This window comes from Quercus robur, chromosome 1 (assembly GCF_932294415.1).
Source record: "Quercus robur chromosome 1, dhQueRobu3.1, whole genome shotgun sequence".
Taxonomy (NCBI): domain Eukaryota; kingdom Viridiplantae; phylum Streptophyta; class Magnoliopsida; order Fagales; family Fagaceae; genus Quercus; species Quercus robur.
This window is the reverse complement of record NC_065534.1, coordinates 52,595,483-52,667,571: the sequence shown is the minus strand read 5'-3', so window position 1 is coordinate 52,667,571 and position 72,089 is coordinate 52,595,483. Positions and strand designations below refer to the sequence as shown.

The following is a 72,089-nucleotide window of genomic DNA, read 5'->3' as shown; positions in this document are numbered from 1 at the left end:
AAAATATGCTCTAGTAAGAGAGGGGTTGGCAGTAGCACCCAAGTGAAAACTATGAAATTAATGCCAAAGTCTAAGAAGTTGAAAGGTCTCGTGGATTCTTTTGTAAGATTAAAGCCAGAAAAAGTGGTTGCATTTAGGAAACAGGGTAAGATGAAGCAAACTAACATCAATGATAAACTTGACAAAGAGAAAAGAGCACAAGTTTGTCAGTATATTGGCCGGCTATTTTATCTAGCCGATATACCATTCAATGTTGCTCGCTTAGATGAATTTAAATGGGCAGTTGAAGCTATTGGGCAGTATGGTCCAAATATGAAGCCTCCTAGTTACCATGAGTTAAGAGTTCCAATTCTCAAAAAGGAGGTGGCTTACACAAATGAGTTATTGAGTGATCACAAGTAAGATTGGAAGAAATATGGCTGTTCTATTATGTCTGATGGGTGGACTAGTAGAACTAATAGGACCTTGATTAACTTTTTGGTGAATTGTCCATCTGGAACCATGTTTGTGAAGTCAATTGATGCATCATTTTTTATGAAAACTGAGGAAAAAACTTTTGAATTACTTGATGCATTTGTAGAAAAAATTGGGGAGGCTAATGTAGTCAATGGATCTAATTATGTGTTGGCTAGGAAGTTGTTAGAAGCAAAAAGGCCAAATTTGTATTGGACTCCATGTGCTGCACACTATATTGACCTTATATTGGAGGACATTGGGAAAATTCCTAGAATTACAAAAGCTTTGGGAAGGGCCATTCAATTGACTGGATATATCTACAACCATGGGGGTGTCTTAAATATGATGAGAGAATACACAAAACAAAGAGAGCTAGTTAGGGCTAGAAAAACTAGGTTTTGCACTTCATATCTTACAATAAAATCCATTTATAAGCAAAAGCATAACCTAAGGGCCATGTTTACTTTTGAGGAGTGGGTTCGTAGTAGATGGGCAAAGGAAGCAAATGCTAAACGAGTAGTAGAAACAATTTTGATGCCTTCTTTTTGGAATACTATAGTTTACATTCTTAAAGTTATGGGCCCCCTTGTTTGAGTTCTTCGCCTTGTTGATAATGAGAGAAAACCAGCTATGGGTTACATATTATGAGGCAATGGATAGGGCCAAAGAAGCTATTATAAAAGCTTTTAATGAGAATGAAGAAAGGTATTCAAATATTTTTAAAATCATTGATGAGAGATGGGAATGTCAATTACATCAGCTTTTGCATGCAGCGGGTCATCTCTTGAATCCTAAGTACTTCTATTTTGATGATAACATAGCAACATATCATGAAATTACAGCAGGATTGTATGCTTGTATACAAAGACTAGTTCCTAGTGCTGAAATTCAAGACAAGATCATGGCTGAGCTACCCATCTATAAGAAAGTTGAAGGACTCTTCGGCATTGAATTGGCTAAAAGATCAAGAAAGACAAGGGCTCCAGGTAAGAAAGCATTTATATCTAACTTATAATGACTAGAACAGTGACACTTTTTACAAAAAAAAAAAAAAATCTGACTTCTATGATATATCATATATCATTACTCATACTTATTCTTTTAACATAGCTGAATGGTGGAGTTCGTATGGGAGCTCAACTCCGAATTTGCAACAGTTAGCTATTAGAATCTTGAGCTTGACTTGTAGTGCATGTGGCTGTGAGCGCAATTGGAGTGTGTTTGAGCAGATGAGTTTTGAAGTATAATAAGTAGATTTTATCCTTTGATGAGCTACTTTATTTCATAGAAAATTCCAATGGTTTAATTATTCACTATAGTCTAATACTTAGTTTTCATAAATGGTTGTAGATTCACACAAGAAGAAGGAATAGACTTGCACAAAAACGACTAAATGATCTGGTCTTTGTGAAGTATAATCAAAACATGAAGGCACGATATGATAAGCGTGATGTTCTGATCCCATCTCCTTAGATGATATAGATGAAAGTAATGAATGGTTGTTGGGGGAAATGGGTGCTGAACCATCTATGAATGTTGAAGATGAGTTGGTTTTTGATGATGATGATGATGGTTTGACATGGGGTGTAGTGGCAAGAGCTACTGGTGTTGGAGAACCAAGGAAGAATCCTAGATTCCAAACAAAATCAAGGGCAAGCTCAAAGGCCTCAACATCACAACCAAATATTGAAGAGGAAGATGCTGATTCTGATGAGACCCAGGAAGAGAATGTTGATGGTTATAAATCTGGTTTAAGTGGCTTTGAAAGTGATGGAAACTTGAGTGAAGACTTTGATGATGACCTTTAGATTAAAAATAACAACCACATTCAGGCTATTAAATAGGCTAATAGGCAGAATGTTCAATCTAATAGGCAGAATGTTCAATCTTCAAATGCTTTTGTTTTGTCATGGATAGTCATGAAGTTCAATCTTCAATGTTTTGTTAGGAGTTTTCTTCTTTCTAATATGAAGTTATGAACAATATTTTGGTTTAATATTCAGTTTTAGTTGATATTTGGATGAAGACTAATTTTTAAATGGTGATTTATGTTTATATTCAGACTTAGTTGATATTTGATAATTATCTAGACTTAGTTGACTGTTGATATTCGGATGGAGACTAATTTTTTAGAATTTGGCGCCTCGCTTCACTCGGGCTAGCGCCTTTTTGGCGCCTCGTCGCCTCGGGCGATACAAGGCCTTGGTGCCTTAAGGGCGTCTTTCACCTTTGACTACCTTGAGTAAAATTTATGAATTCTGCTGTGCACTTCCTGTAAATGTTTATACTTCCCACCATGAAATGCCGATTAAGTTTTCATTTCAGCCACCTGACAGAAGAGACTGATCCCATCCAGAAACTGAAAGCACTTAAAATCTTATGCAGAACGATTGAACATTTACAACTCTCTTTGTGGAGCACATCAAGCCTTTCAGCAGCTACTATTCTGGCTTTGAGAGCATAGTTTTCCATCTTAAGCTGTAACAGTATAAAATCCCAAAACTTATATGAGAACCAAAACATTGATATATACTTTTATATTTTTCACATTCACAATATCTGAAAACTCTCTTAATAAAAAGTAAAATGATTAGTCTTGGAGACTGCTTGAAGAAGCTGACCACGAACTGACTTGCATTAAGTTTGACACTAATGTTTATTCCCACCTTGAACTTTTGTAGCTTTTTAGATTTTCCTCTTTTGTTTTCTTTATTGAGATGGCATCAAATAGGGAACCAGAAGTCATCAAATGGTGCTTGTAACCCATTACTTCAGAAATTTCAGAATGTTTAACTTACCTCCTCAACAGTAGACACAAGCTCTTCCACAGCTTCTTGTAATGACGACATGGTCCGCAAAGTAACATCTTCATAACTTGATTCCAGCTCTTCAACTGAATATGGATCAAATATAATTCCCTCAAGTATGAACAACTCTTCAAACAATTTCACATCTTCAATATCCAAACTCGCCTTCAACTATATGAATGGAAGTTGTGTTAAAAATTGCGGGTTATATAAAGACTTTTAAAATCAACTATTGCAGGTCATACAAAGAGTTCCATAATATAATTCTGACCTTATTTAGAATTCTCTTGCATGATTCATCTTTATCAGGACAGAGAGCTTCATGCTTCTTAGAATATTTATCCTCATTACAGTTAACACGTGGTGATGCCTTAATCTGCTTTGCCCTGCACCAATGGAAATTTCTAGAAATGGAACGAAGATCATAAAATTAAAGCAAAATATGCCTATATCTAAAACCCAAAGCTTTGAGTTCCTGTTAATGCTCATGAAAAATTACTTTTATTTGGAATGATTTGTATTGTGTGAATTTTAAACAAGCATGTATCCAAATAAGCATAATAAACATAAAAGAGTTTGGTGTCAGAATTGTGTTGCAAATTAAGCTTTCTTTCTTTAATCTTAACATAAAGCTTTGCTTTTACAATTGTTGGCAGCATATTGAGTTTTTTATATGTATCTTTATTCCCTGTGGTTGATTGTCATACTTATTGTTTGTGCAAGAAATTAGGCTATACATTGAGATCCTTGCCAATTTATCTTCAACATGAGCTTATATTACTCTTGACTCCCAAAACTTCGTGTAGTATGGCTACCGTTGCTATTGAGATCCCTGATGGGTTCAGTCCTGGTCCCACGGAGCGTTCGGTGTTAAGTTTTCTAAAAGAACATCGACCGTGCACTGTTTGGGAAGGCGAGATAAAATTAAAATTGATCACCTGCTGAATTTCTATATTCTCTTCTTATCCTTTTACATTATGTTGATTTTTTTTTTTTTTTTCCATTTCTAAAATTATAAGTTTGTCAATGGTATTACAAAGCTTTGAATGCATAGTCATGCCCATTAGTTGGGTTGAGTTAGATTGGTTAACTGTTGCACACCTTTACATAAAGGTTACATAGATTCATGCCCATCACTAATTGGGCCTCTATAGCCCATCAAAACTAGTGGTAAATTAGATAGGGTTATATTGGGTGCAAAGCCCACTTGTCATGTATTCTTCAATGTTAGTGGCTTAGTGCAACAAAAAAATTTATTAAAAAACATGTTGAATTCAATTCATTTTCTATTTCTAGTAAGGGATAAAAAAAAAAAAAAACCTTGGACATGAAGAAAATAAAAAAATAAATTGGCAAATTACATATACTTTATACTTTATACTCTTGCCATTACTTGTCAAAGTATCCAAGATGGGATTGAAAAAAGGAATAGCTGACATGATAGAAATTTTCACAAAGGTCTAGTTGAAATTAAGCTCTATGGGTCCCCATTTGGCTATTCCCCACTTCAAAAATTTATAAAAGTAAAATAGGATTAAGCTTCGTTTGGATAGCAGCTGGCGTTTGGCGTCTAGCATTTCACCTTTTTTTTTTTTTGGGAGATGCACATTTTTGTCTTTTCCAGTGGGTTGCATGCACTGTTCATGAGACTTACAAATCTCTTTTTTTTACCAAAACTTTCATTAAAAATGGGTCCCACGGTACTATTCACATATTTAAAAATTATTTTGCTACAGTGTTTTCAGTTTTCTGCAAAATAAGCGATATCCAAATGCACACTTAGTGTGAGGAGCTTGTTGAGTGAATGGGTTGAGATTTATTTAAAATAGGATTTTGCGTTTAAACATCACTTTTCGGAATGGGTTGGAGTTGGACTTAGCAGACCAGGCATCACTCTAAAAACTAAACCAACCTAAGTCTATTTTCTCTAAAATGCCCATATACCTTATTCTAGATCAACTCTCTCAGATTGGAGGTCCCAGGCAACTAAGTTTGTTTGTTTGTTTTTTTTTTCCTTGGAACGTGTGGATTTCAGTATGGGTATGGCTGTCAACTAGGTTGGTTTGAATAGGGTGTCTGAAAGTGTGTGGTGTGCATGTGTTTTGCCAATTTGTGTGTGGAAGAGTGATTTTTTCTGTTGTATGAAAGGTTTGTTGCACACATACGAACACACAGCCTTAAATTATAATTTTGGAATCAACAATTTCAAAATTATACTTGAAATCAACTGGCATGACAAACACACTCCGCACACACTAGTATGTAGTAGTCAACGCTCAAATGTGAATCAATGTGCTCTATGTTTTGTGTGTGTTAATATACATTTAGGAGAGAAACAATATGTGTACGACAGAGAGGAAATATCACACACAAATTAATTAGTTGGTGGTTAGTATACAATTATACATTTCCCCTGCCTGGTTGTTTCGCGTTGCATTTGATTCTTGCTCCCTATTGGTTGCTTATCCCACTCTTCCTTGCTTTGTTCTGCCTCAAGCCCTGGTGTTCATATCCTGGTATTAGGCTAAACCACTGAAAACAAGTATAAAAACTCACATGAGAATTCAAATCAAAATGGGAAAGAAAGAATACAGTGAGTGAAGAGAGATGAAGAGAGAAAAGCTCATTTAGAAAATTTTCTCTCTGTTCTTTGATTCTAAATATTCATGCTCTTTGAAATGTTTTATGTTACCCCTGTTGCCATGCTTTTCATGGTTGCTGCTTCCCTTTGTTTACACAATAGCATGCACGACATAAGTAGCATGATAAACGGCTAAAAACAAATGTATCAAGTGCATTGCATCCTTTTATTTTCTCCCTTTGTGGCTTTTTATTTTTATTTAAATTTTTTTTTTGGGATGATATTTTAATTTCCCCTAATAACAGCTTTATTATTATTTTTTTGGGAACAATAGCTACAATCATATGTACAAAGTTTATGGCATATTGCATCTCATCACCATGGTTCTATCATGTGCAGGATCCAGGGCACTGAAATGTCGTGGTCGTAATGACGAGTTCCAAAAACGACGCCTGATGGTGGATGATCATGTCCTCGACATTGTCAAGAGAGTTGGATTAGAGGGGTTGCATAGGACCCCATCTTGAGAGATTGATCATAACTTGATAATGACCTTTGTTGAGCGATGGTGGCCTGAAACCCACACCTTCCACCTACCACACGGTGAGATGACGATCACATTACAGGATGTGGAGGTTCTTTTGGAGATTCCAATCGATGGTGAGACAATTGTTGGAACTTGTGACTTGGGGTGGGCTCTTGAATGTCAGAATATGCTTGGAATTGTTACTAATCCTGTGGTGCTTCAAGGACAAAGGATCCAAATTAACAAGCTACTTGAAAAAGTTGACCAAGGGTTGCCTGATGGTGCAGCAGAGGTTGTTGTGCATTAGTATGCCTGGTGTTATATTCTAGCACTCTTAGGGGACACAATTTTTGCCAACAAGTCTGGCGATAGGGTGCATACGATGTGGTTGTAGATATTGAGGGACCTTCACAATCCACCTCGGTATAGTTGGGGGAGCACTTGCCTTGCATGGTTGTACGGAGAGTTGTGCAGGGCAACTGATAGAGGTGCTAGTCAGATTGGTGGGGTCTTGATATTGGTTCAATATTGGGCATGGTTCAGATTTCCTTTTTTGTGCCCAATGATAGACCTCCTACCAGATGATGCATATGGCCCACCATTAGCACCTTCTCCATTGTCCATTAAGTAAGTCTCTTCCTTGACCGATTCTCTTTATTGGAAATGGATCCATAGTTTTAAAAAATGTGACACATTGTTAGACATAGAAAATAAAATTTTAACCTTGATATTCTTCAAATTTTGAAAATTAATAGGATTTTTATTTATTTTTATATATTGTTTTATAACCACTGATGTAACACCTCATAATTTTGATACCAATTAAATTATTATACGTAAATTATAAAGGAGGCTTACAATTAAATGGATTAAATTGATTTGGGTCTAAGATATAAAAAAAAAAAAAATACTATGGGATATGAAGCCCAAGTGAGGTGACATGAGTAAATATATGGGCCTTGAAAACCCTAGTCTTTTACCTCTTAAGCTACACGTGCATATACTTATGAGGCTTCCTTTTGCTTCAGCCACATCACACTACTGAACTTCACTTCTCTTCACTGTGGTTGTGAGTAGAGATTTCAGGTACGGTTTCTATGATTATACTAATAGAAAAAAGGGCTCCTAGAATTGTTATTATATTTGATTAAGAATGGTAAATATGGCTGTATGTCAGGAAGACTTTGAAACTGAACCAAATAGAGTAATAGGCTTGCACTTTGTCATCATGTTAAAGGGAAAAGAGTGTTTATGGTTATTATGCTTTCACTCATAGCTTCAATTGTTGACTGGTTACTATGCATTCACACAAAGCCTCAATTGTTGACCGGTGTCGGGGACGTTTTTCCGACAAGGGCCGAAAATGCGAGAATGGCCCAAATCTCCCCTTGGGTTCTTTAGAAGTGTTTATTTATGGAGAATCAAGCCCAAAATTCCAAATGTATAATGAACAAAAGGCTAATGGTGCTTTGACAAGAGAAAATCAAAATGCTAATAATGAAAATGCAGAAAAAGCATAAAAACATAACAGGTCTGAAACTTCGACCCACAGTCACACAGAAAAAGAAAATGAGGAAGGTCGTGAGGAAGAGAGGGAAGGTTCCCCTGTACCCATATTTCCACCCCTAAGGTTCAGAATTGTGAGAATGTCTCTTGGCTCAGTGGGTTTTTGCTCTCAAGTTTCAGCTCCATAGGGAAAACGTGGTTTAACAGGTCTGAAATTTCGACCCACAGTCACACAGAAGAGGAAATTGAGGGAGGTCATGAGGAAGAGAGGGAAGGTTCCCCTATACCCATATTTCCACCCCCAAACTTTGGAATTGTAAGATTGTTGAATAGCTGAATGGGTTTTTTGCTCTGAAGTTTCAGGGCTCTAGGTAGAACGTGGTTGCCCCTTTTTATGAGCTGAAGAGAGAGTTTTATATAGAATTTGGTAAGCTTTTTACATAATTTTGGAAATAAAGGGGGTTTGCTCTAATTGGTTGCCTTTGGTCAGACATTTCAGACCATTGAAAGGCTCACCTAAGTGAGGCCTAGCAGATGGAGTTGGCCAATGGGAGCCAACTATGTTCTAAAGGTAAAAGTGGGTTAGGGCAGAAACTTTAGGCCACAGTCACCCAGAGCATAAAAACTATTTTGGGGTGGAAATTTTGGATACAAGACCTCCTCCATGAGCCTGAGGTGCTACCAGTGTCCCTTGTCCACTTGGAAGCACGCATGGGCTAGGCTCATGCAAAAGGTCCGAAAGGAGCCAACCTATACCCTCCAAACCACACTTCCTCAATTTCCCCCAATAAGTCGCATGGGCTTGGGCCATGCTTAAAAAAATAAAATATAATACATGAATTGAGCCCACAAGGAAGTCGGGTTTGGTTGAATCGGGCTTGTAGAAAATGTGTTGCGAAAATGGGTATCAACATTAGCCCCCGAGCACGCGTGGCACTTGCGGCATGCGGTGTGAGTAGTTGATGTTTCCCATTACTTGCATATGTTGCGGGTTTGGAAAATAATTTACCCCAAACGCTCTATTTTTTGTTGAGAAGATACGGGTCAATGGAGCTCAATTGTAGAAATAACGTGAGTTGTGGAGCTTGGAAAAGTTGAATGTAACTTGATGAAATTTATTTGGGACAACTTTAAGCTTTAGTCCAACTATTTGACCAATAGCCTTCATGTCCACACATCTCAAGTCAATGCCTCCATTGTATCTTCTTATTGTTTCTATGGTTTTTCTATGCACCACCAGGTAACTTTAGCATTCCTTTTTCTTTTCCTTGGTTTGCTCCAGATGACTCCATGTCTTCTTTTAAATTTCATGCCACATGCTTTAGGCTATTCTTCTCCCCCCCTCGTTGTTATTGTAGGAGTGTAGGAGCAAAATCCTCCTATTATTAATCATGGAAAGCTTTTCCTTCTTTTTTTTTTTTCTTTTTTTTTTTTTAGATTTACCAAAGTTTCATGCCACTTTTTTTTGGCTTCCTTTGGTGGCCTTTTCTTCTTCTCCACTGACATGTCATCTTTCATACTTTCTTCTATTCTTCGTTATTCGCTTCAAGAGCTGTGAATATTTGTTTTAACCCACATTTGCTGAAACCTAAGGGCAGTGAGATGACGATGGCAAAACGGAGGACTGGAGGAGATCTTTGTTGGTGGAAAGCATAAACTTGAAGAGCTCAGCACCGTCCACCGTTGAAAATGTCAGGATTTAGGTGGGACGAAGTGCCATCGCTAAAGGAAGAGGAAACCCATCGACAAAGAGTAGAGTTGTTCCATTGATGATGTTAGTGGAGGTTTGCGATAGATTGCCACCCATGGCCGCTAGACCATCTATACCAATTTTGGCTAAGCAATGTTGTTGGCGAAGAGGAAGGAGCCTTCTTCACTAAGGAGCGAGGATTTTGTTGTAAGAGATTTGATGCCGAAAGCGGCGACAAGATGTTGAATCTGTTCTTTGTGCAAGCTCGATAAAGTCAGATGCGATGCTCACCTCGGTGAGTTAACTTTTTTTTTTTTTTTTTTTTTTTTTTTTTTTTCCGATCTCTTGGATGTATTTGGCGACATGTTGAATGAATAGTGTCGTTGATGCGTAGGTTGGCTCTTCCTTAGGAGATCGTAGATACCGCGAGGTATCGACCCATAAGGTTGAGTCATTGTAATTGAATCTGAATTTCATATCGAAGTAGACTCCTTATTGATTTCGATAGTCGCAAGGCATGAAAATCAGTTCGTAGCGCGACCATGCCTGATATTGAGTTGGAATTGGTGTTGGAAGTAGAAGTAGCATACTTGACTGTAAATTTGACTTGGGTCCATAGGAGAAGATGATGATGAATGAAAGGCTATCTTGAAACTCTATGCAAATTGTACCACATTAAGGATGCTTCAATTTTCTTGAGTTGCTTGATTGTTGGTTAATTTGATGAGATTACGTTTGCCAAGACTTGTTTTGATGAAGCTATAACCACGAGCTATAAGTGATATTGTTAGCCGTATAGCGCATTTAAGATGGAATGGAGTAAAAATATCACTTGGCGATGTAGTATAAAGGTGTGACATAGCTGCTGTATGTGCTGGCACTGGCAGCCCCCAATATTGTGTTATCATGGCGAATGCGAATAAAATGCAGAGTCACAAGTTGTTGTTGCTTCATGTTTGTTGTGATGAAGAGGAGAGTGTTGGCGAAACCATTATTAATGATTCCATAGAGCGTCTATTATTTGATTATGGTATTGCCCATCTATAACAGCCCTCGCGTCTTGGGCCTTGATAGGACCAGATTGACCATGATAGCATGAGAGGTCGCCTTGTAAAATAGCTGTTGTGTACGCTAAAATGATGAATGGAGTAACTTGTGAGCAAGTAGGAGATTCCTCTTTGTTGCGTGGCTATAAAAAATGTTCAATGAAACGTCGTTGTGTCGAGATGCTTTCGCTTGTGGTAATGTCGCAGCTCCATTTGTTTGAGAATGAAGCCGTGGATTTCTTTGGAAACATAAAATCTATTGTGAGAAGTCAAAACTCATTGCCAACCCCTTTTCATGCCAATAGGGATTATTGAGTGCATCGTATTGCCGTCCTGCATAGAATAAGTATACTTTGGGAGATACACCATTGTTGAGTGGGAACTTTGTAACTCACTTGGTAAGTCACATATCTTTCTTCATTTTCTTTTCTTGATTGCATATAATAGTATATTGAGTGAGTTGTACTATGATTTCTTGTAGGATGACTGTGGCTTAGACAATTGTGATGCCGTCGTTGGGACTTTCATTCCCGAGGCCAATCCCATTGCCAATGCATCATTTTCTGAGATTAAAGCCGCTGCGAACAACAACATAGAGCTGCAATAGATGGTACTATGGCTGTTGCTAATAACTTTGGGCCATTTTTAGTATGTTTCTCACTTGCGGCTTCGAAGTAAAGAAGAGAGCGATTGCAAGCCAATGTCCCGAAGATGGTGATGTTGGATAGGGACTACGACATTGCTTCAACTTTTTCCTTCGCCTCCTTTCTTGCTTTCCCCCCCCCCCCCCCCCCCTTTTTTTTTTTTTATCCGATTGTCTTGTATTGAGCCCCAAGTTTTGAAATTTCGAACTAGTTGAAGTGTGTAATATGGGCTGCTGCCTTGGAAACATTTTCTCTTGTATTTCACCCTTGTGGACAACCCACTTATGTATAGAGTAGCTCCTGTCTAGTTATATTGGTGCCACTTTGAATTTGTACTGTTATGGTTAGTAAGTACAATTTGTATTTTGTACAAAGAAACACATATACTATGTCTCAACATGTAATTTGAATTTTGGAATGAAAAGAATGATTTGTACCTCAAGGATGTGAATAGTTTGCATTTTGTACCTTGAGAATGAGTTTCTACCTTTATTCAATAGGCTATGAACACGTTTATTTTTGTGAAAACAACTCTTGTATGGCCGTGACCATTTGAATATATTGAGAAAAGCTTGCTTGGAAGGGTCGAGTGCACCTTGCGATGAAGTAGCATAATTTTGATAGATTATATGCACGTAGTCTCTTGAGAATAACTTGTGCTTAATTGGATATGTTGTGAATATGGCTTTGCCTTTGCAAGGGCCAGTTAGTAGACATGTTGCTTGGTTGTCATGCCTTCGCAAAAAGGTTTTGGCTAAGTGCACGTCTTGTTGTCCGTGCAACATTTTTCAGCGCTCTATTGACAGGTAGATTTGGTTTCACAAATAGAACCTTATATGTATTGAAGCTTGGCTCGCCGCTTGGTAGTCGACATACATTAGGTTGCTATTTCTTTAGTTTCAAGAAGCCTCCACATATGGGCTGCGTTTGCGCATGCTATGGCTCATGGTGCACTTGTTTGTCACCGTTTCGTAAAGGCTGATTGTGTTCTCATAGACAGCGGCTTGAATGAAGCTTGTATTACTATCAATTTTGAAGAAATCACATTCTTGCATATAACGCCCTATAGAATGCACGATTTTGCTATTCTCTTGAGGAGTTGTATCCTTGCATATAACGAATTACCATTTGGCAATGGGGTAATAGTTTATTGACTTCCTTGCCGCTTTATAAGGTTTATGCATCGGCTTTCTCATTCTTTTGAGGGCTGGCTATGTCCCTGCATGTAGTGGATCACCGTGCTTGAATTTTAAGATGTTATGTTTGCTTCCCTACCGCTTTGAAAGGCTTGCCGTTAAGAAAATGTTGACTTTCTCTACTTTGTCGAGGGCATTGCATCCTCGCAAGTAGGGGTTTTGCCACACATGAATGATATGACATCTCGTTGGCTTCCTAATCATTCGGTAGGGATTTCCTTTGAGGGCGCATTGGCTTCCCTACCTTGTTAAGGGCTAGTCGTGCCTTCACAAGTAGGGGTATCGCCATGATAAAACGTCTCATTGGCTTCCTAGCCATTTGATAGGGCTTACCATAGAGAGAGTATGCGTTTGGCTTTCCTTACCTTATTGAGAGCATTTTTTTTTTTACCCTCGCATGTAGAGGCTTTGCCGTAAGAGTAATTTGTTGGTTTTCTTGTCGTTTCGCAAGGTTTCTCATTAGAAGAAAGCGTTGGCTTTCCCCACCTTATTGAAGGCATTGCACCTTTGCATGTAGGGATCTCACCATGCTTGGATAATATGATAGTTCATCGGCTTCCTAGTATTTCATAGGGCTTGCCTTCAAAAATTGGTATAAGCGAGACGTGTTGTTGTCGCTTATGAACGAGACGTCAAAGTAACAAATGATATACTTCTTGATGAGTTTGGCTACAACCATTTCCATAGCTTTGCTTGAGTCAAATTGCTTCCGCCCACTTAGTGAACTAGTGGCGGCAAAGACCCGAATGTACTTATTCAAGGGTGAATGGATAGGTCCAATGAGTTCAAGCCCTTGAGTATAAAAGGCTATGGAGCGCTCACATCTTGAAGGCTTATATAGTGTGTGCGTATAAGCTTGGAGTGCACTTGGAAGTGTGGCGACTTTAGCGAATTTGGTTATGCCAAACCAATGGTATCCCATCTCCAAGAGTTGTTGGTAGGATTTATTCCTCCCTTAGCACTCACTATATTTCTCCAAGATGAATTCCAAAAATAGGGTTCCTCATTTGCTATATAGAGGGCAGAATATAATTCCTCTTTGTCGAAGATTTTTTGTGCCTTAGACAGCGTCTCCATACTCAGCTAACTTGGCTTCTAATTTTGGGACAATGATAGGCTAAGCGTCGAAAATGTCGGTATAGGATTGTTTCATTTCCAGCACCACAGTTTTTCTCCCACACTTCGGTTAGCCTCTTTGTCGAAGATACATGGTACCACAAATAGCAGCTCCATACTTTGCTTTGCTTAGCTTCTAACTTTCGGACAATGATGGGCTAAGCATTAGAGACATCGGTATAGGGTTGTTGCATCCCTAGCACAACAATTTTTTTCATTAGCCTCTATGCCGCTTATTCTGAGCTTTCACATCAATACTAAGATTCCACTCGAAAATTTTTGGAATGGATTTCCAGCAACTAGCTTGTGAATTTTGAGTTGTTTGACATCAATGTTTAGAGCGAGCTCTAGTGAAGCATTCTTCAAAGGTGCGCGCGAACTTTCCTTATTAGTTGGCTTGGCCATGGATTTCAATTGCAAGAATTGAGTGACAAGAACAATTTTCTTGATGATGGCAGCGTTTGAACTTCCCTTTTCAAGTATAATCTCAAATTCAAGAAGGATTAAGGCGTTGTCATGGCTTAGAATGCATGCGCTTGTCATAACTTGAGATATATGTACATGCTATGGCTTGGCGTGTGTGGATCAACCAAGATTTTGGATGCGTGAGCTCGTCATAGCTTAGCGTTCATAAGCATGTCACAGCTTCGGTGAGAGGGAATTGAGTTCAGATTTTCTTTGTCATTAGGTGCTCTGAGAAGGTTTCCATTTCACCCTAAGTGCAAATGTGATTTATATTAGTAAGCGATAGTCATGGCCAAGCGAAATAGCATAAACGACTTATAAAAAATATTTTGAATAAAAATTTGAAAGTTAAAATGGTTTAAACGATATGTATAAAAAAATGAATTAGCGAAGAGAGTGCTCGAGAGTCTTAGCTTAAGCGCGCTTTAAACGGTAGTATGTCGCTCGTATGACTTCAAAACTTGGCTTATGAAATGTCGCTTCTTAAAGACTTGTTGTATGGTGTGGTGCAACCTCAAGGCTTGGTGGATGGAACGTCTAGCACCTTACGGTGGGCCATTTAGCTATGGCTTTTAGCTCTTTGGTGAAGACTTCATTTAGCGATGATGCCAAAAATGCTTAGTTGCGAAGGGTCGCACACAATAACGATTATTGTTGTGCCAAAATAATTTAATCACCCGCGGCAGCTCCCATATGCTCGGTGCTAACTCAGTAGCAATACAACTTGATGTATGGTATGTCGCTACCTCAAGGCTTGGTGTATGGAATATCTAGTGTTTTGCGGTGGGCCATTTAGCTATGGCCTTTAGCTATTTGGTGAAGACTTCATTTAGCAGCGACGCCAAAAATATTCAACTACGAAGGGTCACACACAATGGCAATTATTGTTGTGCCAAAATGAGTCAATCACTTGCGGCTCCCATATGCTCAGCGCGTGAGGGGTTCTTGGTTTTGAAATTGATGTTTAGAGCTTTGCATTGTTGATTATTGGTTGGAACCGTCATACCCTTCGCGGTTGGATTTGTGGCTCGCCATTTTTGCATTTTCAAGCTACAACAAAATTGTTTCACAAATATCATGTAAAACAAGAGATAAATGATGATTCATCCATAAGAATGATAGCTAAAAATATATATATATATATATATATATATATATGGATGAGTGGAAGAAATTTTTTTTTCCTTGAATAAGAAAGTTGATTCTCCCTTCATCCTTCACTTCTTGGGTGGTTTTCGGAGGTTAGAGTGATTTTGTCACATGATTTGGAGCATCTCCAGCAGCTCAATGAGCTAAGGATAGAATTTTTTCAAGCTTAACTTCACAATGCTCTTCTTGCGCGGTAAAGCATCATACTACTTCCCTTGGAACAACAAGTTGGTGTGAAAAACACCATCTCTTCGCTGGTTCCACACCTTTGGAGGCACCATTTCTCTTGTGTCAGCTACTTGACTCCCCAGCGGAGTCACCAAAATGTTGGGGACGTTTTTGCGATAAGGGCCGAAAATGCGAGAATGGCCCAAATCTCCCCTTGGGTTCTTTAGAAGTGTTTATTTGTGGAGAATCAAGCTCAAAATTCCAAATGTATAATGAACAAAAGGGTAATGGTGCTTTGACAAGAGAAAATCAAAATGCTAATAATGAAAGTGCAGAAAAAGCATAAAAACATAACAGGTCTCAAACTTCGACCCGCAGTCACACAGAAAAAGAAAATGAGGAAGGTCGTGAGGAAGAGAGGGAAGGTTCCCCTGTACCCATATTTCCACCCCTAAGGTTTAGAATTGTGAGAATGTCTCTTGGCTTAGTAGGTTTTTGCTCTCAAGTTTTAGCTTTATAGGGAAAACGTGGTTTAACAGATCTGAAACTTCGACCCACAGTCACACAGAAGAGGAAATTGAGGGAGGTCGTGAGGAAGAGAGGGAAGGTTCCCCTATACCCATATTTCCACCCCTAAACTTCGGAATTGTAAGATTGTTGAATAGCTGAATGTGTTTTTTGCTCTAAAGTTTCAAGGCTCTAGGTAGAACGTGGCTGCCCCTTTTTATGAGCTGAAGAGAGAGTTTTATATAGAGTTTGGTATGCTTTTTACATAATTTTGAAAATAAAGGGGGTTAACTCTAATTGGTTGCCATTGATCAGACATTTCAGACCATTGAAAGGCTCACCTAAGTGAGGCCTAGCAGATGGAGTTGGCTAATGGGAGCCAACTATGTTTTAAAGGTAAAAGTGGGTTAGGGCAGAAACTTTAGGCCATAGTACATAATTTTGGAAATAAAGGGGGTTTGCTCTAATTGGTTGCCTTTGATCAGACATTTCAGACCATTGAAAGGCTCACCTAAGTGAGGCCTAACAGATGGAGTTGGCCAATGGGAGCCAACTATGTTTTAAAGGTAAAAGTGGGTTAGGGCAGAAACTTTAGGCCACAGTCACCTAGAGCATAAAAGCTATTTTGGGATGGAAATTTTGGATACAAGACCTCCTTCATGAGCCTGAGGTGCTACCAGTGTCCCTTGCCCACTTGGAAGCACGCATGGGCTAGGCTCATGCAAAAGGTCCGAAAGGAACCAACCTATACCCTCCAAACCACACTTCCTCAATTTCCCCCAATAAGTCGCATGGGCTTGGGCCATGCTTAAAAAAATAAAATGTAATACATGAATTGAGCCCACAAGGAAGTCGGGTTTGGTTGAATCGGGCTTGTAGAAAATGTGTCGCGAAAATGGGTATCAACAACCGGTTAATATGCATTCACACTAGTTCAGTCGTGTACTGGATTTTGGGTCTTTGGGTTGATAATTACAATATTATAATAGGAATTGTTTATATAGCCGTATGGTCCAAGCTTTGAAATTGATTATGTATGAATAGTATGTATAGTGATATGGACCTCTATTGGCTTTAAGATTGATTTGGCAGAACTATATTATTGCACTAGCTTTCTTTTAGCTATATTGAAGTTTCATGAATATCTATGATTACGTTAATGGAAAAATCTGATTAGGCAGCAATATTTTTAAGTCCAGAAATTTGATCAAAGTTGAAAGTAAATTGGATAGTTAGGTGAATAAATGGAGAATTTTGGATATATCAATATTGTCTAGGATGAAACCGTTTAAGTGTGAAAATAGATTTTTAAGTGGAAAATTGTGTATTGATGAACCTATTTTTGGTGTTGCTAGGTTCTAATTCTATTGAATTGTTGTGATTCAAGGGAGGTTGATTTCTTTTATTTTATTTTTTTTGCAACTAAGAGGTAAGTGGTGTTTACTAATTTTGGGAGTTTTCCCAAAACAGCATTGATTATTAAACTATTTATATCAAAGAAATATGTTGATATTTTATATGTAAATTGATATTTTATAAATGCTTGATGTGCACATTAATTATTCGTTTTATGAAAAACTTGTGGGACAACCTAAATTTATTTAAATTTGTATGTGTGAATATATCCCTATATTTTCGAGAATTATGAATGGATTATTTTTGTGAGCATCTTGAATGGATTATGTATATGAGCATCTTGTATATGTTTTGAAAACCTATGGCAAGTCATGATTGAAAGCTCAATGTTGTTTTAGACCTTAGCAAGGGACAATCATACTGTAGCTAGTCCTTAGCAAGGGACGGTCCCAGAAAAGGGGACAGTGCACATTTGATAGCTCCTTAGCAAGGGAGTATACCATTGAGGATCCAAAAAGGAAGTTCCTTAGCAAGGGAGTGCACCTTTAGGTTCCAAAGGAGCCATCCTTAAGAAAGGGGATGAAAAGGAGGTTCCAGTCCCAGAAAAGGGGACAGCATAACACTGTCAACGGGGCGTAAACGTTGACCACGAGCAAAGCCTAGGAAACTATGTATGTGATGGTATTGATATATATATTATCATGGCCTCACAATATAAAGATATTTTTCTTTTACATGAAATATTTAATGATAAATATTGATGAGTTACAAGTTATGAAATTGCTGTAAGAATTATTTATTTGAAGGTTTGTTCCCACACTCCAATGTTAGTGAATTCCACTTATTGAGTTATCTCACCCCCCTTTATTTTCCATTACAGATACATTAGAAGGGTTATTGGAGTAGAGATTCTTCGGAGACAACAGTTACAAACTATTTTGTGGAATTGAGGATTTTATTATCATTTTATGGCATTAAACATTGTATTGAAGAATTATTTTGAGGATGTTTTGTATTTGGTGAATTAGAGCTCTGACTCTTGTGATGAGATTCAAGATTGCTGGTTTCTTTTATTTAATATTTTTATGGATTATTTAGATTAAATAGACTTTTATTGCTTATGATTTTGGGGCGTTACAACTGAGGTCATATATTATGATTGATGTATAATAAAAGTGTTATTAATTTCTAGCACTGATCATATGTTTAGATAATCATTTATTGGTATAAAATTTGTTTAGATAATCATTTATTGGTATAAACTTAGTGGTATGTAATGTTAAATTTGAATGGAATTAATCACATTGTAATATCCAAGAGTGGGGTTTTTTCATATCTCGGTGAACCTAGGAGTTCTTTCAAATGTTGTGGAATGTCATACATCAATTTTTTATATTAACTAAGTGAAATGGTAGGAAGTGGAGAAAAAATAAATATTTGGTAGCATCGTTGGCTGCCAGGAAAACATCCAACGGTTCAGCCTATTTGCCCATTGGAGAGTTTTGAAAATCATAACATCGACTCACTTATTGACCCAAGCACAAGAAGTTGGAATGAGCAGATGGTGGATGGATTATTTGTGGAAGAGGATGCCAAGTTGATAAAGAAAATTCCCCTTAGCCAACATGTGACAGAGGACTCCTTGTATTGGCCATATACCACTTCAGGAAACTGCACATGTAAGTCTGGTTATAGGTTCCTTAAAGAAGAAGAGGAGCTGCAATTGAATGCTCAAACCCCTCCAATCTGTCATAAGCGTGTTTGGAAGGAAGTATGGTAGATGCAAGCCCCTCCAAAGATAAAAAACTTCCTTTGGAGAGCTTGCCGTAATGTACTTCCAACCAAACATGCTTTGATGAGAAGGAAAATCTTGGAGGACCCGATATGTGAAAGGTGTAAAAGGGCAATAGAGGATTCGGTGCATGCTTTATGGTCTTGTCCAGAGCTTGATATTGTGTGGGCTGATCAGGAAGAAGGGAGGTTTAGAGGTGAAATTGATTTTACGTGTGTCAAAGAGCTGTTGTTATGGATGGTAGAGAAAGGAAAATCACTGGAGCTGTTTGCAAATACGGCCTGTACTATTTGGAATCAGAGAAACAAGGTTAGGCTCAATCTTCAAGCTAATCCGCTGCACCAAGTTGCTGCACAGTCAGCTGCAATGTTGGCGCACTTCAGATCAAGCACAGAAGCTTTAGGTATGCAGATCAGAAGCAACAGTCCAGGAGGTAACAGATGGCAAGCTCCACAAGCAGGTTTTGTGAAAGTGAACTTTGATGGTATGGTCTTTGGTGAGTTAAATAAGTTAGGTGTTGGAGTTGTAATAAGGGACAACAATGGGGCTGTTCTAGCTTCATGTTCAAAAAAGTTATTGCAGGCATATAAGGCAGAGGAGACAGAAACATTGGCTTCCCAGAAAGCCTTGATGTTCGCTCATGAGTTGGGGTTCCAAAGGATAATACTAGAAGGGGATGCTCTTGGTTCGATTCAAGCTTTGAAGTCACAAGAGCAGAACCTAAGTCCATTGGGTTTGCTAGTGGGAGATGTGAAACTTTATTCGAATCATTTTCAAAGAGTGTTGTATTCTCATTTAAAGAGAAACAGCAATAGTGTAGCTCATAATTTGGTGAAACATGCTATATGCATACTAGATATGCATACCAAATTTCCAAGTTTGGATGGAAGATATTCCACCTCATATTGTTTTGTTTTTGTATTTAGATGTAACTCATTTACATTAATAAAAGTACTTGATTTCTTTCTCAAAAAAAAAAAAAAAAACTAAGTGAAATGTTTCTGAAGTTGGGTTGTCTATCAGAGATGGATGGCAGTTAGAGGTAATGCCTAATGGGCTGTGACTTGTGAGTGTATTGATAACTTGCCCAAAAGCTACATTTTGAATTACGGACCTGTTGCTTGTGTGAGGGATGTCTCGTGATTATCTATTTTTGTTGTTGTTTCTATTAAGCGAGTGGGTTCAATATCTTTATCGGCTTTGAGTATCTCAGAGCTGAATATTTGGCTCATTTTGTTCATGATCATGGGTTTGCAGTGATGTTAATGCGATAAAAGGCAACCCATTTTATGTTTTATATGGCAGGTGTGTGATGGTGGTTTGCTATGTTTTTGCTGTCTTAATAATCAGAATATGTGGGTGTCTACTACTTACCTACAGGCCAGCCTTTTTCCTTAGTACGCTTTGAGCAATGGTCAATGTTATTGAGTTGTTAAATTTATGGGCCATTTCTTGGACACTGCCATTTGTGCTTGTAAATTTGTGTGGTATTTTGATACTAAAGCTTACTTGTGCGAGTATTTTGGTCAGAAACTTTGGCTTGTGGGGTTTCCTATCAATTTTATCTCTTCAGTTGTGTTTTGCTTGTAGTTTGTGCAATGAAGGATTTAATAAATTAAGCTATCATGAGTTCCGCACATGGCAGGCGTGTAGTGATGTGGAGTTGTATGTTCAATCTTAGAATAAAATGCGATTAGGTGTTCTTTATTCATTCGTTATTAGAATCTGTGGTGTTACAATTTACTTATTGGCCAGCGTTTTGCATATATCTTTAAATATTGGTCCACAATATTAATTGAGTGGTTAGACGTACATGCCATATGTTGGAAAGTGCTATTTTGTGTTTGTAAGTTTGTGCATGATTTGATTGGTTATTTTAATTTGGTTTGTGGGTTTTGCTACCTATTGGATACCTGAGGGCCATTGTCAAGTTTTTGGTTGCTTTGTGGTTTAAATTCTCTCTATTTTGTCCAAGTTTCAGATTCCATACTTGCAAGTGCAGACTTGGTTTGGTTTTAAGCTATCCGTTTGATAATGCCAATATTAGAAGATGTTTGCCTTTGAAAGTTTTCCTGTACTTTTGGGTTCTGCAGTAGATATAATGTGTGTATGTAGTATCCACTGAATGTATTTTTTAGATTAAAATAAGGTAGCTGCCCCATACTTTTTGGACTAAGGCTTTCTTCTTCTTCTTCTTGTTTCTGTTATTGCTGTTGTTTTTAAATAAGGTAGTGGGGTTATGGCCAAAAAATAAATGGGAATTTCTCAATTAGAATATTGTAGGAAGAATGGGCCATATATATGATACAAAGCTTGTATCTCTCTCTCAGTTTTATTTTTTTGCTAATTAGATTCTTTCTTTTTTCAATTTCTTCTTCTTTTTTATTTCTTTCATAACTCATCCTTTGGTGGAATAATTTTGTTGAGTTTTGTGGATAAATAGCATAGGAAAAACAATAATTGAATTCCACAACTATTTATAAGGAAAAAAAATTAAAATAAAGTTTTTTTGTTCACTCTTGCTAGTCTATAAGAAGTAATCATTATTTTGTGAGCTAACGTGCCAAAAAGATCTATAATCATTGAATGATGAACAAAAAAACATTTTATTATAGTCTCTCTCTCCCTTTTTCTCACCAATTAAATTTATGTCTTCGGATAAAGAAGTCTAGACCTACTTGTCCCAAATACTTAAGTTGATAAAAAAAAAATTTGAACTTAGCATTATTCAAGTATTATTCTACAACTAAGGATGCTTATGTAGTATAGTAGTAGTATTTGAAAGAAAAATAAATAGTATGGATTTTTTTAAGCTTCCATCAGCATACAATCCTTTTTCTTTTTTATTAGATTGCATAATTGGTAGATATTGACTTCTTCTTTCTTAATTGTAGGTGGGTGTGGATCGTGAGCACGAAGAATAGTCCCGCCGAAATCTGCTTGGTCCGGTACTGTTAGTTTCTAGATTCTATGCATCCTAACCAGGTACCCAAATTGTATTATTGTAATGTTTATGAATAGTGTATACTGTTATAATTGTAAAATATCTCATAGTTGAAAATAATGGAACATTGCATAATGTGCTATCCTTTTTTTGGCTATATCAGGTGGTGTGGCAACCATATGAAGCCGAATTAGGCCACCTGCCTGCGTTCTATTTCTCAGGCGGGAGATGTGGACGGCGAGAGTGCCGCTTGTATGTCTCTGGCTAGTAGAGAAACATACACCAGATTGTGTTGATACTGATGATTCCTTTCATGCCACCTGAGGGGTAAGACCAAAGTGGATTGAAGGGCCAAATATCTTGGCCATATCCAAGTATGGAATAGGAGAGCACAATTATTATGTCATGGAGCACGACTAGAGGGTGCTATGTTGAGTGTTCATCCATACTTCCGCTGGTACGATAGGGTCACTTGGAGGTTTGTCGACCACACTAGCACCGTACTTCTTATTACGATAATCACTTTGACCTTTCTTTCCAAATTTTGTTGCATATTACCATTTTTGTGTTAGATGAACTAATTGTATTTATTTACTTGCAGGTTGCCAATCATAAGCAGATGTTGATGCGTTATGTAGTAGGCAGTCTTGAGTTCAAGCAGATTACAGCTGTGTTGAAGGTAATGGATCGCCTTCACCGTCTAGCAGCCCAGCTTCCTTTGGAAGATACTGATAGGGCAAATCCAGAGGCGCTAGAAGATACTGGACGACCAAGCACGTGCTCAACTCTTGCCAGCCATAGCCATGGTCAGTGTGCTGCACCTCATCAAGTTATCAGTAGGCCGGATCCCCCTCCACCCCCACATGCATCTCTTGCCCTCGAGTTCCCTCCACCTCTACATGCATCTCCTTCCCTAGAGATCCCTCCACGTACTGCTCCTACATTTCCTGGCCTAGAGATCCCTGTACCCATTACTCATGCATCTTCTCACCCCGAGATCCCTTCACCCACCCTATGTACATTTTTTGACCCCGCTCATCTTTCACTTACTTCGCCATCCTTTGATCTCGGCATTGATTTCAATGAGACCCCTCTTGTCATGCACACTCAATCCCCCTCATATAGCATTGGTCATATAGACCATGTACCAGCCCATAGTGACTCCATGTCATTCATGCCCACTCCTAGATTGCATACAAATCCCATGACTACGTGCCTCACTCACATTTCATCTGCTACACCATCCTCCCCCGTAGTTGTAGGATCTTTAGTTGTTGAGAGTCAAGCAAAACAACTAGATGTGCATGTCAAGAATGAGCAAGTAGTTGGGTTACACTCACCCCCACAAGGTCGACCTAAACGCACAACAAAAACACCTCCTTATGGGACAGGTGGTCACAAAGCAGGACATAAGGCTGGCCCCACGATATGACATGTCATTTAATGTATTGAATAATTTTGTGACTGTTGTTATGGTTGATATTAAAATTCATTTAATCCATTCTTTGGTTGTAATTGCATCTTTGTAGCAACGCTAGGAGTCTCACCAAGGAGATGCAGTACCCCCTCCCCCACATACCAGACCCTATACGAGACAGCATAAGCATAAAATGCATTAGGGTCAGCATCTCATCTGTATGTGAATTTTGCCATGTTTTATAACTTCAATTCCTACTTTAGAATTCGAAAACCTCATAAGTTTACTAATTTCTTACATTTTCATACACGTGTTTGTGGCAATAGAGGTTAGTTTAATGGGCAAGAAGTTAGCTATTATTTCCTTGAAAACCCATTAGCTTGTATTGGACTTGTTGCATGTTATTCTTCATTTTTATAAAGAACCTCTTTTGCTAGTAGTAGAGGTCAACCTGCTGGGAAAGGTCAAATGGATGAGACTGATGATGGATATGGCAGATTTAGGCAAATGGGTTCCTGGGATAATGGGGACCAGCAAAGGTCATGAGAGGAGGTTTGCTAATAATGAATAATATATATATATATATATATATATATATATATATATATATTTATATATATTTGGCGTTCTGTTCTATTTTTTATTGCCATTTCTGGCTATGTAGTCCCCTTTACTTATTGTAGATTGCTTATGGATGTTGCAGTTTGTGTAGGTTATGGATGTTGTCGACCGCTTATTTGTTGCAATGTTTGAGGATCTGACCAGGATTGTGAATGTGGTGGATACAATTCGTGCTATTGGGGAGATTTCTAGTGGGCATGGGCAGATTGATTTCCAGGAGAACTTGAACAGACCTTTTACGGGCGGTGGGGTTTGGTTTATTGACTCGACTGTTAAGAAGGTGGGTGTGCTTTCTGGATTTAAAGCACCAGTGGAAGAGAATGATTTCCAGAGTTGTCTGAATGCCTATTTTGGTGTTGAAGTTAGTCGGATTATAGATGCAGTAGATAGCAGCTGTCAGAGTGTTCTTCAGGATGTATTCAGTTTCTTAGAATCTCCAAAGGCAGCACTAAGGTAAAAGGATCTGGCGCCATATGTACAAAATAAGTGTTATGAAAGTATGTCGACTATAGTGACGCAATTGAAGCGTGAGATTGATAATTTATATGCAGCGATGGAAAATGCCAACAAGGAAGGTTGGCCTGTTCCACCTGCTATAACTGTTGAGAGATCTCTTTTCGTCGGGAAACTCCTGTTTGCATTCTGAAACCACTCAAAACACATTCCGGTGATACTTGGTTCACCAAGGTTTTGGGTAAATGAATCTGTATCTGTGGTTTTTGATAAGTTACCATTCTTGTTGAGACAATCCTGGGTGGTTGCTGATTCTCCTGTGCCTGATAGTCCTGGAAGACAATTGCCCATTGGCTCTAAAAGACAAACTTCATCGGCTGCTGCTACATTGCGTGGAGCCATTGAAACTGCAAGCCCAAAACTTGAAGAATTTAGTAGAACTACACGAGATCTTTGCATTCGAGCTCACAGCTTGTGGGTATTGTGGTTATCAGATGAACTTTCAGTTTTTCTTTCTCGGGGTCTTGGACAAGATGATGCGTTATCATCAACTACTCCCTTGAGGGTATGTGGCATTTTGCTTGACACACTGTCTTCTTAATCTGTTTTTCCCATATGCTTTTGTCATTTTTAAGGTTTCATAAGTTTAATTAGGTAAGATGGGCTGCTAGTTTGGATATGAATGTCACCCTTGAAAGTTTGATTTCTAATAGTGAGAAAACCTAATTAGTGCTCGTTTGTTTCCACATTTTGAGCCTAAAAAGGACATTTTGAAAAAAGCCAAACCAAAATATGCATTTGGTTAAGCCCAAAACGCAACTTTTTGATAAAAGTTGCGTTTTGGGCATAGACCAAAAATAAGGAGAAACGCGGAAATTTTTATGGACCCTTGAGGGTCCATAAATGAAAACGCGCAATGCGCGTTTTGGATGGGTTACCGTTGCAATATTAGAATTATAGAAATACCCATCAATTATTCAGTTCTCTCACGCCCCTCATCTCTCATCTCTACTCTCCCTTTGCACGACACCTCCATCTCTTCTCTCTGCTTTGCTCTGCCCTCTCCGTAAGTCTCTCTGCTCTGCCCTCTCCGTGAGAAATCAACCCAAAGAACAGAGAAATCATAACCAACCCATACCCATGAGAAATCAACCCAAAGAACACACAGAAAAATCATTACCCAAAACACAAACCACAATCCAAAAATACAGAAATCAAATAGCACAAACCCACGGCCAAACAACCATAAACACATAGAAAGACATAAAGAAAGAAGAAGAAGAGGAAGAAGAAGAGGAAGACGAAGAAAGACCGAACCCACAGTGTTCAGTTCAGGTCGTGAGGCTTCTCAATGTTCAGTTCAGGTCCACGACCAAACAATGTTCAGTTCTGGAAATCAAGTGGAAAAAAAAAAAAAAGAGAGAGAGAAGAAATTGAGAGAGCTGGAGAGCTTTGGAATTGAGAGAGCCTTCTGGAAACAAACGGAAAAGGAAAAAGGAAAGAGGAAAGAATGAAAGAATGAAAGCCTTCTGGAAAGTGGAGGTGTGGGAAAAAGGAGAGGATGTGGACAAAATAATGTACACGTGTGTGGTGGATAAAATACAAGAGAAAAAAAAAAAAGGAAAAGGAAACGTATGGAGGAAAAAAAAGGCAAAGTATTAGAAATCACAATTTAAAAATATTACCACAATATTTTCACAATATTTTCACAATAAATTTTAAGTAATTAGCTAATATTGATGAGTAAAAATATAATTTCAGTAATGGGTTCAAATTAGAACTAGTAACAACTTTTCATATAAGATTTTGTTATGATTCTTGTGAAAGTATTGCAAAAAATATTGTGGATGTAACACTTTTTGTTGAAAAATATAATTGTTGAGAATGAATAGAAAAAGAAAAATAAATATTAAAAAAGAATAAATTTGATTACAAAATAAAAATTAAAAAAGTGAATAGGCAAAAGATAAATGTCACTGTTAATTGTCCAAACAGCATAAAAATTTGTCTAATTTGCTGGAGATGCTCTTATATATACATTGTCATTTTTGGTAATTTATCCCTCAAACGGCCATTTTTATAAGTGCTAGCCATACACTTAGCTTTTTCAAAAAACACTTTTTAACAGCTTTTACCAAACACTCAGCTTTTTGAAAATGTACTTTTTGAAAACTCTACTTTTTTATTATGCACTTTTACAAAAAGCTGAACCAAACTCACCCTTAGTTGTGGAAAAGGTTTATTAGTCCATGTTAAGATTACTCCTGGGGTTGGCTTATGTTAGAACTAAATGACTCATTTTAGCTTCTTGTTTTGGTCTGATTTTAATTGTTTGGCCTGCTAAACCCTTGTAAATTATGAAGAGTGATGAGGAGTAAACAGATCCAATTTATTTTCTGGGATCATCATCGTTGAAATATAAAATGAGGTGGAAGCTATACTTCATTTTGTTCTTGCAAACTAATTAGGAATCAGTAGTTATTCAAGGAAGCAATTATGATAATTCTTTTACTTTGTATTTAGACATTTGTGATGTGAAATTAAAGTGGATTAAACTTTGGATCAACCTGCTAATAAATTTTGAAGTACTCAATTGGAATTATCACTAGTTAAGTAGAATATATAAGGCAATTAAAATAGTTCATTTAGTTTCTCAGTAAGACATATGAAATGACTTTGGATAGACGTGAAGCTCAACTAAACACCAAAAGCTTGTCTTAGCCAAAAACTGACAATATGGTTTGAATGCTATGTTGTTTGTGATATGCATTGTTAATTACTAAACGAAGCTGAACCGTCTTTTGAACATTTTGGTAGGGCTGGGAAGAGACAGTAATCAAGCAAGAATAGTTTGATGAGGGATAATCAGAGATGAAAAATATCGCTGCCTTCTTTGCCTTCTCTTTATATTATTTCATTTTTATTCCGAGCATGTGAGGAAGTTCATCGAATTGGAGTTCATGTCCTTGACAAAATGATTCTGCAAAAATTTGCATTAAGATTATTGGGAAAGGTATGCGACTTGCTTGAGGATTTTGATTGATCTTCCTAACTGTTATGGCAATATATATGTATTATTTTTTGTCTCCAAATGTTTGTGCTTTACAATTGTTGTAGTGTACTCTGGTTCATTACAATATTCTAATGTTGATTGTTCAGATTTGAATAATGAGGTCATTTGCTTCTTCAGCATCTTGTGATTTTTCTTTGTAAAGTACCTTGGACTATAACGCCCCAAAATCATAAGCAATAAAAGTCGATTCAATCTAAATAATCCATAAAAATATTAAATAAAAGCAACCAGCAACCTAAAATCTTATTACAAATGTCAGAGCACTAATCTACTAAAGATAAAACATCCTCAAAATAATTCTCCAGTACAATGTTTAATACCATAAAAATAATAATAAAATCCGTAGTTCCACAAAATTATTCATAAGTGTTGTCTTCAAGAATTTTTACTCTAATGATCCCTCTAATGTATCTGTAAGGGGGAATAAAGGAGGGTGAGATAACTCAATAAGTGGAATTCACTAACATTGAGGTGTGGGAACAAACCTTTCAAATAAATAATTCTTATAATAAATTCATAGCTTGTAACTCATCAATATTTTTATCATCAAATATTTCATATAAAAAAAATATCTTTATATTGTGAGCCATCATAATATATATATATATATATATATATATATATATCAATACCATCATATAAATAACTTCCTAGGCTCTTCTTATGGTCAACGTTTACGCCCCGTTGACAGGGTTGTGCTGTCCTCTTTTAGGACTAGAACCTCCTTTTCATCTCTTTTCTTAAAGGTGGCTCCTTTCGAATCTAAAGGTGCACTCCCTTACTAAGGAGCTTTCCTTTTGGATTCTCAATAGTATACTCACTTGCTAAGGAGCTTTCCTTTTGGATTCTCAATAGTATACTCACTTGCTAAGGAGCTATCAAATGTGCAATGTCCCATTTTTAGGGACTATCAAATGTGCAATGTCCCATTTTTAGGGATTGTCCCTTGCTAAGGACTAGTTGCAGTATGATTATCTCTTATTAAAGACTAAATACAATACTGAGCTTTTAATCACAACTTGCCATAGGTTTTCAAAACATATTCAATTTGTTCACAAAAATAATCCATTCATAATTCTAAAAAATATAAAGATATATTCACACTGTAAGGTTGAATTTATTCAATTATGTGTTGATTTTATTCCGTGCCAAATTTGCTTGTAATTTAGCAAATAGATACCCTATATTTAGGTGAGATTTTTGTAAGGGTTGTGTGTGAGAGAGTGTGAAAAATACTTAAGATGTGTGAAATCAAATGAGTCTCGTGACTGGATCTTGCGACTGACTCGCGACTGGCAAGTCGTCAAAGTGGCACACGTGTGAAGCATGCAGGGGAGCTGAAGGGTCACGACAGCTAGAGCACTACAGGACAAAATAGACAGTCTGGCCAAACAGTTAGCTCGTGACTGAGACTCGCGACTCGTTCTAGTTGCAAGGTTGAGTTGCCAGAATGCCCTATTTGGATGAAAACTGACTTTTCGTATTCCTTACATACACTACTATAAATACTCTTATACTCACAAAATGTAGAGAGCTTCCAGAGAGAATTTTGAGAGAGAAACCTTAAAGAAAACAAGATTGACTCATTCACAATCTTTATCATTTGATTTTTCAAATTCCTCTACTCTCACTTTCTCCATTGACATATCCTTGAGAGGTACATTTTGCCAAATCCTTATCTCATCTTACCTATATCAGTGAGGAGGTATTTTGGTGCTTGGAAAGCAGTTCAGAGAGAACCAATTTACTTGGTTGATGCAATGGGTGTATTGCGGAATCCGGGAAGCTAAAGAAGACAAGGTTCAGCGTAACCCTGTTGGAGCAAGAAGCTTGGAGGGCTTAGATGCATTGGGTAGATTAGGCTTGGAGGGTCTTCTGCTATTCATATATCCCAACTATATTCTTTAGTGGATCATTTGACCGCTTGGAGGGCGGCAGAGAGGTTTTTCGCTGAGTTCTTCGGTTTCCTTTTCAATAACACATGCCGGTGTTATCTTTGTGTTTGCATCTCTCTTTCCTTTCTCTTTACCTTTTAATTGCTGTTGTGTTTGTAATTAATTTTGGTTTAGAGTGTGTTACCAATTTGGATATAGTTTGTATTTCATATTCTACACATATACTGTTTGATTATAAGCTTGTGTTGGTAATTTTGTAATTAGAGGTCTAAACATTCATTGGTGTTTTATATGCTATTTGAACTTTCACACACATACAAGTTTAAATAAATTTAGATTGTCCCACAAGTTTTTCATAAAACGAATAGTCAATGTGCACATTAAACATTTATAAAATATCAATTTATATATAGAATATCAACATATTTCTTTCATATAATATAGTTTAATAATAAACACTGTTTTGGGAAAACCTCCAAAATTAGTAAACACCATTTACCTCTTAGTTGCAAAAATATGAAACCAACCTCCCTTAAATCACAACAAATCAGTAGAATTTGAATCTAGCAACACCAAAGATAGGTCCATCAACACACAATTTCCCCCTTAAAATCAGCTTTCACACTTAAACAATTTTATCCTAGACAATATTGATATATCCAAAATTCTCTATTTATTCACTTAACTATCCAATTCATTTTTAGCTTTGATAAGATTTTTGGAATTAAAAATATTGCTGCCTAATCGGATTTTCCATTAACGTAATCATAGATATTCATTACTTAAAAATAATGAATATCTGATCAATCTAAATGTAACAGCCATATGTTTTATCATATCTATTCACTCTAATATTATATATATTCAATCTAAGTCCTATTCCCATAGACGCTATGGCAAAGCAATTCATTAAGTTGAGGCAGCTTAGGAAATTCTTTATCACACAATTTACAATTGTACGGATATAGTAGAAGATCATAACACTGATTTCATAGTCAAATTCCCAGATTGGGATCCATCAAATACCAGCTCTCCTTTGCCTCAGGCACATTTATGGTATTCTACACAGAAGGTGATCAAAGGGAAAAATTTGGCAAATGCCCTTTTTGAGCAAAAATTGTAGCGTTTTGCCCCATTTCCCAAACTAATTAGGGAAATGCCCCTCTTTTGTAACTCGATTTGAGATAAATCGAGTTTAAAAAAAAAAATTTTTGGAGTCTTATAATGGCGTTTTAAGGAGCCTATAGTGACGTTTTAAGGACCTATAGTGGCGTTTTGTAACTCGATCTCCATGAACTCAAGTTATAGGCAATTATTTATTTATTTATTTTATTTTTTTACCTATAACTCGAGTTCATAGAGGTCGAGTTACAAAATGCCACTATAGGTCCTTAAAACGTCACTATAGACTCCTTAAAAACGCCACTATAGGGCCTAACTCGATTTATCTCAAATCGAGTTTCAAAAGAGGGGATTTTTCATTATTAGTTTGGGAAAAAGGGTAAAACGCTACATAATTTGCGCGAAAATGGCATTTGACCATTTTCTCCGTGATCAAAGCCTTAAGACTTCTAATTGATGCTGGAAATAATTTTGCTGGAAACGTTACATATAGGTATGACTTGGTGGACTTAACACAGCAAGTACTGTCAAAGCTAGCAAACCAGTATATTTGGATGTTGTGATTGCTTTCAACAGAAGGATTTAAAAGCTTTAAATCTTCATAGCAAAAATTTATTTTATATATATATATATATATATATATATATATATATATTCAATCTAATATTGGAAGCCATGTAATAGCCTTAATTATCAATCTAGTTGCCTATTATTCACTTGATGACGCTGGACTAGTATTTAGGCAATAACAAAAGTGTGATGCATGTCAGTTTGACCGTAAAAAAGGTGAGGCTATAGACGTGTAAGGTTGAATTTAATCAACCATCTTGTTGGCTTTATTCCGTGCCAAATTTGCTTGTATTTCAGCATTTAGGAACCTTGTATTTAGGTGGGATTGTTGTAAGGGTAGTGAGTGAGATAGAGTGTTGAAATGCTCAAGAGTGTGCAAGAAAACAGAGACTCGCGACTTGATCTCGCAGGTGACTCGCGGTTTCAAGCCGCCAAATGCAGCACACGTGCCAAGCATCTTGAAGCGTCATGCTAGCTGGAGCACTACAGGACAAAATAGGTCAACTGGCCATTCTGTTATCTCGCGGCTGGATCTCGCGACTCAGTCAAGCTGCGAGGCCAAGCCGCGAGCCACCCCTGTTTTGTAAAACCTGACTCTTCACATTCTATTCTCACCCCAGTATAAATACCCTCTATGCCCACAAAAGAAAGAGAGATTCCAGAGAGAATTTTGAGAGAGAAACTCTAGAGAAAAACAAGATTGATTCATCTACAATCTTTACATAAGAGTCTCTTCAAATTCCTCAACTCTCTTCCTTTCCATTGTTAAACCCTTGAGAGGCCTTTTACCAAAACCTTTTCTCACCATGTCCATTACTGTGAGAGGGCTCTTTGGTGTTTTGGGAAGCAGTTAGGAAGGAACCAATCTACATTGGTTGATGCTATGGTCAAGTAGCGGAATCTGGGAAGCTAGAAAAGAAATAGGTTCGGCACAACCTCGTTGGAGCAAGAAGCTTGGAGGGCTTAGATGCACTGGGTAGATTAGGCTTGGAGGGTCTATTGCTGTCCATGTATCCTAACTATATTTTCTAGTGAATTACTTACCACTTGGAGGGCGGTGGAGAGGTTTCACGTCGAAGGCTTCGGTTTCCTCTTCGATAACACATCGTGTGTTGTCCTTGTGTTTGCATCTTCCTTCCCTTTTATCTTTGCCTTTTAATATTTGCTGTGGGTTGTGATTTTAATTGGCTTAGATTGTTTACCAATTTTGTTTTATAGTTTTTGTTCATTTTCCGCACACTAGTTGTTTGACATAAAACTTGAATTGGTTATTTTGTAATTGAGGGTCTAAACGTTCAAGGGTGTTTTACACACTATTTGAACTATCAAAACGAATATATATTAACCACAAGCACCCTTGATCTAATATAATAATCATAGCTGGAGATTCATGGAGTGATGTCCATTATCCTAGTAGGTACTAATATAATTCCATGCACCACTCATGCCTTTCCTGCAAAGTGGGACAAGTCTAGCCATAGAATATTCAACATCCTAAATTTAGAGCTAAAGGAAACTATGCCTGTAGCAGTCTCACGTTTAGCCACAAAGCAAAAAAAGAAATTAGGTTGTTCAACCGCGTGTTGTGGTTAAAACAAAAGAAAATCTGTTATATATATACATGTATCTTAAGAGGTAAAATGCTAGGGTTTTTTTTTTTTTTTTAAAATTTTAAAAAAGCTTATCAAGGCCCATATATTTACTTATACTACCTTACTTGGGTTTCATATTCCATAGTATTTATCTTATTTTTAATATCTTAGGTCCAAATCAATTAAATCCATTTAATTGTGGACCTTCTTTTTAATTTACGTATAAGAATTAAATAAATAATAAAATTATGGGGTGTTTCATGGACTCCCTTATATTCTGGAAGCTAAATACTTCGTCTTTGTTGACAACTTTCTCCCTCCATTTCCTTGTCACTTGTTCCTTTTGATGAGTCAACTTCCTTGGATCTTCTTCTGTTCGACCCTTATAATGTTCTAGTTTTGCCTGTTCATTATGGATTAATAATCTCCAGAGAATGTTGTCCCTTCTTGACTAGTCTCTTGCTCATTTGGTTTCTAGCTCGACAAACCGGCAGCTGGTTTTGTACAGGTCACTTGATTGACATAGGAACCCTTCTATCATTGTTTTGTTTGGTCTTATCAGATGAGAAGAGGCATGAAGGATATATCATGTTATTTGGCTTTCCCTTTGATGGACGTGCATAGGGGATCTACTTTTCCTGCAATTCACTGGACATGGGTACTGTACACAAGTAAAAAGTGAAAAAGAGGTGGCTGTAATAAGCTGCTGTTACCTTTGCCAATGTCTTGCTCTTTATGGATCGAAGTGTTTTCCTCTTATTTGATTTCTTCTTGATATTTCTCTGGAACGAGTTTTCCTTTCTTCATAGATCAAACTCATCACATCATCTGAAAATCTAAGCATGCTAATGATCTTATACACAAATAATTGATATTTTCACTCTAGAAAGTGCTTTAAATTCACTTTAAGCTGAAATTATTCAAGAACCTTTCTGAACTACATAAGAATCTCTCTCTCTCTCTCTCTCTCTCTCTCAGCAGACTAGGTGTTTACTAGTGATTCCTTCTATAAAATGTTAATTTTTCTCTTTTTCTCTAGTGTTGGTCCATTATGTTGCTAAGTCAGTTTCAATTCTCTGGTGGTATAAGAGCATCCCCTAATTACTTTTGTTTGTGCATATTGAATGCAATGTTTCCATGTAGGTAATTGATATTTATGGGGACGCTCTTTCTACTAGAGAGGCTGGTGGATCTCAACTGTCAGAAAAAGGAGTTTTGCAAATTCTATTTGACATGAGATTTGCTGCTGATGTTCTTTCCGGGGCTGATTCCAATATGACTGAGGAATTCTCTGACAGCCAAAAGCCAAAGTATCCTTTTAGACGGAAGCAAGAACAAGGCCAGAAGAAGTCTGTCATTAGAGAGCGTGTTGATGGGTTGGTAAACCGTCTTTCACAAAGATTGGATCCCATAAACTGGCTTACGTAAGTTCCTTTTCTTGTATACAAAGTTTGAATTTTAAGCTTCTTTTACTCATATTAAATGTTGAAATTTCGTAAAGATGTCATCTCTAAAGTTAGGATTGGAGACACAGTATGTTTTACTTGTTTCTGTGTTGCACATGTTTACTCTCAAAGGATTATCAATATTCACCTGGAAGCTGTAAAGAAGATCTTTTGGCTAAATGGTCATGGTTGATATTGTCAACTTCAATGTGTGACCATAGTACCAAAGTGGAAAAAATCGAATCCTAGACATAAATGGCATTTGATTGTGAAAAAAGTTTGGAATGCTAGAAAATGTGGGGAGAACCACATTTTGATGCAAAGTGAAGATGAAACGCTGTTGAATTGTCCATACTGGTAGCCAATGTACTGAACAAGATATTAAGATTACGATACCAAAATGGGTTAATTAATTCATATGTTGATCAGTTTGGTTGCAATGCATCAAAATTTCTTGCTTCTTGTTGATAATGGAACTTTTTAATGGTTAATTCTATGAGGTCTGTTGAGTTTTGCTTTATTTCGGCAAGGTTTGAATGAAGCATGATGTTTCAAAATTTTATACATCTTTTTAAAATAAAAAAAATAAAAAATCTATCTGTTGCATTGCAAACTTGAAGTTGTAGAAATGATAAACAATATGATGAGTAATTTGTTTTGTTTGTGGATACAATAAAAGGAGATTGCCATGAGTCTTCTTTAGGATAAAACAGAGTACTTATATTAAGTGCACAGCAAAAAAATTCATTGGTAGAACCACCTAAAAGTAGATCCCTCTAAAAATGTGCCATCCAACACCTAGATTCCTAGAGGTTTTTGTCCTGCTGGTGTTCCTGTCAATCAAAAATTACATTTATATTTGTTTCTGTATATCATTTTTGATAAGGGTAAATTTTTGGTATTAATAAACTTGTCCATATTAGGCAAGGGCGACGGTCCTAATAAACTCGTTAGCCTCGCTTGCACGTTCATAACCCAACAATGATAGGATAAAGTCGACTGTTCCACCTCAAAGCTGACAGCTGCACCTTGAGGTCAACAAACACCTGAACGAGATGATTAGAATATATAGACGGGATAAGAAGTTGACAGAGTGAAGCTGAAAAGGATAAGTGAACCATTGACAAGGCTGATGTGACCTTACTTGGCCTTCATGTATAAGCATATAAGGAAATATTTTGTGCCCCACGCTTAACTCTAATCAAGAGTCCTATAAGGAAAGGATCCCATAAGATACGTGAATTAGAGAAGATCTCTTCCACAAGGAAAGATCTTCTAGGCCAAGGAACGAATATCAATCCTATGCTACTATAAAAACCCAAAGGCCCTCATAAACTAAGGCACGCATAATTCCCCCATCTCTGGCACTCTAGAGTTGTGAAAAGTTCCCTAACTTAACCTTCGGAGGGTCTTTGGCCGGTACCACATCGGTACTCTTCTAAGGTCTTCTTTGTTTTTGTTTCGTAGATGTTGTCTCGAGCACGTGAGGATTGTGTGACTTACTGATGATTTTCGGCATCATCAGTTGGCGCCGTCTGTGGGGACGGTGACTTGTAAGCCACTCTATCGCATCCTAGACAAAGAGTTACATGGTACTTACTCGCTCAATGGCGACCACCAACAATATTCAAGGAGATGAACCATGCATAGCCGCCCTCGAGAGGCAGGTTCAAACTCTCGCCGCTGCCGTGGAGTGCCTCACTAAGCAAAACCATGATTTGGAAGAGTAACTGTGCCAAAAGAACGCGGGGCTTAACACTCAAAAGGAGGACCAAGAAGGCACCAGCGTTGAGAAAAGGGACCAAGAAGGGCTGGAAGGTAACAACGCCCCAAGCAGACCAGAGCGACAGGACACGAGCCGTCCATCTGTCACAGATACGGCTCCACCTCACATAGTCGTAGAGATGCAGATGTTGAAGGAACGGATGGACTTCATGATGAACGCCCTTAGAGGGTAGGTGTCTAGCAACTTCGATGACCTGGTCCATCAAACTAATTTGCCATTCGTTGTGTTTGTTACTTTGTTCCCCCTTCCGCCGAAGTTTCGTATGTCGTAGGTGGAGAGTTACGAAGGATCCAAGGACCCCTAGATCACTTGGAGTCTTTCAAGACCCTAATGCACCTTCAAGGAGTGGCAGATGAGATCATGTGTAGGGCCTTCCCTATTACACTGAAGGGTCTTGCAAGGATTTGGTTCAACAAGTTAACGCCCAACTCCATTGGTACCTTTAAGGAGTTAAATGCCCAGTTTGCCTCGCATTTTATTGGGGGGCACAGATATAAGAAATCCATTGCATGCCTAATAAGCATTAAGCAACGGGGGGGTGAGATGCTAAGGTCTTACATAGCCCCTTCTAACAAAGAGGCACTCTCAATCGATGAAGCTGATGACAAGATACTCATGGCCACATTCACGAATAGGTTACGAAAGGGTAAGTTCTTATTTTCTTTGTATAAGAATGATCTAAAGACCATGTCGGATGTATTTTATAGGGCTATAAAGTACATGAACGCAGAAGACACACTATTGGCCCAAGAAGAGAAGCCCGAGAAGAGGGAAAGACAGGAGGATGTACGGCAAGATAGGGGGCGAAAGATGGCTAGAACTGGAGAACGACGAGATGATAGGCACTCCAAGCCCCCCACCGGGAGGTTTACAAACTTCACCCCGTTAACTGCCCTGATCGACCAAGTCTTGATACAGATCAAAGACGAAGGAGCCGTGACATTTCTCGGCAAGTTAAAGTGAGATCCCAATAAGAGGTCCAGAGACAAGTACTGTTGCTTCCACCATGACCACGGTCATGACACAGTTGACTGCTGCGACCTGAAGCAATAAATAGAAGCTCTTATTAGACAAGGAAAGTTGCAAAGGTTCATCAGTACAGAAAAAGTGGACCCACAACAAGAACAGGCTCCCCGACGGGAGAATGAGCGTCCAAGGCCGCCTATAGGAGATATAAGAATGATTGTTAGAGGCACGGCGACCTTTGGTTCGTCCAAAAAGGCTAAAAAAACTTACCTCAGGATGGTTTAGAATGTCCAGCTAACGGGCTTTGTCCCAAAGATGGCGCAGATCGACAACCCCATCATCGAATTCTCAGAAGAAGATGCTTAACGTCTCCACCACCTGTATGACAATGCACTTGTTGTTAGCGTACGAGTTGTCTTCAACACACACTAGGTCCTGGTCGACAACGGAAGTTGTGTTGACATCCTTTATTACCCAGCATTATAGCAAATGAGGATTGATAGAGAATGGCTGGTCCCAACCAATGCCCCATTCGTTGGGTTCGGAGGGACTAAAGTATACCTCCTCGGCGTAGTCATGCTGCCCATTACGGTTGGTGATTATCCTTAGCAAATCATTAAAGATGTTACATTCCTAGTTGTCAACTGCTTGTCAGCCTATAATGCCATCCTCGGACGACCTACCTTCAACTTGTGGAAGGCCGTAACCTCGACCTACCACCTGATGATTAAGTTCCCCACTGAGTATGGAGTAGGAGAAGTACGTGGAGATCAGGCTGCTACACGAGAGTGTTACATATCAATGTTGGAGATGGACGACTATGTGTAGATAATGAACATAGAAGAGTCGTGAACGGTGGCAGAGCTAGTTGAAAGACTTGAAGAGATACCTCTCGACAACTCCAGGCCAGATCTAACAATAAGGATTGGCACCCTTGCCAGCTCGATGGTTCGCCGAGCACTCACAACTTTCCTCCAAGAAAACTAGGATGTATTTGCCTGGAGTCATGAAGACATGTCGGGAATCGACCCTTCGGTCATGGTGCACAGGTTGAATGTGTCACCCTCCTTTCTACCCCTTCGTCAAAATAAGCGGGTGTTTGCCCTAAAACGAGACCAAGCTATAGTAGAAGAAGTCCGTGAGTTACAAGAGGCAGGCTTCATTAGGAAAGTTTACTATCTTGACTGGCTAGCAAACGTTGTGATGGTCAAGAAAGCCAACGGGAAATGGAGAATATGCGTGGACTTCACAGACTTGAACAAAGTGTGCCCAAAGATAGTTACCCCCTACTGCAAGTCGATGTCCTAGTTGAATCTACGGCTCAACACCAGTCATTGAGCTTCATGGAGGCTTTTTCAGGTTATAACCAGATCAAAATGGATGAAGCAAATCAGGAGAAGACTTCGTTCGTTACTAGTCCGGGCCTCTTTTGCTATAAAATAATGCCGTTCGGCCTCAAAAACGTAGGCGCGACATATTAGAGGCTCATGAACAAGATGTTTGCACAGCAGATTAGAAGAAATGTCTAAGTCTATGTTGATGACATGCTGGTAAAAAGCTGTGTGTCAGCAGGCGTTCGAGGATCTGAAGGCCTACCTCTCTTCCCCGTTGTTGTTGAGTCCCTCAAAACCAGGGGAAGAATTGTTCCTTTACTTGGCTATATCCTCGGCCGCTGTTAGTGCAGCCTCGATCAGAGAAAAGGACCAAGTGCAAAAACCTATGTAATATGCCAGTCAAGCACTTCGTGGTGCAGAAGATAGGTACCCACCGATGGAGAAGTTCGTCTTCGCTTTAGTTATAGCAACCCGCAAGCTTAAGCCATACTTCCAAGCCCATAAGGTGATCGTCCTGACTGACAAGCCTTTGCAGTGAGCAATGAGTAATCCTGAAGCTGTCGGACAAATGGCTCTATGGGCAACAGATTTGAGTGAATTCGACATACAGTACCGCCCGCGTACTGCCATTAAGGCGTAGGTGGTTGCTGACTTTATTGCAGAATTCACTAACGTGGAAGGTCAGGGGGAAGAAGAGTATCTTCAGTGGAGTGTACACGTAGACGGGTTGTCTAACAGATAGGCAGGTGGAGCGGGCATTGTACTTCGTTCTTTAGAAGGGGACGAGATCGAATGCATGGTTTGTCTGGACTTCCCTACGACCAATAATGAAGCAGAGTACGAAACTTTAGTGGTAGGATTAAATCTCGTTAAAGCAGCAAGGGCCACAAGAGTGGTTATTTATTACGACTCCCAGGTCGTCACAAACCAAGTAAACGGTGATTATGAATGTAAGGGTGAAAGGATGAAGAAGTACTTGGAGCAAGTAAAGAGAAGGATAGATGACCTACAGGCCAAGATCGTTCAAATCCCCAGAGGGGAGAATGAGCAAGTCGACTGCATTGCCAAGGCTGTATCAGTAGAACACATGATCATCCCCGACAAGGTACTTTCTTTTGTTTAGATTTTTCCATTAATAGATCTCGTTGATGTGCAGGAGATTAGCTTTAAAAACAACTAGACCACACCATTAGTCTCTTACTTAAAAAACGGCGCATTACTAGACGATAAGGAAGCGGCAAGGAAACTAAAGGTCCAAGTAGCATGGTTCATTTTGATAAAGGGCGTCTTGTATAAGAGAGACTTCTCCCACCCATACCTGAGATGTTTAAGCCTCAAAGAAGTGGACTATGTCATGAGAGAAGTCCACGAAGGGATTTGTGGGAACCACTCAAGGTCACGGTTGTTGGTACAGAAATTGATTCGAGCTGGATACTACTGGTCTACTATGCAGAAGGAGGCCTGTACTTATGTCAAAGCCTATGATAAATGTCAAAGGTTTAGCAACGTCATCAGACAGCTGACGGAAGAACTAACCCTAATGACGGCCCCGTGGCCATTTGCTTATGGGTCCATTCCCAATAGTAGTGCGGTAGTTGAAGTTCCTTATAGTTGGCATAGATTATTTCACCAAATGGGTGGAAGCCGAAGCCTTGGCCACCATAACAAAAAAGAACATGAGAAGCTTCATATGGAGAAACATCGTCTGTAGGTATGGGATCCCTAGGGTCTTAGTCTTAGATAACAGGAAGCAGTTCGACAATGACTCATTCAGGGATTTTTACTCACAATTAGGAATCAAGAACCAATACTCCTCTCCCGCCCACCCTCAAGCCAACGGACAGGTTGAGGTCACAAACCGATCCTTGCTTAAGATCATCAAGACTTGGGTCGAGGGGGAAAAGGGTATATGGCCAGAGGAGCTGCCAAGCGTACTATGGGCATACAGAATAATAGCAAGGACTCCAATCGGGGAGACATCGTTCTGACTAGCATACGGATGTAAGGCAGTTATCCCAACTAAGGTCGGACTCACAAGCTATAGGGTAGACAATCATGATCAAAGAAAGAATGATGAGGTGATGCATCTACAGCTTGACTTAGTGGACGAAGTCAGGGCAGCAGTGGAACAAAGGCTCGCGCTATACTAGGACCTTATGGCCAAACATTACAATTCTAGAGTCAGACACAGAGACTTCAAAGTTGGAGACCTTGTCTTGAGGAAAGTAATAGGCGCCACTAGAGAGATACCACCCAAGGAAAGCTCGATCCTAACTGGGAAGGACCCTACAAAATCACTTCATGGCAGAGGAAAGACACTTATCACCTGGAGACGCTAGACAGACAAAAGCTGCATCATTTGTGGAACACCGAACATCTTAGGAAATACTACCAGTAGATGACAATAGGAAGAGTGACACTTCTCATTTCCAGTTTATTTCTTTTAGTTAAATTTTTGCTTAAAGTACTTTCTAAGCCTAAAGGGCAGTATTTCTTTATCCTTTTTAAGAACAATTTTTTACTTATGCACGCATTTATCATAATAAGAGGAGTTATTTAGAAATGACCTACGTATACATTTGTCTCTACAAAACTACTTTTATAAAGTTCCTAAAGTGGACGAGTTCATTATTAAGTCCTTAAATGGACAAGCTCATTACTAAGTCCTTAAGTGGATGAGCCTACTATTATGTCCCTAAAAGTGGACAAGTTCATTATTAAGTCCTTAAATGGACGAGCTCATTAGTAAATCCTTAAGTGGATGAGCTCATTACTAAGTCCTTCAGTGGACGAACCCATTATTAAGTCCCTAAAAGTGGATGAGTTCATTACTAAGTCATTACTAAGTGGACGTGTACATTAGTAAGGTCTTACAAGGACAAGTTTATTATTATTAAAATCCACAAGTGGACGAGTTCAACCTATTGGGATGCCTTAAATTTATTCAAGTCTACAAGCAAACGAATTTGTTACAATATCAACAAGCAGACGAGTTCATCCTATAAGAATACCTGTGTTCTATAAGTCCATAAGTGGATGGGGTTATCACGGAGTCTACAAGCCGACGAATTCTTCCTAGTTAGTTATCAAGTTCTTTGAAGGATAAACATATCCTGACACTGGCACAAGAATGGAGGGACATGCGCATAAAAATCAAACACAATTGCTCAAAAGTGACGAGTGCAAAATAATAAAAATGTACCATAAATAAAGCAAAATTTTTACAAACAAGGCCCAAAGAATAGAAGGGCACTAAGCATTGCCTGGAAATTAGATAAAATACATAACAAAAAATGTCATTACAAATAAAAAGCTAAGCTAAGCTGAGCTGAAGGGTTCTCGTCGTCTTTTGAAGGAGGGTTTTGAGCGTCCTCAGTGGAAGGATTTTCAGCATTTGGAGCTTCGGTTGACGGGATCAAAGGAGTGACAGCCTTATCTACCATAGGTTGAGCAAGAATGACACCATCATCCTTTGGGTCATGTTTAGACTCAGTAGAGTCGTTGGTACCCTCGTAGATGGTGTCACCAGTAAGGGTTGATGGCAGCGGGTCATCTATGGAGACCTTGGATAAATCCAAGTTTGGGTAGACGGACTTAACCTGCTTCAAGCAGTCCTTAAACCCGTCACAATAGTAGGCGACACAAGCGTCAATAAAAGGCCGTGAAGCCTTGAATTCAGTGACGATGTCAACCCTTGCTATCTCAACCTGACCAAGAAAAGCCGTTAGTTCCTTCTCAATCGCCTCCTTAGCCTATTGCTCCTTTTCCCTCTTGGCACCCTCCTACCTTAGCTTCTCCGTCAGCTTCTTCACCTCCTTATTAAGAGCATACAGGGCTTCCTTGTACTGATCTTGCTCGTCAATCAGGATCCCGTTGCGCTTGCGTAGACGGGCAATCACCCCTTTCTGGGTGATGCTCCTATCCTAAAGTGCCTTCATATGGACCAGCGTTTGCAAACAGAACAACCATCAGCTATTGAGCAGTAAATAAGTAAGAAAGAAGGACAGATCCCTCAACGGCGGGTTCCTTGTGAGTAAGAAGATGACGGATAGATCCCTAGGTGACGGGGCCTGACGTCGTCATTAATCCTTTGTCGGCTCTGTGGCTAGACTTGGGAGGCGAGGATTTCTTAGGCAGTTTGTCACCGGGGGTGATAGATACTTTCTTGGAAGGACGGTCGTCCTTCCCGTCAGCCTTCCTCTTGGGCGCCCCCTTTTTGGCGGTCTTTGGGGCTGACAAGGACACCCTTTCCTTCCCCTTCGCCTTCTTCTCTTCCTCCTTCTTGCGTACTACAGCAGCCCTCACCAAGGCCCTCTGTCTGGCTGCCTCCATTTCTGCAAAGGACAAGTGACAAGTCTTAGACCAAGAGACGACAAAAAGAAAAAACGACGGAAATAAATAAGTAATAACTTACGCTGACGGGAGTAAGTATTTAATCTACATGCTACAGGCGTTGGCTCCGGACCACCATATTATGGGTGCAGCATGTCATGGGTAATCAAATCCCTACACTTCCATTGCACAAACGGGATTTCAAGAACTTGACGAATGAAGGCCTCCTACTTGTCAGTTATGTTTGGACGAACATTGGCTGAAAAGGAAAACGACGACATTAAAACACTTAAAAAAATAAATGGAAAAAGTTAAAGCATAAACTAATGGTGCTAAACCTTAATCTTTGACAATAACCCAAGTATTGTCAAAACCATAGGGCATTGTAGTCCACTCTTCTAGACAGCATACCCAATCCGTCCCCTTAACAAAGAAGTATCTAGCCTTCCAAATCCTGTTAGAGTCGGGCATGTCTGACATGAGCCTTAACCCCTTCTTCCATGCAGCAAAGTGGTATATTCCTTGGGACGAGACGATGTGCTAAGGTCTGTAGTAATAAAAAAACTCATACAACAAAAGCTGACAGTTCCCACCACTCAGACGACCCTACAAAATCTCAGCCCTTATAAAGATCCTCCAAGCATGTGAAGCAATTTGGCTGATGGATAATCCAAGAAAATTAGGCAACTGATGGTGCAACACCGTCAGTGGCAACCTTAGTCCTGTTGTGAACATAGCGTCGTACATGCCGACGTCTGCAGTCTTCCTTGAGTAGCACTTCTCGAATTTCCCAGGGAGACGGATTGTGATATGGTTAGGAATCTGTAACGATCCCTCAAATTCTTGAAGATGTTGGCCGTCATCGTCTGCAAGAAGTCATTGATGGTCCACGTTTTGGGGAGGATAAATGGACAAGTATGCCCATCCCCAAGGCTTCCTAAACTTCGACCGTCGAGGGTTCTCTCGTTAACATCACCCTCGTCCTCGTCATCCTCTCCCTTTTCTCCTCCTTCATCACCTTCATCCTCACCCACATCTATCTCGTCCTCCACTTTCCTCCCCAACACAACTTTCCACTTCCTCATTAGGAGAATGAGCTGACGTTTCCCTCTCTGACGACCAGGAAAGGCTCTCCTTGGGCTTATGACCTATTTGGAAGACCTCGTCGTAGCCCACTCCCTCACGGACTGACGACTGCTCACTCGTAACTTCTCTAGACATCTATTTACCTACAAGCGACAGAGGTATTCTAAAAACCTAAGATGATTGCCTTTCTAAAAGAGTTGAATGATCAACTAGAAAAACAAAGATCAAAGACAGGATGAAATAAAAGAAAAGGTGACTTACCAAGTTAATAGATGGCTCCTTGAGAGGTGACGGTCTTAGCAAAAGAACGACAACAAAGGCAAAGAGGCAAGATGATGTGCGCAAAGTTCTCAAAGTGACAAGCTCTCTCTCTAAAGATCAACAATGATGAAATAGGAGAAAATGAGGAAGGAAGTGAGATATATATAGGGTGAAAACTGCACGGAAGACGAAGCGACACCCTCGTCCAGAAACAGGGCCAACTCGCTTGAGCCACGTGTTCAAGCATTTAATAAAGGCCGCTCGAGGAATCACCTATAAATGCCCTCTCTTTTTTGAAAAAAAAAAATGGAGCTATGAATTGAACTCCATAACTCGTTGGCTGAAGCCAACGGGGCTATGAAATAAGGGGCAGCTGATAAGGGTAAATTTGTGGTATTAATAAACTCGTCCATATTAGGGAAAGGCGACGGTCCTAATAAACTCGTCAACCTCGCTTGCACATTCATAGCCTAACAACGATAGGATAAAGTCAACTGTTCCACCTCAAAGCTGACGCTACACCTTGAGGTCAACAAACACTTGAACGAGATGACTAGAAGATATAGATGGGATAAGAAGTTGACGGAGTGAAGTTGAAGAGGATAAGCGAACCATTGACAAGGCTGACATGGAAATATTTTGTGCCCTACGCTTAACTCTAACAAGAGAGTCCTATAAGGAAAGGATCCCGTAAGATACGCGAATTAAAGAAGATCTCTCCCACAAGGAAAGATCTTCTAGGCCAAGGAACGAATATCAACCCCATGCTACTATAAAAACCCAAAGGCCCTCACAAATTAAGATATGCATAATTCCCCCAACTCTGGCACTCTAGAGTTATGAAGAGTTCCCTAACTTAACCTTCGGAGGATCTTTGGCCAGTACCACACTGGTACTCTCCTAAAGTCTTTTTTGTTTTTGTTTCGTAGATGGTGTCTCGAGCACGTGAGGATTGTGTGACTTATTGACGATTTTCGGCATCATCAATTTTATTTGACTATTAAGGTTTCATTTGATTTGATAGTGTCTGTTTTTTCAAAGGTATGAGCCATATCTTTGGGAAAATGAGAGGCAATCATACCTACGGCATGCTATCCTCTTTGGATTCTATGTGCAACTTAATCGAATGTACACGGATACTGTTCAGAAGCTGCCTACTAATTCAGAGTCCAATATTATGAGATGTTCTACAGTTCCTCGCTTTAAATATCTTCCAATCAGGTTAGTGTTTTACCCTTTTAGTTTTTCTTGTCCATAATTAGATAGAGTGCATGGGTGTGTGGGTAGATATTCAAATAAATGTTTGTATGTTATCTTATTTTATCAACTAGTACCAAATACCAAACCTGAACCGAGGTTCTAAACAAACTCATTTGTACTGAATGATAAATCAATCTTGTCTATTTTAGGCTTTTAGCATTGTTGTCATCTCTCGCTCTTTCTCTTCAACTAACCACTCCCAATTCAATACAATCATTGCATGGGTTATAAATACTCTAAAAAAGCGCTTTCTGACTTTCAAATCCGTCTTGGTTATCCAGTGCTCCAGCTTTATCTTCAAGAGGCACAACTAAGACATCTATAACAGCACCTTCGGATGATATCTCTTCAAGAACATCCTGGAAAGCTTATACAAATGGTGATCTTTCCCGAAAGATGGATTTGGATGATAACTCCAGTTTTGGTGTAGCGACACCATTACTAAAATCTTTCATGCAGGTAAGGCTGCTGTTTATCTTTTTGTGTGTGTGATAGAGGTATACCTACCTTATGGTTGCATTTTCACATAAATTGCTTTTTAAGATGTCATATGCTATTTCATGAAATTCAACATGTTATGAAATATGTAAACTATCACAATGAAACCAATGGCACTCTTGATAGGGACTGAAGTAGTTTGATTTGAAATATTTCTCCCTTATTTCTTATGTGGTGTACTTGGCACAAAAGAGATCTTGGGCAGTCTCAAGGAGAAACTGCCATAAAATTGGTGATTTGACTTTCATATGAAAAGTGGTAATTTTGAGATAGCAAAGTTGTACGTGTATATGGTAGTATTTATGAAAGAATGCCTTTGTTGATCACGTGTTGGTGGTATAGTCTTTTTAGGATTGAGTTAGATCGCTTAAAAAGCTAAATAGTTTAAAAACGTTGTATACATGTTACAGAGTTCCAAGTTACAAATAGGTTGGTGTGGGCCATAATTTGAGTTTATATGCTAGTGTGGCCTCTTTACCTAGTAATTTGAACTCATGGGTTGGATGCTATAATTTGGGAGTAGAGGTTGGTTTCTGTATGTTTTCGAATTCACGTGTTAGACTAATTTGTGTCCGTTATTACATTTGTTTAACTGATTGGGCCCTTTTATTTATCTTTTTGTTTCTGTTGGGCCTGAGCATAAGAGTAGGTATTAGAGAGTCCCATATCAGTTGTTATGAGTTGGGATTATCTACTTATTGGATCTCTTCATCCCATTTCCTAAGTTTTTGGGTCAGATGCTCTAACTAGAAGTTCACTTTGCTAACTACAGATGTTAATAATTGTCACTTTTCTTCCGTGCAATGAGCTCGCATACAAAATCTCATAGCTATTAGATATTGGCATTGGATTATTCCATGCAATAACAATACATTAGTTGATTTACTTCTCTTCTGTAACAAGCTATTGAGATGGAAATCTTGCAAGTAATTCTGTAGATTGTTATTCTTGAACGAAGATATATAATATAATTAATGGCCTTGTCTTTTATGTAAATATGGTTTCAATGTTTTGTTAGTTATCCATTTATGTCACAGTTTTGGAAAGCCAATGTTAAAATGCTTTCCTTGTAATGGCCAAGCTGGAAGCAGATTTGGAGAGAGCACATTCAAATTGGGATCCATTCTAACAGATGGATAAGTAAGTATATTCAAGGATAGATCAGCAGCTGCCATGTCAACATTTGGAGATATATTACCTGCCTAAGCTGCAGGTCTTCTTTCGTCCTTCACAGCTTCCAGATCAGACTCGTGACTGCCCACTGGATCCTTCACACCTGTGTCTTGTTTTGTCCATGGATATTCAGTTTGGGAGCAACGGTGGAGTTCGCTAAACATATAAGGATCATGATACAAAAAAGTAAGTTAGCATCCCATCCCTAGTAGTAAAGATTATGTATATGTATAGATAGGAATCAAAAAATTTTGAGAGAATTTTCCCAGAAGTGAGAAGATGGGGATCAAAGAGTTGGAAGTTGTGTTCAAATAAAAAAATTGATATATTTCAAATATAAATTGTTGTCCAAGATCTGCTATCTTGTTTCTTTTTTCCCCTTAGTTATTGTGAAGTTAGAAATGTACGAAGTACATAGAGACCATCACTTTACTGAAAAATTACAGAAATAAAGAATGTTGTTAGAGATATAATAGATATATTAGCCCAATGTAATAGGCCCAAGTCCACTCCTGCTTGTACTAGTAGTCTAGGGTTTAGTTGTCTATATATACTTATGTTAAGGTTCATCGTAACATAGGTTTTGTACTACATTGTTATACAATAAAGATGTAGCCCTTAAGGGATTCCTCTGTGGATGTAGGCCAAGGTTGAACCATGTAATCTTCGTGTTCTCGATGTTCCTATTTTATACTTCCCATTTCGCATCAATTCTCGCATACATAACATGGTATAACACATCACGTTGCTAATAATATATTTAACAAATGTGAAGCCTGTAGGTGAAGTTTTCTTTGGTTAATGTTAAGAGGCAGAAGATGTGGTGTGGAGGGGAAGCTCTAGCTACTTGTTGTTGGTCATTTTGTTCTTTATGGATGTAACCCACCAAGTGAGACTTTGTTTCTAGTGAAGTGGTTTCATATTTATGGCGATTGTACAAAGATATGGGGTTGTTCCCTATAAATGTATGTGCAAGATGGACATCGAGAGCTTGTGTGGTTCATCATCAACTGGTCAAGACGGTAGCCTTCCTTCTCTTTATCACATTTATTGGATCCAATGAACGTTATTGCAGAAGACATTGCATGGTTGGTAGCTAAGATTTGAAGTAGTGATATTGGGTGCTTTATTGCTTAACGGATTCAGTCAGAGTTGTATGGAAGTCTTTTAAGAGGTTGGGGGTTTTGATGGCCGTAGGTTTAGTTCTTTGGGGCTTGATCTCTTGTTAGTTTTATTCTTTCATATTCATTTCATCAATTTAAAATGATACTTCGTATACCGCCTATGTATTCTTTCCTTTTGTGCACTTGGCACCATAATTTTGAATGTTACCTTTAGTCAAAAGAGCAAAACCAAAACGAAGAGAGACCATTATTGTGTGGAGCGAAACATAACAGGTCCCACCTTAATTACTTTGCATGTTTTGATGGACAAAATACTTTTCTTGAGAATGTTGTGTTTGAATCGTTTGTTTAATTGTATATTGGTTGCTGTGGAGTAAGCGATAATTTTTGATAAAAGAACTTTAGCTATGAAACTTAAACAGCATTTAGCCAAAGCAGATACTTTTGAACAATATTTGGCTTTTGCAGCCCCAGCTGTAGTACTTGACCGAGATATGTCTCCACTATATGTATTGCAAAAGTCAGAATCCTTTGTATTGTGTACAAGGATATAAACTAACATTTGTTATAAAACTTATAGGGTCATAAACTAGATTATCCTCAAGTACGCTCTTACATCATGCTTAATCCAGATTAGGATTTTTTTCAATTTGTCTCTAAGTGGAGACTATCCAAGTGAAGTTCAAAATTAATTTTCATGAATCTAATGGTATCCAAACTTCTCTCCATTTGTCTTGAAATGGATAGAATTCACTCAATGGTTAGATTCAGTTTTCTTGTTACCTAAGAGAATATTGGCAGGTGTATTACAGAAGGGCCTGATGCCAGGATTTACGAAAGAAAAAAAAACAAAAAAAAAAACAAAACTCGAGTTCATTGAACTCGAGTCCTAAGAACTCGAGGACCAGAAAAAAACATAGTTGTACTTGAGGACTAGAAATTCGAGTTTTACACAGTACTCGAGGACTCAAAACTCGAGTTTTACTGGAATTTTTTTTTTTTCCTTTTCAATCCTATAGAAAAACCAAACACAGAAACAGAGTAACACCTATGCAAAGCAGAAACAGAGCAAACAAGAGAATTTCTACATGGCAAAAAGCAAGAATTTGATCGAAGAAGTAGACAAGAAAAAAGATTTAATCCAAAAAAGAACAAAATTTTATTACTATATACATTTTGATTACAAGGCCATAATGACAAGACTTCTACTGAAATATACACTTTGATTACAAATGATAGTTCCACACTGGATCTTGCTTCATGACTACACATTCCCTCCATAGTCTAGCTATCTCGCTTCTTGATTACACATTCCCTTTAAGTGGACTCATGTTATACAGCTTGCCCCACCTTTTCGTAGCTCTTCATTAGGCAGGTTCTTTTAGTATCAAAGCTCTAGGATCTCAAAGTTCACAACATATGAAATGCAGTCACCTAGAGTATTTGGCACAGAGTATTTTGCCTCAAGATAATAATGTTTGAAAATAATGTAGGAAAGAATATCAAAGAATGACGAACATACAAGAAATATCCAACAAATGTCAATCCTTCATAATATAAACTTCTCCTTTAGTTTCCAACAGGTTAAAATATTATGATTAAGTAAAAAATTAAGCTTCAATTTTGATGATAAATCACAACCCAATACCATGTTTTAGAGGGGGAAAAGAATGGAAATAATTAACAGCCAATTGAAAGACAAAATTAAACATTCATAATATCACAATCTAGAAACAGGTACATTGGATATCGAATACTTCAATTACAAGTGCATTCAGTGATGAACAAAATAATAATTGTGCCGATACAATGCAGTAGGAAGTTTGAATACACAGTAAAGAGAACCACAATTTACATCTACAATGCCATTCCAAAATCGAGTATTTGCATGCTTGACAAAAATTGAAATATTGTCGTTAGATACCAAAAGCCAAAACAAAGGTACTAATCTACACAACTTGGCTAATTGATACAATCATGGAATTTTATATAAAATCATCACTTACCTAGTTTGGATCATTATTGCTTGTCGAAGCCCCACGGAAAAGTGGACATCTTCTACGGTTATGCCTTTGCTGATGACACAGTCCACAGCTTTACTTTTGTTGAATCTCCCTCAAGTCAGAATCTGGCCTCTGGCTTCCCGGTTCTCGCCAGACCCCATCCATCTCATTCCGTGTCCTAGACTTCACAGGTCGACCTTTGGCCCACAACAGCTCTGGGTCAGGCACCCATTTTGGACCGTTTACATCCCTCTACAATGACTCTGACTTTGGCACCACAATGCATGTGAATAGGTGCAAATGTCATTCTCCAAACTATAACGAGGGTCAATATCTAGTCGCATCTTGCCCTAGGAACTGAAGAACTCTAATTGCATATGAACAAGGGATCTTTTGATTTTGCCACTTTCCACAGTCACATGTTCTGACCAATATGTTTATTTCATGACTATGGTGTCCCCCTCCAGAGCTATAGATGTTGTGTGTGGTAATTACTTGATATATACCATTCAAATTATTAAATTCCCTTAATTGGTGTCCTGTAGAGTTTTTTAGATTTGCATCATAGATTTTTAGGGCATATTTACTCTATACCTTGCCCTCCAAGAGATTATGAGTAATTTCTTTGTGTCGATCATGGAAATACGCGATAAGTTTGCTCCAAGTGAATTCAACCATTGCAGTAATGGGCAGGCCACAGGCACCTTAGAGTACTCCATTTAAGCACTTTGAGATATTGGTTGTCATAGCCCCATAACGGTATCCACCATTATGTAGTTGGGTCCATATGTATAGATCTTCTTTCATTAGATATGTGTATGGCATGATGGATGAGTTGGGTTCTTGCCACTGGTTCTTAGTTTCTTCCTAAGGGCCTCAATCTTGGCTTCCCTGATAGCTTGCATGTACAACTCAAATTTAGCTTCCTAAGTAGCATACCCTGCTTTCAAGGCCAATGACTTTAAAGTGGTGTCTTGAAAAATGCGTGTTGAAGTTGCTAACAACATGTTAAAGGCAATATTTTTGAAATACTCGTACTTGTCCATCATCATCTCTAGGCCAGTTTGTAATTGCGTTTTGAATACCCTTATGTCGGTCAGAAATTACTCACATCCCCCAATGAAATCTTGAGGCATTCTAAAAACCACCCCCAACTAGGCCCTGACTCTTTGTCCACAACGACAAAGGTGAGAGGCAAAACCTTGTTGTTGGCATCGGTGGCCATTGCAATCAACAACACCCCTCGATATTTACCATACAAATGGGTCCCATCAATACTGATCATTGGCTTATAATGTCTGAATCCTTCAATGCATGGAGTGAAAGCCCAAAATACATTGCGTAATATTGTATCACCGAACTCGCTCCTGGGTATGGTGTTATACCAATACTGGATGCTAGTTTCTTGATCCAAGGATGCCAACAACAACTTTCTCAACCTTTGGTAAGACTCTTCCTAATCCCCAAATATCTTTGTAATAGCCTTTTGTTTCGCATCCATCTTATAGTAAGAAAGTATATGATCATAATACTTCGCTTTAATGATGTCTCTAAGGTGACCAATTGTTGCCGTGTGATTTTCTTGCAACGTTGGAACAAATTCTGCTACAAGAAAATTTGAATCCATCATTCTACCATCAAGGGCCGTGCCAAGGGGTATATAATTGTGAGGACCCCTATAAGATGTGATCATCCATAGTCCATTAAATTTAGGCTTTACGATTGCCCCAATGTACCACTTGCATGACCCATCAATACATTTCACAGACAATCTACTTTTGGTTGACCGACTAGTCATAAAGTTTCTGTTATGCTTTGCGGTGTAAATTGTTAATGTAGGCTTCACCACCTCTTTATTCATAAAAATCAACCCTGTACTAAAATTCATGTCCACATTCCAAGAAGAATGCTTGTTGAACAACTTTAGGATCAACCATATTTTCCCAAGTATGTGCATAAAATGATAAGGCAGGAGGTTTATAAACGGGGGTCGTATTTGTAACATGCTGAACTCTAATAGTAGCATTCGCATCATCTTCATCACATTTAGCCATATCATCAACATGAGGATTGAGAGTAATTTCATGGTCATCAACACCCTTGTCAAAGTCGCCTCTCTCAATCCTCTCTTTGTACTCATCTCTATCGTCAAGATCTTCACCATTAATGGCAGCAAGATCAACACAGTCTTCGTCTTCGTCTTTGTCTTCATCTTCAACTACTGGAAGTATAGAGGATTCACCTCGATATGTACAAAATTGATCTTCATATCTATTACCAAGTTAGCTCTCAATTATTGTTGGTGTCTCTTGAAAAAGGGGTGTATAGCCTCCCAATGTGGTGCATCGATCTAGGACTGCAAACTGTAGAAATGTAGTTGTTTGTACAATTTCCTCTACGCTAACTTCTGCACGTGTCTCCAAAGTAACGTACAACTCAAAATTTGCTACTTGTTCCCATTTCTGCATCTTGCTAAACATGATCTTCACAAGTTTGTCTTCTGTTATCACCATATATCTGTAATTAATGCATTGATTGAGGACTTCATGTGGAGAATGGAAAGTAATATGTATGTCATGCAAAGCAGAGTTCACTTGGAGCTCTTCCATAATTTTTATCTTTAAATCATTTAGGGTCTTTAGCTTACGGCGTATCATCATTTAATAGCACTGGATATCGAGACCTTGAAGTGGGAATCTGTCAAAAGGGTTGGCATTGCTAAGGGGTCCACCATAGTATATATTTATATGGATCATTGTCAACCTATAGATCATCAAGTGTAATTGTGTTAGTGACAAATTTATAACTCTCAATCAACATCAACCACAAAACTTTGCGAATGAAATACCAACAATACTAACCTCAACCAAATTTGCATATACTCACCTTAGGTCACATACAAAAATAGTCATTACCAATTTCATATTCTTTTAAAATTCCAAATCATTCTAGGGGCATGACTTTCAAAACTCATTCAAATAAGTTATGATGAACAAAAAAATTATACCAACCAGTTATCCATTGAAATAATTTATGTTAAAAAGACTACAATTTCTATCTTAGGTATCAAACTCATAATCCATTTCATACCCATGATAAAAACCTAAAAGTACTAAATATTCCTAACAATTGATCACAATATTTAGTACTAAATATTCCCAATAATTAATCACAATATTAATTTTGTTTTAAAAAACTAGCATATTATTAATCACAATATTTATACTAACAAAAAAAAATTATATATATATATATATATATATATATATTCCTGATATGTTGTAATAACATAATTAATCACAATATTTGGTACTAAATATTCACAATAATTAATCACAATATTAATTCTTTTTTTAAAATCTAACAAATAATTTAATCACAATATTTACACTAGCAAAAAATAAACAAATATTCCCAATATGTTGTAATAACATAATTAATCACAATATTTGGTACTATTCCAATAATTAATCACAATATTAATTTAAAAAAAAAAAACTTAGCAATTAATTTAATCACAATATTTACACTAACAAAAAAAAAATATTTCCAATATGTTGTAATAACATTAATCACAATATTTAGTACTAAATATTCCCAATAATTAATCATAATATTATTATTATTATTATTTTTATAAAAAAACTAGCAAATAATCACAATATACTAACAAATAAATTAATCACAATATTTACACTAACCAAAAAAAAAAAAAAATCCTAATATTCTGTAATTTTTTTAAGAAAAAAAAAAACCTAGCAAATAATCACAATATTAACAAACAAAAAATATTCCCAATATTGTAAAAACATAACACAATAAATATATAACATAACTGAAGCACAAATATATATAAAACATTATTTGTGAGAGAGTGTTATTGAGGTGAGTGTTGTTGAGGTAAGTGTTGTGTAAGAGGGTGTGAGAGCTGAGCAAAGTTGTGAAGTTGTGACTAAGTGAAGAGAGGGTGTGACAGCTGAAGAGAGGGTGTGAGACGGGTAAGAGGGAAAAAAGGTCCCAGCTGGGACCCATATGCCAACGTGGAGGGGCTAGTGGCCATTCATAAAAATCGAGTTCATTAGACTCGATTTTCATTAAAGAGAAATCGAGTCTAATGGACTCAAGTTCTATATCCACGTGGCGTGAAAAAAACATGAAAAAAGCATGAAACAGTGTGACTGGTGGGACCCCCTATAAATCGAGTCTAATGTACTCGATTTCCCTATAGTAAACTCGAGTCCAAAAGACTCAATTTTAGTGAACAGAAACCGAGTCCATTAGACTCGATTTGCATGCCTACGTGGACAGTTTGTCCACCTCAGCTACTGGCGCAATAGGCAATCGAGTACATTATACTTGATTTATAACCCCAAAATCTAGACTCACACTCTCGAGTTGTTAGTTAGCAAAATAGTTTCAAAACTGTGCTAACTAACAAAATAGTTTGGCTTTTAGTGTTATTTTCCAAAAACAACCAAAAAATTGCCACCCCTAACTATAGTCCATGGGTGCTAGCCTCCCACTCCTTCAATGGCAGAAAGTTTTTGAGTTTGAGGCTTTACCATCAGACTAGACTTTCTCCGCAAACATTACCCGTAAGTTTTTAATTTTGTACTATAATTTTGGTTGTTAAATATGATTTAGAGTTTTTTTTTTGGAGTGTTTCTTTTGAATGATTAGCTTAGATTGATGGGTTTAGAGCCCGTAGTGGGTTTTGTTAACTTCAATTATTGGCTGCATTGCTCTCTCTTTTGTATTTCAATAATTCAATCAAAACTCTGCATTGCTCTCTGAATTGGTTTTGATTTAGGCTTAGGTTTGAGCATGTAATTTTTACACCTCATTTTAATTTCTTTTATTCTTTCATTGGAATGTAGAACTGCCACACAACACATAACATAAGCTTGCTTAGGACTTATTCCTTAATCTCACTGACTATTGTTTGACAAATCTTCTTCTTTCTCCTTAGTCTCATTAAATGCATACCTCCCTCTGGCCTTTCACTAATTCATTTCATGGTTGATTCAAGCCTTTGCATAGCCAAACTATTGTCCAACCTCCTGCCAGCGTCAGACCCCTAAATGTCTTCAAATTTTTTTTATTATTTTTTTTTGGGTGTTTTATAGAATTTAGTTTTGGGTATTTTGATTGGTTGGTTGGTTTTGATTTAGCTAATTGGGTTAGGTTCAGTTTTAATTAAGGTTTTGATTTAGAATTGGCTTTTATCTGTAAACCCTAATTTGCGTTAATCTCACACTTTGTTTGGTTGGTCTCACCAGGTCTATCTCTGTTTCTCTTCTTCTAATTTTTAGACTATGTTTATTCTATTTTTTTTTCTTTTCAAGATATATTTTTGATGGTGGAATGCTTGAAATAAATAATGGAAACCAATAGGCTCTAATAGTTCTTCATCACATGAGAAGAGAACGAAGGCAATCCCATTACCCTCAGTGCTGGTGTGTAATCTATAATCAACTCAAAATATTTATTTTTGGCTATGTGATAACATAATTATGATTTTAATTATCAAATATAAAAGTTGAATGCTTCTGTTAATCTTATATGATGTCTTAGATTGATTTTATTTTATTTGCCTATTATTGAAAAAAAAAAAAAAAAAAAAAGGGTCCTTGTTTCCCCATAACTTATAAGATTCTACTGTAGTGGTAGCTATCACAATAAGATTGCAAAACTAATTTATTACCAGTGCTAGGTATTAGTAGATGGAATACACCGCCTGCTATATGGTTTCAAGTATATTGGGCTGTTCATTTTCTACAAAATACTGATGTTATTGGTTTAGGAATTTTTATAAAGGGTAGTTTTGTGCAAATAATTTCAGGTTTTCTAAAAAAATTAGGGCTATTGGTTGTGTCTTGATTTGCTCTTAATGTTGGCATTTTTATTTTATTTTCAAACAAAGTTTTAGTAGGTGATCTTTGCTATGCAATCTTCTAACTCCAAATTTTAAAGCTATGAACTTTTAGTTGCTGATATTTTAATATTCTATACTCTATTCCCAGGATAGCATTAGAGGAAATTCAATTTCATTCCAGCCAAGCAAAGTAGGGTTTCTGTAATGTTAGCTAATTGTGTAGGGTGAGGTTATCGTCATTTTCATGATTTCTCTTTCTAGTACATTTTTACAACGTTATGTTCAAAATCCTAAATTCCTTGATGTGAGACTAGCTACTTTTCAAATGAAATTCAAGGAATCTTGGAAATTTTAAATAAACATAAAACATGTAGCTCAAACAAGATTCCATCTCATCTCTCTCTTTTTGAGTTACTGCTTTGGTTTTTTAATTTTTTTTTTAATAATAATAATGATTTTTTTTTTTGGTTAGTGAGAAATTGTAGGATTTAAATTATAAATAATTTGGGGTTTTTATTTAGTGTGTTTGGGATTCAAGAATCTTTATATAGCTGTTTTATTTGTTTTATCAGTTCATTGGTGTCAACTTTGATTCATGGTTATTTTGTTATTGACTTTCTATCTTTAGGGTATTAAATTTTTGAGATTGACCTAAAGAATTTGGATCTTTTTATGATGTTGGACTATTTTTCATGTATGAAAAATTACAATCTAATCTTTTTCAAATTTCAATTCTCTTTTATTGATAGGATTGCAGTGACTCCTCCCAGTGGATTTCCAGAACATCCACACAAAGGTTCTGCCCTCATTGTTGTTTTTGATGTTATGTTGAATATTAATCGTGGCTCATTGTATATAATTAATTTGGTATATTCTAATGTGATTGTTAGGACATATGTGATTCACTTGTTAGGAACATATGTCACTATTTTATGTAATTGGCTAATCCTTTGACAAAACGCACTTTACTTGTAATTGGGTGGATCTAGGATGTGTTTAATACTTCAAGAAACTGTGTTTCAAGATCAAATGTTGAAGCCATGCAAGTCTGTCCAAGAAACAAGCTAAAGAAGTGTTGTTCATTAAAGCTCGACAACTAGCTATCTATTGAGACCTGTAGAGCTATTGAAGCTCGTGGCTCGACAGCATCTCGATAGATAGGGTATTTGTTAAGGTTTATGAAAAACAGAATTCTAGTTCTGTTTTGACTCCAATCCGTGATTATGAGTTTGAGCTTTCTTTTCTCATAACCTTAGACATATAAAAGGATTATTTTAAGGGCCGTCAAAGAGTTCACAAGTTGCACAAGTGTTGAGCAAAGTTTGTTCAGGAAAATTGTGACCGGAGACAAAATTTGCCCTAGTTCATCATTCTTGTGAAGAAGTTGCTATGCTTGTGTACCGTAGGGTTTTGTGACCAAGCATCTTCTTGATCTTCATCATGGATGAATTGAAGAACTTTGTAGCCAACAATCTTCTCTAGTTGGTGATTGAAGTCGTGTTCTGGGATCTATGTAATTGGTTAGTCACGTATTGGGAGTCGTGCATCAAAAGGAGAAATTGTCACTATAGAACAAGTCCAATTGGGTATTGGGGTAAGGGTTCAACTATAGGTTGGTATAAAGTACTGAGATTCCTTTACTTGTAACCGCTTGTTGTGATAATAGTGGAATTTCGGGAGTGGTGACCTTAAAATCACCCGGTGGGGTTTTGCTGTGTTAGTTTTCCTCATTTGTAAACAAATCATCGTGTCAAATTTATTTTCCGCTGCATACTTAGTTTATTGGTGATTTGTTTGTGCTATCATGCGTTTGCATGTTAATTAACTTAATTAATTCACTTGGCTAAATTAATTGGTTAATTTATCACAAGGGATCAATTCGTTTTTGGCCTATCAGTGATTTTTGTTTTACAGGTTTTGAGACTGTTACGTACATGTTACAGGTATACTTTGTCTCAAAGCTATTCAATTACTTGATTACTATTAGGTTTAATTGTAAAGAAACTGAAGTTGAGTTTTTTGGAATTTAAGGAGGCATTACTCATCAAGATTGTGCAGGCCATGAGGGTACAATTGGACTCGGTGATGTGCAAGTAAGACATATTAGCTGCTGACTCGCTATTGATCAATAGGAATTAGAAAATTAATGTTAGAGCTTTATTATATGAAACTTATTCCTCTTTGTTTCATATATTTGTTTGTGTACTGGATGACAGTAGGTAGAGGAATCATCCAACACTGAAATGCCTGCAATAAGAGAAACTCAAAGGGATTATAGCTTTGGGTCAATTTATCCTCCAAAGACAAAATGTTAGAACTCTTCTTTTTGTTGAAAGGGTTCTTAAAAGTAGAAGTTCTCAAATCAATGATTCAATTAAAAGTTAATTCTCTTGGGTAAGTACCTATGTCTAAGTCTTTTTAAAGTGGTAGTATATTGTCCTATCCCCGTAAACATCCATGACTTAGATTTGCTACCAGAAGAAGAAAAAAATCTTTAAGTGGATATTGTTTGGGATGGTTGGAAATTTTTGATTATAACTAAAATTTACTAGAAATATGTTATTATGCTCTAAGTTGAAGCCTGTGAATTCTTTCTAAAAAAAAAAAAAAAAGCCTGTGAATTTGTTTATTAATCTTTTCTATGTGATATTGTGATTAAGATGACTGATATTTCAGTAATTGATAATTCTCAAAGCTAAGTTGGATTATATATTCTTTATAGGTCTTTATTGATTTCTTTAAGTTATAATTTTGTTTATATGGAATTGTTAGCATTTAGATGTATTTGTGTGTGGTTATCTTTAGAATAAATAGATTATGGCCTTGGGAATTTACTTTTTGACCTAAGTAGCTTATAAATCTTGGGGCTTTGAAGCTTATTCCATTATAGTTTTCCACAAGTCCATTATGTATAACCTATTATCTATGACTTTAAAAGAAAAGGTTTGTGAAAGGGTTTTTTTTAGCTCTGTTTGATGCTTTGTCAATGGGTATCATGACAACAATCTAAAATGTAATTGACATGTACAAGTCTAAAAATTAATAGATGATGAAATTAGACCAACAACATCCCAAAGAAGCTGTGGATGAAGATTAATGTGAGCTTGACAATTAATAAACCTAGTAGCACAATCACTTATTTTTATTGATTCTTTTGAAGGGATGTACAAAAAACAACGGTGTTCTTAAGGTAGTATCTGATAAGATGACTGATATTTTGGTAATTAACAATTAATAAACCCTATAGCACAATCACATTTTTTATTATTGATTCATTTATATTATTTTGTGCAATTTTTGCAGCGGATTTTCTTTTTAGCTATGTACTAATTATAACAAGTAGATATGTTATCTAAGAATGAAAAATCTATCTCTAATCTAAACCCCATAGAAACTCACAAAGACAGACTTCTCAATTTCAGGTAGAGTTGGCTTCTTGATATGTACAATTAATAGATAGTTGATCATGAATTTATAAATATATAATGAGTGCTTTATCAAATTGACAGTTCTTTTTAGGTGTGTGTTTCCGACTTCTTTCAATTTCTTTTTGTTTTTTTCCTCCATTTTTACAGTCTAGTATACTTTGCAAAAATTCTAAAATGGTAATGCACATTTAGCTGGAAAAAGAAAAAAGAAAAAGAAAAGTTGTGCACATCACTTTTAAGGTTTCTGCAATTACATGTTGCTGAATGCAAGTTAAACTTGAAATGTTATATTTACATGTTTGCACATACCAAATTAAAAATTTCATATTAAGTTTCCACATAATGACTTGATTACTCATATGCATATTAAATTATTTATTAGATGAATGAATACTCCTTTCTCAGAAAAGAAAAAAAGAAAAAAAAGAAAAAGAAAGATGAATGAATACTCATGCATATTGGCAATATCTGAGAAGATTACTAAAGATTCATAATCATATCACTTAACTTTTTACTATCTTTATTGTTGATGTACTGCTACTTTAAAGTAGTGAGAATGAGAATTTGAATTGTGCATGAAGATCTATAGAACAGATGGGGTTTGATGGAAGGTTGAATTATCAAAACACTTTGAAATGCATACCATTTATGCCAATAGTGTGAGATCACTCCATAAACATTTTCATGCATGATAGCTTAGTGATTGACTATGTGTGGATGGTAGAAAAGATTCATGTCTAAGATAGATGTGAAAGCATTTTTTTAACTCATTGCTTTCTCTTTGCCCATTAAATAATAGGTTTAGGGTTATAAAACTTTTTAGAAATATTTAATTCCTATTTTGCAGATTTTAATATTGAAGTTAGATCAAGAGCTGCACTTATCAAGTTAAAAAACAGATTAAGAGCTTCATATTAGGAAACAAATTCAATTCCAGGTTTTTACATTTCATGTTAAGTGTGTGCTCAAGGCTTAGTATATTCTTTTTCTTATTTGACATGGCAAATCTTCAGACGATGATTTTCAAACTACATGCTCATATCTTTTGATTTTCATGATGGGAATGATGGACTGTATAGTTTAAAGTTTTTGGTGTTATCTATAATGTGAACTACTAAATTCAACTGTGGATTAGTGAAACTAAATAATATGATTTTCATTCTGTTAAGTGGTCATTTTCATGTGGAGGTCTTTGTTATTGTTAAGGAAGTTAATAAGTTGTTTTCTTTTTCAAGGCATATAAGCTGCACTTTTGGGAGATCTAGGGTACCATGGAAAAGAAAGAACACTACTAGGGGCTTGAAAACAACTTTATGATGCTCTTTAGGACCATGATTTAACTTTGCCTTGAGGTTAAAAATGAGATTACATCATACAAAGATACCATTTTATACAGTAATGAAGATTTCCAACCATGAGAAGTGGAAGCATAGAAGCATAAACAAATTATTTTTGTATTTATTTGTATGTAAGTTTTTGATGTTATATTATTGCAATTTTAATGTGGAAATTGTTACTATAAACCTTGATTTATTTGTTCAAATATACTCAGGAGATAACATATATAATATTATATCATGATTAATATGAAATTAGTTGAAATTTTATTTATTAGTGCTTAGTAAAGAAAACAAATACATATAATATATTAAAATAAATTTGCTGAACTTTCCCATGCATAGCATGGGTTAACGACTAGTTATATATATTCATATTACAAAACCATTATTGCAAGTGCATTATTCTTCTTCATTTGCTTCTTCTTCAACGAATAATTCCTTTTATTCTCTATAATCACAGGTCGTATTTTGATAGATAATTGCTTGCATTATCATATAATTGTAATTCTTAGAATCATCTCCTCCTCCATTTGATAAGTTTCTCATACAATCATTTGAAGCAAAGGTCACATGTTAAAAACATATTATGAATATACCAATGCAATTGAAACAAATCAATCCAGAATCTCAGATTGGTAGATTGGTATGACAAAAAAATTATATTGAAAAGATTACAACATGAGCTATCTAATGACCTATGATGAGCCAGGTAACTACCTTCATCCAGAGAGCACACTGGACAATCAAAAGCGCCATAAACTAGACATTTAATTCGAAGCTGTTACACGCCAATGAATGCAGAAGATATGGCCGTTGGGAAAAGCCTTCATGTTGCCTCATTAAAGTAATAGAAAACATTACGAAGTGGCATTCAAGCCACCATTGAATGCTCCCAATGGCTAGTAGGGTATTACCCTATATAAACCACGCCAAGCCTCAATCAAAGGTACACACATATACAGAAAAGCTTAGCTATCATTCTACTCATTCTTATAATTATCAATATCCGACTTTGTCATTGGAGGACCTGTGGTAGGCACCACACTGATGACCACTCATGTCGAACCATATTCTAGGTCTTGAGTAGAACCTTTGATGCACCATTGTATTTTGTCTAGAAGGATATATCAATTAATGATTTTGGCATCATTAGTTTGACACCGTTTGTGGGGACTCGACATTTTCAAACCCTAGTTTGAGAACGTAGCTCTACCCTTCTCAATATTCAAATTGAATAAAGTGCACCACAAGATCCAATGGTGTTAGCCCTTCAAATTCAAACACTCACAGCTAACATAGAATTGCTCACAAGGCAAAATCAAGAGATTAGATAGCAGCTGCAGCAGGAGGAAAATCATTCACCTACAAGAATCTAAGTCAACATGAATGAGGACGAGGAGAGCAACCACAGAAGAGACGGTTCAAGGAGGATGGATCCCTCTGATTGGGCAAGTAACGACCTCCTTAAAAGTATGAGAAGGAGATGGATGAGCTTAAAAATGCAATGAAAGAGAAAACAGATAGGAACCTAGATGGGATGGTGAAAAGGATTGATTCCCCTTTCACTACAAAGGTCTTGGAATGTCCTTTACCACCTAAATTCCACCTTCCTCAGCTTGAGTCTTTTGATGGCCTGAAGGATCTGTTAGACCACATAACCACCTTCAAGATGACCTTGGGCTTGCAACAAACTCCTGATGAGATCTTGTTTCGATCCTTCCCAACAACCCTTAAGGGGGCGGCATGAATGTGGTTCAGCAAACTAGACCGTTCGTCCATAGACGACTTCGAGCAACTGAGCAACTTGTTTGTGTGCCATTTTGTTGGTGGACAACATCAAAAGAGGCCAGCAGATCATTTACTCATGATCAGACAGGAGGATGGGGAGTTATTGAGGTCATATGTGAAACGATTCAACATGAAGTATTAGAGGTAGACGAAGCTGAAGACAAGGTGCAATTGACCACGTTCAAGGCTGGGTTAAAATCCAAGGAATTTTTAGTTGCCCTTAGAGCCCTTCCGAATCAATGGCAGAAGATGCTTTAGCTACAATAAAAATGGGGGATATGCAGAAAGAAAGAAGAAATATTCAGGAGGTCCTGAAAGGGAAGAAGAAGGAAAGGAGAGATCATTCATCCAGCCAAGATTGCATCAAGAGAAGAGACGACAAAACCCGAAGGATGGTAAATTTCACACTCCTAGTAATGCCTGTTGACAAAATCTTAATGCAAATTAAGGACGATTCACCCCCTCAAATGGCCAAAAACACTTAACTTGTCACCTAATGTCCATGACAAGAAAAAGTATTGTCGTTTTCACAGAGATCATGGGCACTACACAGAGGACTGTAGGGACCTAAAAGAACAAATAGAAAAGCTGACCTAGAAGGAAAAATGACAAAAGTTTGTGAAGAAAAATGCACTAGGTTGGTACAAGCCTGAACAATATGCACGATCATAAGATAAGCCAAAAGATGAGGAAAATCAACATGATTGTCCAAAGAGCGCCTTAGGGGAGATCAGGATGATCAATGGGGGACTGATAGCGGGGGCTCGTTCAAGTCCCTCAAAAAGTTGTAGCAGAGACAAGTTAACAGTGTTCACACAGCACCACCATTGAAGCATAAAAGAAGAGAGACCATGGACATGGTATTTTTCAAAGAAGATGCTAGGGGAGTGAAGCAACCACATGATGATCCATTAGTCATCATGCTTATGATAGAGGAATTCAACACCAGACGAGTCTTGATAGATAACGGGAGTTCTGCGGACATCATCGACCTTTCAGCCTTTCAATAGCTACGGGTTGATCTGAAGAGACTTCAGTGGGGACAGGGTATACCCGAAGGGAATAGTGACTTTAACTATCACGGCCGACTTATATCCTTTTTAGGTAACCAAACAACTTGATTTCCTAGTTGTTGACTCCCCTTCGTCCTATAATGTAATCATAGGACAACCTACACTCAACCGTTTGAAAGCTGCAACATCCACATATTGCCTGAAGGTAAAATTATCAACAGATTACAGGATAGGGGTAATGAATGTTGACCAAGTTTTGGGCCGTGAATGCTATCAGGCGGTGCTAGCCTCAAAAGAAAATCACACGTGGATGATAGAAGAAAAGAGTTCGGAAGTAGTGGAAGCATTGGAGTCAATTCAATTGGTGGACGGGGAGCCAACGAAGATAACAAAAGTGGGTACGAGCCTCGACCCCTCAACGAAAGAAGAAATTGTAAAGTTCCTAAAGGAGAACTTGGATGTCTTTGCTTGGAGCCATGAGGACATGCCATGCATATCCAGAGATATTATTCAGCATCAACTGAATGTGAATCCAGAAAGGAAGCTAGTTCAACAAAGATGGAGGGTTTTTGCTCTTGAATGAAACAGAGCCATAATGGACAAGGTAGACAAGTTACTGATGGCTAATTTGATTCAAGAAGTTTATTATCCAGAGTGGTTAGCCAATGTCATCATGGTGAAGAACTTGAATGGGAAGTGGAGAATGTGTGTAGACTTCACGGATTTAAACAGTGCATGCCTAAAGGATAGTTTCCCATTGCCAAGGATTGACCAACTTGTTGACTCGATTGCGAGACACAAGCTCCTGACATTTGTAGATGCATTCTTGGGATACAATCAGATCCAGATGTTAGAGGAAGACTAAGAAAATATTGCATTCATCACCAGTTAAGGACTTTATTGCTATAATGTCATGCCATTTGGACTGAAAAATGCAGGAGCCACTTACCAGAGGTTGGTGAACCAAATGTTCAGTAAGTGGATTGGATGAAACATTGAGGTCTATGTCGATGATATGCTCGTCAAGAGCAAAGTAGAAGAAAGCCATTTGGACGACCTCAAGGAAACTTTTGAAACATTAAGGCAATAAAAGATGAAGTTAAATCCGACGAATTGCGCATTTGGAGTTTCCTCTGGTATGTTCCTTGGTTTCATGGTGTCATAGTGAGAGATCGAAGCTAATTTGGAAGAGGTGAAGGCCATACTGAAGATGTCGTCACGTAAAACCGTCAAGGAGGTGCAAAGACTAACTGGAAGAGTAGCCTCCCTTAACAGGTTTGTCTTTAAGGCCACTGACAAATGTCTGCCTTTCTTCGGGACCCTCAAATAGGCCTTCGCATGGACAGACGATTGTAAAGCAACATTCCAGGATTTAAAGCGTTACCTAAGTAACCCACCACTACTAAGTCTGTCCAAAGAAGGTGAAGACCTATTCCTATATCTAGTAGTGTTAGCCATAGCTATAAGTGCCGCCTTGATTTGAGAAAAGTCTAAGGTTCAACACCTAGTATATTACATCAGCCAAGCCTTCCAGGGGGCAAAGGCAAAATACCCACGAATGGAGAAGATTACCTTTGCCTTGATCGTCACTTCTTGGAAGTTACGGCCCTTTTAGGCAAACTCGATCCTGGTCATGACGAATCAACCAATTTAGAAAGTGATGCACAAACTAGAGGCAGCAGGACAAATGGTGCAGTGGGCGATCGAACTAAGTCAGGGCTTAGTGTGGTAAGATCCCTAGGAGCCAAAAACGCACTCTTGAAGAGCGATTCAAAGTTGGTGATAGGACAAATCAACAGTGAATATGAGGCAAAAGAAGGTAGGATGCAGAGGTACCTGAAGCTGACAAACAAAATAGTTGGAAAGTTGGAACAGGTAAATTTCATAAAAATCCCACGAAGTTAGAATTCAGAAGCAGACGAAGTAGCAAGATGTACGTCATCAGAAGACGAGACCAGCTTACCAGGTCTGATGATAGAAATACAAAAATTCCCCATTATCGAAGAGCTCCACACATTCTTCTCGATAGAAAACGACACCAGCTAGGCGACTTTGATCTTATCATACCTCAAAGATGGACGATTGCCACCAAACTCAGATGAGACGAGAAAAGATTAAGAAGCGAGATACTAGGTTCACGATCCTGAATGACATACTCTATAAAAGGGGTTTCTCCTTACCCTACCTAAGATGTGATGGAGAGGACGAAGTAAGATAAATCTTACAAGAAGTTCACGAAGGTGTATGTGGGGATCACTCGAGAGCTAGGTCAATAGTAGGAAAGATTATAAGGTCAGGTTACTTTTAGCCTACAATGCATAAAGAAGCAAAAGAATTTGTTAGGAGAAGTAATAAATGCTAGAGGTATGGAGATGTCCAACGAATACCCAGTGAAATGATGATGGCCATAACGTCATCTTGGCCATTTGCATAGTGGGGAATCGACATAGTAGGTCCTTTGCCCCAAGGCAAAAAGCAGGTAAAATTCTTACTCGTTGCAATTGACTATTTCACAAAGTGGATAGAAGTGGAGGCCTTGGCAACCATCATAGAAGCCAGGATACAAAACTTTGTATGGAAAAACGTAGTTTGCGGCATTCCAAGGACGATCATCTCAGATAACAGTCGCCAGTTCGACAGTTGAGGATTTTGATCATTTTGTTCAAGCCTCAGCATTGAAAACCAATTCTCGTTAACAGGACATCCTTAGGCCAACGGATAGACGAAAGTAACTAATCAAACGTTGCTAAAGAACATCAAAGTTTGATTAGAAGGGGTAAAGGGTGCATGGCTCGAGGAACTGTAGAATGTCTTATGGGCTTATTGAACCACAGCCAGAACCCCAACAAGAGAAACACCATTCAAATTCACCTATGGCATGGAAGCAATAATCCTTGTCGAGGTAGGCATCACAAGCATGAGAAGGGAATTTTTCGGCAAGGAAGGTAATGATGAACAAATAAAGATAAAATTAGATTGCCTAGACAAAATTAGAATTGAGGTATCCCAAAGAATAGCAAAGTACCAAAAGAGGATGGCCAACTATTACAACTAGAGAGTGAAGCTTAGAAGATTCAACATAGGGGACCTCGTCCTACAAAAAGTCACACTAGCAACTAGGGATCCAACACAGGGCAAGCTAGGACCAACTTGGGAAGGCCCTTACAAGGTCGTCCACTACTCAAGACAAGGGAGCTACCACCTGGAATTCTTAGATGGAGAAAGATTACCTCGTCCATGGAACATAGAGCATCTCAAAAGGTATCACTAGTAGATGTCAAGTTTTGTAACCAGTAATGGTCTTTGTTTTTGTTTTAAATAGTTCAATAAAAGAATTATTCAATAGCCATCTTCACGAGTATTTTCCAAAGTAGAAACTAAGAAGCCAGTGATAAAATTCCCTAATTAAGGGATGTAAACCACATGACGAGGCCAGTGATAAAATGCCCTAATCTAAGGAATGTAAATCACGTGATGAGGCTAGTGATAAAATTCCCTAATTAAGGGATGTGGTGACAAAATTCCCTAATCTAAGGGGTGTAAATTACATGACGAGGCCAGTGATAAAATTCCCTAATCTAAGGGATGTAAATCACATGACAAGATCAAGCGTCAAAATCCACTAACCTAAGTGATATAAACCACAAGACGAAGCAAAATCCCTAGGATGATGCAAATCACATGACGAGTCCAAGGAGATAAATTAGGTGAAGAACTAGAAAATAGTATCAAGTAGTGATCATAGAAGTGAGGTAAATTATTAAAAAAAAAAAACTCATTCATGCAAAGAAGACAAACATATATATGAAGAAGTCAACAAAATACTTAATATTAAGAAATGAAATTGTCTGAAATTGTCAAAAGCCCAAAACCATGTAGGGCACCACGAAGACACATAAAATAAAAAAGGAAAAAAAAGGGAAAGTTAAAGATGGTTAAGCAGCTGGGGCATCATCTCCGTCAACGGGACTAGAGGCATCAATCTCGGGCTCAGGCACACTCCGCTTAGCAGAAGCAGCAGTAGCCTAAGTAGCTTCGTCTGCCTCCATCTCCTTATCTATTAGCTCAAAGTCCAGGCTTTCCAAGTCAACTCCCAGATTATGCTTCACCAAATACCTTTTTAGGAGCTTGAAGCCTTTGTAATACCAGTTGAACAAGAGGGTATTATATTCCTCTGTAAGCTGGAACGCTTGTATAGTCTTGGCAGCTACGGTCCTTATCTTCTGGTTGGCTGATTAAAGCTGTTCATCCTTCTGCAACGTCAATAATTTCTCTACCCTGAGCTCCTTGGTCAAAGCCTTGACCTTCTCCCTAGTAGTGTTGCCCTCGTCTGTGGCTTTTATAAGTTCCCTCCTCAACTTCCAGTGGCTCCACCTTGGAGCTAGCCATAATTGCTTTCTCTTTGTGGGTAAGTACTCCATGGTGATATGAATCGTCTCTCCCAGCACTAGGCATCCATAAGTGTAAGGACAAAGATAACACTTTCTAAGAGAAAGATGCTAGAAGACGAGTAAGTATCTAGACAAGCTTATGAATATGATGGTTCACTATCTCGTGAGAAGGAACCCCAGAGAGATCTTTAAGGTCTTTAGGAGTGATGACGTTGTGTGCCCTCGTCAAGGCTATGCCAACATTATCCCAAATGCTGGTGTGGACACAACCAGGAGTTGCCACCTAGTTTTTGCGATGGTCAAACACCTGTACGCACAAGTTTTAACCTCTGTGCACATGCATAATACATGCGTTCACAGGCTTACTCAGAAACCCTAGCCCAAATACACAAAAAGCATAAAAAACAGAGCAGTACTTAAAATAGTAATTCTAACAACCTAACATGCTCTAAGACACTAAGTTACTTAAAACTAAACAATATAAACATGTTAAAACATAAAACAAGCAAAGAAACAAACAAAAACATAATCAAACTAAAGAAAATAAAAGAAAAAGCTTAGAAATAATACCTCAAAACAGAAGCTCTTCAAGCTTGATTTTTTATTATTCCCCTCAATTAAATCGATTCACAATCAACAAAATAGTGATTAGTAATCTTAAACTCAAAGATTAAGGCCAAGAAAGGCTCTAATCAAAAGAAAATTGACTTGGGGATGTTTTGGGAAAAACTCCCTTTTTTATTCACTATTTCTAGTGAATCTTAGTGTTTTCCTTTAGGATTTCCGTTTGTTTTTGAAAAGTTACCATGTATGGCTTTTTATATTATGAAAATGGGGGTTTCGAATGACTCCCAGATGATGTGGGATTCGTTCCAAACCTCAACATTAATGCAGAAAGCTTGACATTTTTATGTTTCTAGAACCCTACATGCGCGCACAGGATCATGCCTGCCTGCACATGCATCATGACTGCGTGTGCAGGTTGATTCTTGTGTGCGCATGTTGAGGGCTTCCTTGGCCTTTTTTTTTTTTTTTTTTTTTTTCCAAAAATAGATTTATTTTTCATTTCAACATTTCTCAAGTAAATTTAACATCTAGTTGTGCCTTAAACCAATCTTGGGTCTTAGAATTTCAGCATCATTAGGGAATGGTGGCTTGAATCGTAAGGGGTACAAAATGTGGTGTCTACATATGCCTTTCTTTTGATTCGTGAGCTTCACTAATAGAATCAAAAGAATAAGAGACAAAACATTTTGTTTCGATGTACGGCTCTGGCACAACCCATACACTGACACACGTCATGCATACACGAGGCGGGGTGTAACTCCGAAGAGTTGTGTGGGATTCGTATGTCCAAATTCCCACCTTTGTTGCTCAGAAAATGAGCAATGACTAGTTCACTATCCCAGAACCTATTTTGCCAATTGTAAGCAAAAGGTGAGTGACTCACTATCTTAGAGTCACTAAAAAAGAAAAACAAACAAGGCCAACAGCCATAACCATACCCAAATAAACAAGGGTGCTCTTACCAGCTTAAAAGGATATATATCTGTGGTGTCCATTTAGGGCTCTTGCCTCAAACTTCTTCGGGTGGCTTGCACCTCTAGGTAATACTTGTCTTCTCCATCTTTATCTCCACCTGCTTTGGTGAGGCTCTTGCCTCGAGGTGACCTTGGTCTCTATCTCTATCTTTACCTCTTCCACTATGCATGCATATTCAATTCCCTTGGGATATGTGCACAAATTCTATATGATGTGCATGCCTGTTCAATTCCCAGAGGATATGTGCACAATTTTTGTATTCTGACTTTGCTTAACTGTTGTGTGGCCTGTTCTTGCATATTTAGTTCCCGTAGGATACATGCACAAGTTCTGTGTTGTTTAGGATCTGTGCTTGCATATTCAATTCCCTCGGTGTATGTGCATAAGTTCTAGGTTGTTTCTTTCTGATTTGTATGGGGTTTTGTGCCTGCATGTTCAATTCCTGTGGGATATGTGCATGAATTCTGTGTTCTAACTTGCTTGACTATTTTTTAGAGGAAAGCTCCGCTGAGGATGTTGAAGAACTCACTAGGGAGTGTGATCTGTCGTCGAAAAGTGTATCGGTGATGATTCTGACCTACCATGAAGTCTTGATGGTGTACGGTCTACTAGAGAGGGGGTAACTTACTGGGGATTTCTTGATGGTGTTTTGCTCGCTGGGGAACTTTCCTCCATTAGGGAAAAAGTATCTTCTTCTTTGTTATGACTCACTAGGGATCGATATTGACTTCACCCATAATGGGGTTTCATCAACTCCATTGGGGAAATTTCATTTTGCAACTCTCGAGGGGCCTGCTTCTATGTCTTGGATCCACTGAAATTTTCTTGGGGACTTGGTTGATGATCTTGATTCAAGTAGGAGTTTTCATGATGATTTATGATCCATTGAGGGATGTTTATGATGATTTTTGATCCACTGAGGGATGTTTTTGACGCTTTTGATCCATTGGGGATGCCTTTGATGCTTTCGATCCATAGGGATGCCTTTTGGGGTCTTTGTGTTCTTTGCCTACTAAGGGCATTTCTGTCATTTTTGGTTGTATTTTTGAATTTTCCTTTGCATTTTCGGCCTCTTGGAGACTTTAAGGTGACATTTCGAATTTTTATTTTTTGCTAAACTAAACATAGTTTAGCAATCAGGTATGTTCCCACATTTTCATCCTTTTTTTTTCCAACGTCTACCATCCTTTTCTTTTTTTCATTCTCTTCATCTCCCTCATCTCTTCACATTCTCTCTAAATCCCTCTACAAAAGCCTTTTGCCTCTCTCTCATTCCTTCACAATCTGATCCTCATCTTCTTCTTCAATCTCAACTTCTCTCTCAAACTCTCTCATCTCCTTCTATGGAACCCAATTCCAAGAAGAGTTCTTACATCCTCTCCACTGATGCATTTCATCTCATTCACTGGACTGGGTAAGGTTGGCTAAGGCTCCTCCCTTGACCTACAGATCACAGCAACACCTTTCAGAGGGCGCAAGGGCCAGATCTGTGAGTTTTATTATTATTTTTCTATTTTTTTTTCCATTTTCAAGATTTTCCTTTGATCTTCCATTTTGATCAGTTTTAGGCTTGTAAATGCTTAGGTTTTGCTGTGGGATGGGTTTAGATGAAAACCTGACATTTTAGAAGGGGGTAGGAACATGTTTAGGATGAGTTTTGATTGAGAAAACCTTGAAAGTCAAAAAACACCCTTTTGTGTTCGTTCTGGTGTGCATAAGTTCAGGCCTGCGTGCGCAGACATTTTCTTGCATGTGTAGCTTGTATTCATGCGTACATACAGGATCCAACCTGCACATGCGTGTTGCATCCTGCGCTCGAAGCCTTATTCTTGCGCGCGTGTGATGCCAGGTAGAAACCTTAGTGTAGGCATTTGGACTCCTTTTTCATCTGTTTGCAATTTTAACATCATTCCTCACCATCACATCTCACTCTATTATGAATGCAATATCATTTTTGCAGGTTTTATCTCCATATTCTAGCAGAGGGAGTACCAACCGGGTGTTGGTATGGTACAACATCCTTACCGAGGAGACTTGGGGTCACATTCGTATTGAGAGGTTTGCTAGTGCTGTCTTGGTGCAGTCCTAAGCTAAGAGGTGGTGGGATACTACTCATACCTTCCACATTGCTGATCGGGAGATGACTATCACTCTCCACGACTTCCACCACATGACTAGCCTGCGGTTTGATGAAGTCTCGATATGTTTGAAGGATGAGTCGAATACTCAATTAGGTGCAGAGCTACTCGGGAGGAGGTATGCTATGGAGACGATCCGTTATACTGATCTTAAGGCAGACGTCATGTGTCGTCCATAGGGGACAGCTGAGTAGTGTGCTTGAATAGCCAAGGTCTTTTTGTTGTACCTGTTGGGGGCATACTTATTTGCCAAGGGGGGTAGACGGTATCTTTGAGGTGGCTAGCCCTTTTCTGAGACTTTGAAGGGGCTTAGGCTGGCAATTGGGGGTAAGCATGCTAGGCCTACCTTTTCTCTTCATTGGACACACTCTGCCGGGGGACTTTGCGCTAGCTAGTGAGGCCTTTAAAGATCCTTAAGGTAGTTTCTTTCTCTTTTCTCTTGTAGCTCATGCATTCTCACCATTATGGTCATATATCCACATGCCATTTAGGTTAAGGCTACGTATCATATTCTTGCTAACTGTATTCATATCCACTTCTTGCAAATTGTCATTTTGTAAACTACCATATCTGTGCCTTACAAACTGTTATATTTGTATCTTGCAAACTATCAT

The 72,089-nt window shown here is 37.9% G+C and overlaps 1 pseudogene; it reads left to right on the top strand.

The window, feature by feature from the left end:
* Window positions 1–24,074: 24,074 nt before the first annotated feature.
* Window positions 24,075–47,251, top strand: LOC126691687 (conserved oligomeric Golgi complex subunit 1-like; annotated as a pseudogene).
* The last annotated feature ends 24,838 nt before the right edge of the window (window positions 47,252–72,089 follow it).